The sequence below is a fragment of the Pinus tabuliformis genome, chromosome 6, assembly GCF_031772625.1.
Source record: "Pinus tabuliformis cultivar Carrire ecotype Pingquan chromosome 6, CPIR1, whole genome shotgun sequence".
Lineage (NCBI taxonomy): Eukaryota > Viridiplantae > Streptophyta > Pinopsida > Pinales > Pinaceae > Pinus > Pinus tabuliformis.
The window spans coordinates 819225027-819297115 of record NC_142292.1 but is presented as its reverse complement, the minus strand read 5'-3'; the positions used below and the strand labels follow the sequence as shown (position 1 = coordinate 819297115).

Here is a 72089-nt window from a genome sequence, read left to right as displayed (position 1 = left end):
CTTGTGTCCTCTTCCTCTTCAGTTAATCTTCAGTTCTTGAGTCCACTTGGAGATCCTTGCTTACACATGGTGATCAAGTACCTCTTACTCATCACAGGGTGAATCTCATGAACCAAGTGTCATTTTGGAAGCTTCCTGGGCAATTGACACCTTGCAGGATGACTGTGCCACTTGGCCAATCTCGCCCAGCGCAGGTAGCCTTCATTGTTTTTGACTTCCAGCGCAGGTACAGAGTGGGACAGTTGCAATACAGCGCAGATGCTCAGTTAAGCAGCTGACATGATCCAAAATAAGCCTGTTTTGAAGTGTTTTCAGGTGGAGAACTGATTGGAAGTGCTGTTGTTTGATGACCTTGTTCTTTTAGGGGTAAGAACAACATATTTAGGGACTGAGGATCCCTGTAATTATTGACATTCCATGCTCCTTGACGCGAGGCACAAAAATGTCTATAACAGTTGCCCCCTAAAGTATGAGGCCGTTTATCGGGTGAAATGCTTTAGCTAGAGGATCCGAAGTTCGTTCCAGTGCTGAGGAGAGTGCCCTGTAATACAATACAATACAATACATTATTTTTCATTCATCATTATTCTCATGATCTAGCTGAGGCGGGCATTCCCATGCTCAGCTTTCTATAAATACATTTTGGTACATATGACAGACGATCGTCTGAAGATAGACTGATAATTTTCTGCTGAAACTATCATCCTTTGAATAGGATGATCATCTGCTGCAATGATGTACATGGCAAATGTTTTTATATTTCCTGAATATATATCGCAGCCCGGATGGATGAAACTAGATCCGGGGTCTTCAAACTCGTTCGATCTTCACTCTAAGTACAAGTCGATCCATGTGAGAATTGCGCTGAAGTCGAACATGGAAAGACATCGCTTGATTACCGGTCAATAATGAAAACTGTTAACAAGCGCGAGAGGGATCACCAATAATGACGATGACCCTCAAGGTACTGCAGTACAATTCACGTGGCGTGAAAAAGGACTTGGCGTCGAACGCCACGCAAAATCTTCTGGTCGAAGGTCATTGATGTATACCTGTCGCCGGAAGTGAGAAACTTGCCATTGAGGCATGCAAGCTTCAAAGTACTGATGGGGGTGTTCCTAGATCAACTTCTTGGATAATGAGCTGAAGTCGACAAGAAGCGATCCGTCAAAGGAGGGCCTTAATGAATCCCACATCAATGACACGGAACGGAGCTAATGACTTTAGTGGAGGTGAAAACAAACTGTGAAATATGATTCAGGGTGGCGATCATGAATGGATGAAGGATAATGTATGGTAGTGGATGGGACACGGTTGACACTTCCAGAATGACCCCTCTTGAACATATAACGACACTGATGCGATGGATCGGTAGCATTACCCCAAATGTGGATGGTGTGGCGAGGACCATGGTGATGAGACCGGTGAATGAAAACAACCCAACCCGATATGGTACGGAGGAAAAGTGTCATGTCCAAGAGTGACTTGCTACCTTTAAACTTTGATGTTCTCCCAATTTTTCCCCAGTCATTTCTGACCAGTACCTCTTTATTTTTGTCAAGCTTGAGGAGGATAACATATGCTTGTTCTATAACCTGCCCTTCGGGCAAGCCCATCGCTATGATTTAACGAGCCTAGCGATAGGGAAACTCGTTCTCGTCTAAAGACAAGTTTGTCGCTATTTAATCATTTTAACGAGTCTAACGACAAAGAAAACTCGGTCCTTTTCATTTTTAGAGAGTCTAAAAAGGTACATAAAGTTAACTCCGTAATGCCTTTTTCGTCAGCAAATCCCTTAAGTCCGAAAAAGTATAAAACAATACAGAAGGGATGGCTGTTCGGTACCTTTAACGAGCCGAACAAGACAAGCGCTCGATCCTTTTGTGCAATAATCCCTCAGGTCCAAAAAGATTAAAATTTAGAGGAGGGATAGCGTTCCGGTCCTTTAACGAGCTGGAAGGCCAAAACTCGGCAAACTTTTCATATTTTACGAGTCAGTGAAAAGAGCTGAAAGAAGACTCGTCTTTTGAGGAACGAGTGATAAACATGGATAGCTATGGATTCCAGGTACAGGTTGGAATTTTCCAATCACGGCAGTGTCGTAAGGATGGCTAGGTGAAATCACTCTTCGCAGCTGTTTCTCAAAAGAGGTAAACACACAAATGGAAGTGAATGATCGGCCAAATGAACAGTGGAGGTGATGGATGAAAACACGATCAAGGTTCTTATGGCTGATGAATTTACGATCTCAAAAGGTTATTTACCGGTTCATTTTTTCCATGAGCTTGAACTCTGGGGGAAACTTTTGCTCACACTTTTCTATTTTTTAACGAGCTTAAATTCAGGCCTAAAACTGCTCGGATTTCCGTTTATTTTTTAACGAGCATGAACTATATGCTAAAAACTGCTCGATATACCAGTCATATGAAGAACGCCTCTCGTAAGGACCAATTTTTATAGAGCTTATGCCTTACCACAGCTGTGCTCACTTTTGGCAAATCTTACTTTTGCCCCACAGGCTTTCTTTCATGCAAGTTCGGAAACGGCTAATCTTAAAACCAGGTAAATAACCGCCCCTAGCTTGCACTCCAGAAAGTTTGCATGCCCCCAGGTATAGGATAGAATTTCGAGGCTGCCCCTCCTCTCCCCTACTTCTGTTTTTCTTTGGGTGTTCTTACTTATTTTTCATCTTGCTAATCTAATGTTAACGATACTTGTCTTCTCGTTATTTTAAGGGGTCTTACGCAGTACTCAGACTTCCTGTCGGCCCACTTTGAACAAACAGCCATTTGTGACAATAGAAGAACACTACTCAAAGATAAAACATTGGTATTATTGAGGGAGGCTTGCCTCTTTCTTATTATCCGAAGAGTGGTTCTATTCGCTGCCGCAAATCAATCTCTTTCTTCGGCGGTGTCTATCATTGGGTTGTCCAAAGATGGTTACCCTCTGTTATAACAATACGGTCTCCTTCTTAGTTGACTGCCCCTACTTATCCTTCAAAACATATGTTTCGATGGGCGAGGCTTGAATTTAAAGATGGTGACTACTTGTTACAATAAGGGAATTCCTACTTGGGCATTGCCCACTTTTTTAGACAAAGGTGAATGATTCCCAAACACATAACTTTAACAAAAGATCATTATTCCAGAACAACCCCACTTCCTTCGGACGGGGTACGGACTAGTCATGTTCTTCTGCGGAAATTCTTCCTTATACCCGGAGTTTCTTCTGCCCGAAGCAGACCAGGGTGCATGCCCCCTGGGTCCTAGTCTTTCTTTCCGAATTACTCGTGCTCATCGGGAAGGAGGACTGGGGGTGGAGGCGAATCTTGAGTGAACAGACCATTTAGGATTGGTATTTGACTATTTGCGATGCGAGATCCCGGAAGTGAAAGTTGGTCTACGAGCTTGACCACCCTTCCTTCGTGCGGAAAACACATTACTCTAAAGAGTGAGGAGACTATCGCTCCCATGCAATAAATATAGTCGCGTCCAAGGAGTAGGTTATAATCCAAGGGTCCTTGAACTACCAACACGTTCATCCTGACGGTCTTCCCTTTCAATGTAACAGGTACATCGGGGAGGATCCCTAATGGTCGACTGGTTCCTTTATCAAAACCTGAGAGATTTCTCAACTCAGGTAAAAGCGCTGGGGAACCCAGTGCTTTCCAAGCAACAGAGGAAAGGATACTCACAGACGCCCCTTCATCAATGATAGTACCGGCCATAATCATTCTATAGATCTGGACAATGATTCTGAATGGTACACTGGCTGGTAACCGGGGTCCGCCTAGTTGATTCCAATCAAAGGATACAACCAGGTTGCTTGGTGGTGGGACCGAATATACGGCCGGATACGACTCTGATGATGTTCCTTCCTGCGATAAAGGAATGGGCGCATTGCCCTGATGCTCATCTGAGTCGGTGCTGATGAAAAGAACCTGGATGGTGTCATCCTTGTTCTCATCAGTGAGGGTGTCGCATGAAGATGACTCTTCGGCGACGGTGTCATTTGAAGACGGGTCTTCAATGACGGGGTCATTGGACGATAGAACCTCTGAAGGAAGAACCGGGCCGACTGCCGTATCGACCTTTAGACTTTCGTCTAGTCTAGATTCGGTAGGTTCATTCTCAATGACCGACACTTCAGCTGACCACCTGAGTGGTTCAACTGGATTTTCAACTATCGAGGGATTAGGCGCGAGTTTTCGGTATCCAGGAGGAAGTTGCACCGGTGACACCGGGCGATCTTCCAAAACTCTCTTGGCCTCATCTAAGAATGGACATTTGTGGATGGCATGATGACCTTCACACAATAGACAGGGTGATCTTGGTCCCCTTCTTCATCCTTCACTCTCGCTAGTTGACGGAATGCAATCAACTTGACAACCAGAGGTTGATGCTACCGGATTGTGCAACCTTGGGGACCAGTCCCTTAGTATCCGGGGAATACAAGGACAATCACGATGGAAGTGGATCCCTTTGCAAATGACACATGGCGTTTTAGGCCCGGTCGGTGCAGTGTGTGGGTTTTTGTCAGCTTTCTTCTGCTTGCCCCCAGTCGCCTTCGCCAGAGGCTCCTTCTGCTTCTTTTCTCTCTTCTTCTTTTCCTTCTTCTCCTTGGGAGGCTGACTTTTGCCAGCTCTACCTTGCGAAGATGAAGGATCAGAGGAAGTATCACAAGAAGTGGAAGGCTGGTGGGTAGTTCTAGATTGTTCTGATTGTTGATTCGAATGCTCAGGATTAGTGGCGATCTGGACTACATTAGTTGAAAAAAGCCATACAGGGAGGCCGATTGTCAATCCTGGAAGCGACAATGTAGCCATATGAGGCGCACCAACATCTCCCCAAGAGGAGAAGGGATTTGGATTTCCGCCAAGGTTACTTCCTTGGTTGGTAGGATCCATACTTTTCAACTGAAAGATCAACGTGGGAATAACAGGTGATTATGTTCCGCTTTAAAATAAATTTTATTTACGACGCTTTTAGACACAAACTTGCTTTTTCATGTTTTAAGAGTCGAGAAAAAGCTAAAGATGACTCTAGTCACCTTCGATGTATTAACGAGCCCGAAGTGACAAATGCTCGGTTGGACCTTTTCAGTTATAGAGTTTGAAAAGGGCCAAAAGAAACTGCTCTGGAGATCTAGGCAGAGGGTGTGCCAAACCTTTCGCGAAACCACAGAATACATTTTACGGTACGGGTGGTCGATCTTCGTGAATGCTGTGTTCACTGCATCGCGATCAGTAGGGCGGCCGACACGGTTTCCTAAGGATAAAGGATAAAATCCTATAGGGGTCTCCCAATATACGCGACGGTACGCGGGAGCTCAAGTCCGTGTTAGTGCCACCGACTCTCAGGAGGAATCACCCACCTTCGTAGAGATCGACAGTCACTATGTTTAACGACGCCGGAACACGTCTCTACCTAGACCTCTAGATGTTTGCGTTAAATTCCAAAGCGTTGTTATGTAAATTGAGTTTATTTTAATGTTGATCTTTCTTAACAGTTTGCCTTTCAGGTTCGCCACGAGATGTATATATACAACTTCCTATATGCAATCTAAGAATGAGAAGCAAATCTTTTCAATCTTTCAACTTTTGAAAACCTTAATCTACTTGAGGGAAAAGAAAGACACAACTTTTTCCACAGATCAAAGAACACACACTAAAATGCACATTTTCCTAAATCGTCAAGCACACAGTCAAATGCAAAATGCACAATGCATGTATTTCTTTTCGTTATCCTTAATGTTGATGCTAACAAAAGGAAACTGTTGTATGATTTTTGAATCAACTTTCAAGTAGAAATAAACAAGTTTGTCCACAATCAAAAAGACACCTTATGATAGACTTGTTTAAACACAGGAAAAGTATAGATTCAAACCATAAAAGTGAAAAGCAAACAAACTCAAACAGCCATGAACAGTAATAAAACTAGCTCATAAGATCACAAAGACACTTTTATAGTTCAGGATCTAAGAGGTCACAGCTATACTGGTTCGCTTTTCACAATGGGAAACTGTAACTGAAGTAAGAAATACTGAAAGAACATTCACAGTTTCATCACACAACTGAGGCGGAATAAAGTCAAGGAGAAGTGGTCTACAGCAAATACAATGACCAGCAAGCAATCAGCCAAAAACATGTGCAAACAGGGCCAAGACACAAAAGGAAGACTGAGCAAGACAAGGGCTAACTGGACCAGCGCAGGTTCTAGTCTGCCAATCTCACTCTCAGCGCAGTTCCCGAAGGGAGCACCTGCGCTGTAATGCAGACTGCCTGTGGACAGCCTGCACTGACTTACGAGAGTTACGTCTGCTAAGAATTCCGGGTCATAAAAAGCTCAAAAATGCATTGTATTTGCTGAAATAAAAAGCTATAGGTCAAGTACAGGCTAAGGGATGATCAAGAGGATAAAGATCTATCACAAAGAGTAAAGATTCATCTGTAGATTAGCTCTTTAAATCTTGAATTTGCTCAGCAAAGGAGCAAGAGTAGCAGTCCCTCTACTTCGCTTTTGATATAGTCAAAAGCTTTTCGATTTGGTACTCTTTTCTTTAAGAAATGAATAGCAAAATACTACAAACAACAACAAGATACTGGGTTCCCCAGCGGAGTCGCCAGTTTGTTGTGGGGAAAAGTATCCGATGCGGATGACACTAACCCTTCTAAAGGTGACAGTCTTTAGCAACAACTGAATGATAAAGTTTTCATGTTCCACTTTATGAAAGTACAGAGAGAATAGTAAGAAGGTCAACCAACCTGGTGTCTTGCGCTTAGTCGATCCTTGTCCTTCTCTCTTTGTATCCTGCTCCCAGCTCTTTTGCTCTCCTAGCCGATCCAGCTACATACAGATGCTGCACAAAACAAGAGAGCGAACTACAAGATATATGTACTCATAACTGAAGCATGGATTAGGGTGCATCAAATATACATGTAAACACAAAGCATCTATGTAAAACAAGTATATAGGAGAACATGCAAACTTTATTGATAGAAAGTAACAGGGTTCCAGAGGAAGTTACAACCAATGATATTGGATCCAATCCAGCAGCACTTCCTCGGCAGCAAGAACTCTCCTCTTCACCTCTAGTAAAACAATCACCCAATAATCCTGGCGGTATACCAACAGCACCTCCTTGCTTATACTAAATTCCAGCCTCCCTAGACCTCATAGAAGAGCTCTATATATAGGAGAGAAGAAGAAAGGATGAGTCAGCTTGAGACTGACATGAAGCTGCCTTGTGTCCTCTTCCTCTTCAGTTAATCTTCAGTTCTTGAGTCCACTTGGAGATCCTTGCTTACACATGGTGATCAAGTACCTCTTACTCATCACAGGGCGAATCTCATGAACCAAGTGTCATTTTGGAAGCTTCCTGGGCAATTGACACCTTGCAGGATGACTGTGCCACTTGGCCAATCTCGCCCAGCGTAGGTAGCCTTCATTGTTTTTGACTTCCAGCGCAGGTACAGAGTGGGACAGTTGCAATACAGCGCAGATGCTCAGTTAAGCAGCTGACATGATCCAAAATAAGCCTGTTTTGAAGTGTTTTCAGGTGGAGAACTGATTGGAAGTGCTGTTGTTTGATGACCTTGTTCTTTTAGGGGTAAGAACAACATATTTAGGGACTGAGGATCCCTGTAATTATTGACATTCCATGCTCCTTGACGCGAGGCACAAAAATGTCTATAACAATAGTATGTATCCATATATTTTGTTGCATCACATCTGTTCTTGAAGATCAACATACACAACAAAATGCATAGGCAGGAAGTAGTTTACCTTGACCAGAACTGGATGCAAGACTTATCTTTGTGCACTTGCATGTGATCACCATCAAACTTGCACTCAACAGTAATTTCTTTCCCTTTCATCTAAAACATGGGACAAAATGATCAGAATGCCTAAAAATCCAATATATAGTGGAACAAAGTTAAAACAGAGAATTTATACATTTTAAGTTTTTATAAACACAGTTTGTATTTGGGCAATAGAAAACAAACATTCTTTACATAAACGATGCATACAAAAGGCCTTATTTCCAAGGGGAAGGTAGAAATATCCATAGTAAGATTACTATCGAGAGTGACCACTAAAGGCATATTACGCTTTGATACCAACTTTCAAGTTATGCCTTTCCAAAAAATGGGCAAAAGATTAATTATCTTTGTAGAAGAAGGTGGGATGTTGTTTCTAGCAGAAGTCTTCAATTAGAAACTTCACATGACAACTTGTACAATGTGATTCCATTCTGAATGTGGATCACAAGGTGAGGATTAGAAGATAACATTGCTAATCCACATAGACGTTAAAAGCTACCCTATGTAGTTCCCTATACAGATAAACATACGCTTGAATTTGAGAGCAAATTTACATCCACGTAATCTTCTTAGTTAAGAACTAGTTTCAAGGATGCTAGGATTGTCCACATTTTAAGTTTCATAGACTAGTTGGTCTTGTACATGCTAGTCAATCCAGTATTGGCATCCCCTCATTGAATTTGTAATGCACAACCATAGATGTAACAACACATTGTGTGTGTATTCGATATCTATGCCTTGGGAGATGGCATCTGTTTTTGGTCCCAAAGGCATGCCCCCTAAGACTTCTGGCAAATCACAGCTTACTGCTAAGTTGCTAACTATTTTCATCAAAAGAAGAATTTTTTTCCTTTCCAATTTATGTTATATCACTCTAACTGACTACACAATAAAACTACTAGTAAACATTATACACGTACAACAAAATTGGTAAATATTATTCTGTATCTCTACATGAAAATTGCAGAGACAAAACAATCCAAATGTCATAATAGTATTAACAGATATAATCACACTAGCCGTAAACAAAAAATAGCTACAATATTGGCTAAATTAAGCAATAAAGGTTTATGTCTTACAAATTCCCAAGTAGTGTCAATAGAATTCATTTGCTTGGAGTGTTGACACTTGACCGGCTTGCCTACCACAAGATCCTAATGAAGCTTTGACAAGACAATATATTAACTCAAGCACAAAATATAATAAGATTGCAATTAATATGATAACGAACAACATGTCTTGTTTAAAACAGAAGCAAAACCTTTAAAAGGAGCCAAAGAAAGCAAAATAATGAAAATGGTTAACATCCACCAGAACTTAAATGACTGAATGAAAGACATATTTATCAGTTTTGATGGGTCAAAAGAAGTGCTGATAGGTATCATTCATATCAAATATCAATGGAAGATCCAAAACAAACCTAGCATAGATATCGAACAGAATGACTGTGTAGATGTAAGCAGACATTTTTTAAATCTACACAAGCAGCCATCATGTCCCGAGCATCAGGGTGAATCTCATCAAGAATAGAATTTTCTCCCAACCCAATCCTGAGATCTGCAAATATGGATTTTGAATAAGAGATTGGTTGGAAAAGAAGATATTAATACAAACCAAAGACCATGACCTGATGAAATAAACACCATCTCTGCCTCCTGATTCGTAAAGAGTAAAATGTAGTTAACTGTTACATAAGCCAGGTCTGTTCTAGAGAGACTGGGGATGGAGGATTGGGTAGCCCTTCTACATCTGTGTGACTAAGGATCTTTCATCTTTGTGGTATGCTTAGACACCCCACTGACATTTCCCCTCACTTGGACAAACAATGGATGGCCAAGGATCCTATGGCCTGCTGGTTGACAAGGTACCAGTCCACCTGAAAATAACATTCTTATAAGCACAAAGTTTGGAGATAGATTCTACTACTACAAGGGTCGGTTGTCAAGAGATTGGGGATGGATTTTTCTTGTGCTTTGTGTCGCAAGGATGAAATGGAAGCTGCAAAAATATTTATTTTGGACGTGGTATCAAGCTGATTTTGATTTCTTCATCCCTACCCTACTTTTGTGGAAAGGTCCTCTTATGGGTGAGACTTGGATTGTTCAGAACAACTGCAAATCTCTATGGCATCTAACATAGTTGATTGTTATTTCCTTTCTTCTGAAGCATCATTGTAAAGTTATTATTTAGGACCCCTCTTCTTTTAGCCTAGGGGATTTTAGAAGCTTTAAACAGGAGTTGGATCTGCTTATGAGAGTCAAACTCTGTCCATGTCATGATGTTGAGTCTCTCTCTTGGTGTGCAAGCGATGGGAATAAGACCACAAGAAATAGAACCCAGTTCAGGGAGGTCACCAACCTGTCCAGTAGTCAACCATGAGTTAGATGCTTAATTTTTGTGCATTTGTGCCTCAGACTAGTCGAATTGGGCATACCTGAGATAAAAGCAAACACTTGTGTGAGTAATATGATTGAAAAATGAAATTGACTAACGATCCGTGTGAACATAGTGCCGCCCATAAATCCTACATGATGAATCAAAGAGAAAAGGGTCAGAACGGTAATTAAAACAATTAGACACCAGAAATGGATTTTCATAACTACCCAGGTAGTACTCACCTGAGTCCAGGAAAGTGCCTAACCAAGGAGAGATGGAATAGCGAGGAAGTTTGTGTATTCCTCTGTCAATAGAAGGAAAAAGAAATAATTAGCCAGAAGTGGATGTTAAACATTGTAGGGAAGAAAACATTAGAGTTCATGGATATAATGAATAAACAAACACAGAGTAAATGTATTACCTACTTCGCCTGGGGTGGTAGCCTAGTAGAGTCGTCGCAGGGATTATCTGCACTCTGTTATACACCAAGGGTAGATGGAGACCAGGTAGCTATCCACGAGAGTCCAACATCGTGACAAAAGTCGAACCCTCCTCTCCACTTCTGTGTTATAGATTGCAACAAGAATGACAACCTCAATGCAGAAGATAGGAAAACAAGGGTAGGGTTTGTTCAGGACAATCTAAACCGTAGATCGAGCATAGTGCATCTAGGTGATGAGAGGCTTCTTGACCAACTAAATGCTTGGGTTGTGTGCCCACCGGACAGGTGTACAACATACAGGTCAGCGGAAATAAATGACAAAATAGTTGGTATGGAGGTAGTACGCATCCCGCTGGGTTCATGGTACAAGTTAAATAGATACAAAAACTATGTATTAAAGAGAGAGCAGTAGATGTGGGTGAGATACGGAGGGTATTTAGGGTAGTATACATGTCATTATTTAACAAGAGGGGTTGCACGGAAGCTAGTCCCTGCCCTATGTTATTGTTGGTTCAAGTTGTATCTGGCACAAGTAGCATAGCAAGCAAAAACAATACTAGCTAGCTAGCTTTTATACTTGCAGGTTCGTGCTCGTTGTGCTCATTGTGTTGCACCAATTAAACCAATGGAAGCACCACTAATAGTAGAGTAAGAAGCAAGGGTTATAGTACCTATTGCAAGACCCATTCTAGAGGTTGTGAAAGAGACAGTTTCTCAAGATAGAGAGTCTTTACAGTTCTCACCATGGTCCAAGCTCTATGCTATGAACCATGAACCTAGTACTTTGAACATTGAACTCCCTGTTTTTTTCACGAACCAACCATCTTACATGAGCAACTCCTTTATTAAACCAGAGGGCTTTTATAAGACTAACGAAAATGAGGAACTAGGTTATAAGAACATCTGTATGCCCGGGTCTTAGAGAGGTATACCGATATTTTTAACACCCACTAACAGCAGAGTAATTACATTGCCCCAAAAATATCCAATATACCTTTAGTGAGTTCAAGATAATGAATGAAATCACAAAAAGGGAGGCCGCTAGAATCTTGAAACCCTTGAGTTTCATGTCCATAGTACTTGCCTGATCAACAGAGAAATTTTGCAGTTGTGCAAGGCAACAGTATGTCGTAATTGTACTCGCGAAAATGGGTAACATTCTCAGCATTGATTTTTTTTCCTCTACCTGCGTGACTGTGCAAAGTTTCCATTGACTTCTACAGTTGAGATCCTTCAATCTAGTGTTGTTGTCAAGGATAGCTGCCTTGTCCAAAAACCTGAACCAGCACGACAAACCTTATACGCATTAGGTATAGATTTTGTAAAACAAAATTACGTTGCAATTCATACAACATTCACAAATAATTATTTTCCTGCTACATTTCTGATAACCAGCTGTGCAATTTCAAATTTATCTCCCCTCTTAAGCTAAAAATTGATGTAATTGATCATTAATTTTTTTTGTTTTGTTATATGCAAAGGTTTTATAAAAAAAATTGCATTGTTATATGCCAAGGTTTTATAACAATTGCGATTACATTTAAAAAGGTATTTTTATCAGGGCAGATTTGGGAATATCTAGGAATCCCATGGATAGCAGTTAGGTTGAAAAATTGATCCACTACGAGAGCTAGTTCCCTCTATAAGCTTCTCTTAATGTTGAAGTTGTGGATGCTTTTAGGAAGGTAGGTTGGCTTGATTTCTTTGATAAGTTGGAAGGATACGACGATGCAGTAGCACTGGAGTTTGCCCAGAATTCTTAACATCCCCAAGAGCAAGACTCTAAAAACCATGAATTCTACACGACTTTTAGGGGATTCAGGATCTTTGTAAATGAAGAATTTCTCAGTGAAGTTACTGGAATTCCTAGGGGACAGCCTTGGGATAAGGATGATAGAGTACTCAACCTCAGAGCCAAGACCAACTTTTTCAGATCCTATGATAAGTATGAAGAAAACAGAAATGGGGTGAAAAGGGAGTCTCTTCCATATGAATGGGGAGAGATAGCATATCATTTCATTAAATATTGAACCTGTGAGGGAAGGCTAAGCATTGTATATGCTTACTATTTTCGAATTTTGCATAAAATTCGAAACCTGAGCCATCAAAAACCACAACAAAGGATAAGTATCCCCCATTTCCTACTGCATTCCCGGTAATAAATGTGTGTTAGAATTCAAAAGGGGAAATTGGATGCTATAGCACATCATTGCCTAGTTAAGTTGATCATTTGTCATGAGTTACAGAAAAAACTCCCTCATCTGTCATGGGACCAATTTGTCTCTTCAGGGATAGGGCATTATAAAATCTAAGAAACAGAACACCCCACAACACCTCCTTCAGTGAGAGTAGAGGGTCATAAAAGTGGGAAGAAGTCTGGTCAGAAAGAGTCCAAAAGGACAAGGGCAGTAGTTTCAGATGAATAAATTGCTCATACATTAATCCATCTATCCACTCCAGGCTTTACACCCCCAAGATCCAAGAATCCCAAGGCTTCAGTTTTGGTAGTTCAAACGCTCAGGAAAAGAAAAATGATTCTTCAAGCAACACAAAAAATGTCAACCTGATGACCAAACAAATTCAGTTCATACATTACCTATTCATAAATTCAAATTGACCATTAGATTGAAGTACGATAAGAACTCAACAAATCATATCAATTAGACCATGTTAAATAAGGACCACATCCAAATGTAGATTAAAAAAGAAAGTGAAATTTGGGCAATTCTCGAACAAAGTAGCTTGAAAATTGACCGTGTGAAAATAAAATGACATAACACAACTAGAATCTGAAAACTTTGAACTATTGTTTATTGGGAGTGAAAAATCATGTGCTTAATTCCATTATGAACAGAAATTATGATAAGGACTCAGTAATAAATCATATCAAGTGCAAAATCTTGTGCTTAATTGCGTTATGAATAGAAATTATGATAAGAACTCAATACCAAATCATATCAATTAGACCATGTTAGATAAGGACCAGTTCCAGATGCAGATTAAGGAAGAAAGTGAAATAGGATCAATTCTGGAACCAGCTACCTCGAAAATTGACCAAACTGAAAATAGAATAATGGTACAGGATTTGAAATTGAAGAATTTGAGATATTGTTTATTTGGAGTGCAGAGTTTTGTGCTTAGTTGCACTATGAAGAGAAAGCAAGCAAGGAGTTCCCTTTTGTACAAGAGATGTTGCTCTGTCTCTGGTTGTAGACTTTGTACAGAAATTTCGGTTCTATTTCAGCCTGGTCTCTGAAGTGGCAATAGCCACACTATATTTTCCATTCTATCACCTAACACTAAATATTAATTAACTCTTAACCATAAGTAAGGATCCCTTTCAATGCAGCGTCCTAACTCTCTAGGTTGTGGCAAAACCTCCATAACAAAAAAACTACCAAAATGGTAATAATGGAAAACATAAAAGTTGGTGCAAACAAGAAATAAAAAACAACAGAACCTCTCACAAAAGCACTCATATTTGGAATTTTAAACATACAATTTAGAAATGCATGTCTGCTTCTCTATATAGAAAATGTCAAGAATACTATAAGAATAGTGTGGCCATGTCGAAAAGACAAGTGTGTTAGCTTTTGAAGAATCTAAGCAACAATGAAGTTGATTAGGTTAGCTCACCAACACAATCTGTGGGGTGCAACGTGATTGAAAGATCAAACATACAAGCTACCTGCCAATCTGTCCAAAAATGCCCTCTTTCAAATGGTGCTATCTAGATCCTTTCAATGAGATGCCTTACAGAACTGTTCCACACAACAAATTACTCACTTTGTGTTGGATATGTGCTGAATGGTGAATAATGTCCATGGTTTGTTGATGGGGATGCACACTATGACATCTATACCCAATGAAAATTGGATATTTGGCCTCCTCTGCCACTATCGTGGTTTGCATATAGGAATTTTGAAAATCATCAATGCTATGTCACATTTTTGAGCTCACACATATTTTTAGATACAATTAAGTTATAGTACATTGGTTCAACAACAAAGAGAGGCAATGAATACTCTTACTAGAGGCATGAAGGGTACCTTATAACTCAAGTGTTTGGTGAATTACTTATGTCACTAGGATTGAGGACATTTCGTGTGGTGCCAAGTCCACTGCTACCCCATCTCCCAAACTAGTCTAGGGTGTGGGCAAACAATTAGTGTGCATTTGAGCTCTGAGTGTTCGAAATTACGCATTAATTAATAATAATAATAAAATTGCTCACTTCATATTTAGTGCCTCCGTGTGAGACAAAGCCAACTAAAACCTCCTTTTTGTTAACCATGCTTCATCATTAGATAGGAAGATTTACCAATGGTCCGCTTTTGTCAAACTCCACCACCCATAAATTGTCAACTTCTAGCAAATCAGCAAGAGGATCAGCCATCGTTTATGACCCAGTTTTCTAGCTATGTTTGTAGCACGTTGTTATGGTTTAGGTACAGATAGGTTTGGAAGAATATTTATATGCATGTATTTGTTGTTATGGTTGTTATCTCTTTTATTTTTAACAATTTGTATTTAAGTATGAAGGAGAAACTTGTTTTAGTTTGTAATTTTCTTATAAGGATAGGGATTGTGTAATGAAGAAGGGTTGGAAATTTTTGGCAGGACCTTGATACATTTTTTTTTTGTACACGTTTTGATATTAATTTAAAGTATTGTGATCGGTGTTATTTGTTCAGTGATGGTTTTCCGGTCTGTCTTCTAGTACTTGTTTGTCATTTCTTTTGTTTCGCAATCTTCGCCATATGTCTTTTACATTTTGGAAGTTAAGTTATTAAAAATGAACTCTATTTATCAGCTCAGGTTTACCATTTCCAAAGTGTCATATGTTTTCAACTTAAATATCTTTAACATAATTCATCATTTGCTCTATTTTTGGTATTTACATCTATGATAGCTAAATGAGAAATTGTCTAAGAAAGTTGCCGGTGTATTTTGTTCATATAGCTTGTAAGCAATAGCTTGATGTCAAATAGACTCCATGCCCAATGGTTTTTCATGTCTTTTCTAGACCAATTTTATATAATCCAATCAGATGTAGTGAATGCGCTGAATACATAATAAGTTAGATTTGAATAAATAAAATAAGTTTTTTAATTAAAATAAATTTTTCAAATAATTTTTAATATTGATCGAAAAACAAAATATTTTAATTTAAATATATAATTATTAATAAAATATATTTCTAAATATATAACTAACTTAAAAAAAATCATACAACTAATAATATTTTGATTAGTTTCTAACTGAATTATTTTGACATCACTGAGAGAAAGGACGTGGTTAGAAAATGTAAGCAAATCTTTTTAATAAAATCTAAATCTAAATTTAAAATTTTGGCTTTTCAAAAAATTAAAAAATTATTCAAAATAGTTTGAGAAGTTTTAACTAGTACTTTCCACAATGAATGGCCAAAGTTATGAACTAAAATTTCGCTGCTAGTAGAACAGATTTGTATTCTTTAATAATTTTAGCCCAACAATGCTTTCCACATTACCCAGTCCTCCTCCTCTTTGCATTCCTCAGTACCCAGTCCTCCTCTTAATGCGTGGCACGCAGAGTATGGACATTAAACTATCACTTCGAATGTGTCAAGTTGTACTTTTTCAGAAAGAAAAAGCTGATTATATTTATATGAAGGATATAATGTTCAAAATTTACATCATGTGTACTCCCAATTAAGAGAAGCATGGGAGCATCCAGTGAAATAGCAGGGAGGAAATGACTGATACATTGAGATCTGGGAGATTACCAAAACATAACTTGAGCATATGAGAACCAGAAAGCATATGGTGTACAGTAAAACATCGTGTATCCCATCCAAAAATCAAGAAAGACATCCACATAAAGATCATAGACCCGTCCAAGAAAAACCTGTTATGAGTAAGAGAAATGAAACTAGAAGTCCGACATATTAAACTCCTGGATATGATAGCTTATTCCCTCAAAAAGGACCTGCAAAAAACAAGAACCAATAGCCTCTTGTAGTCCTGCTTTAGACAAAAAATCTGCCATATAATTTTTGTCTCTACGAATATGGTGAATAGAGTTATCATCCATGGAATCCCATTAGTATCTAATCCTACCCATCCGGCCATTCAAGTGAGATGCTGTGATATGAGGCTAGCTGTAAACTAGCGGTACTTTATCAAATAAATATATGATAATCAAATACATTCATTTATCAAATACAAATAATAATCAAATGCAATCCAAGTGCTTATTATTCATCATAGTCCAAATTTATGAATTTTAATATTAAATTTATTCATTATAGTTCAAATTTATGATTTTTAATATTAAATTTATTTATCATAGTCTAAATTTATGATTTTTAATATTAAATTTATTCATCATAATCTAAATTTATGATTTTTAAGCAATTCAAGTGCTTATCATTCACCATTGAAAAAAAACACAATATTAAATAATATTTAATATTTATGAAAAGAAACAGAATATTTTAATTAAAATATATAATTATCAATAAAATATATTTCGAGCTAATTTTAAAAAACCAATAAATTTTACAATCCTAGTTTAGTTCCTAACTGAATTATTTTAAACATCACATCACTTGTAGAAAACCAATAAATTTTACAATTGTAGTTTAGTTCCTAACTGAATTATTATATCACTTGTAGAAAAGAGGTGCTTAGAAAACGTAGGGTGCCCTTTTCAATAAAATCTAAATCTAAATTTAGAATTTTCGCTTTTCAAACCATTTTAAATTTAGATTTAGATTTTATTAAAAAGGGCGGCCTAGTAACATCATCAAGCCCTAAGTGCTTATTCACCTTCTGCATCTCGAGTAATGGCGATGGCGTACAATATTGCAGACGGCGGCTATGAATCTTTCCCTTTTCACAATACCATTGAAGTTAAAGGCCGTAACAGAGGCAAACTCTGTGCTCTGTTTTATTTGAGCTGCATAGTTTATTTCTTTTACCACAGATTCTTCGGAACGGACTGGAAGGCTGCCAATGCGTTAGAGTTTGTGGCGCTTTTCTGCGAACTTTTGCTTATCTTTGGGTTCAAAATCAGATTATGACCTGGTTTTTCACAGTTCGATACACTGATCCTGAAAGGCTTTGTCGAAGGTAATGCACTGCAATATTCATCAATTTCTTTCTTTATTATGTATGTGCTCAGAACAGAATTGTTGTTTGAACTTAGAAGAGAATTTTGTGATCAGAGTGTACTGTATAAATATAATATACTTGATTTAATGCAGTTATGGTTATGCAAACCTGCCTCCTGTGGACATTTTTATCACTACCGTGGATCCATGGAAGGAGCCGCCGCTTATTCTTGTGAATACTATTTTATCAGTCTTATCAGTGGATTATCCCTTTGAGAAGATATGTTGCTACGTCTCAGACGACGGAGGTTCTCCCCTAAACTTTTAGGCCGTGCTCAAAGCATATGAATTTGCAGAAAAATGGGTTCCCTTTTGCAGGAGGTTCAACATAGAGCCTCGTGCTCCCATGGTTTACTTTAATTCTCGACCTCATGTCCTGAACGAAAGCGAGTCTAGTGTAAGCTGGTTCACTATTGGAGAGTGGGAGGAATTGAAGGTACGTATATATAATGGCACACTTTGTAATTATTTTTATTATATATATATAGTGCATGCGTTAGTGTTCAATTGGGTGTTATTTGTTTTTGGTTAGTTTTTGTTTATATATAGCTTCATCAGAAATAAGTCATTAACTTTGATGGCAAATTTTGGAATGCATGCAGTACTGGATAAGAATTATGTGAATTGATTTCCTGCAATGCAATGCAATTCTCTTCTGTTCTTCAAATTTCAGAATATTTTCTACAGCTGGTTTCCCTACCAGATTTAATTTAATGTTGCTAATTTCTTATGGATGCCTTTTCTTTTCCCTTCCCTTTGTCAGCAAGAATATGAAAAAGTGAAGTTGGATATAAGCAGAGCCATGGAGTCATGTGGTCAGGTGCCCACAGAAGTGCAGGAGATGTTTGACCAACTGTCCGGTAATCAGACAATTGAAATTGGCAATCATCCCGGACTCATAAAGGTATTTCATGTGAATATTAATTCTTCGCATCTAATTTGATTATATTATTGTAACTTGTGAGATGGAACTAGGGATTGTCGAAAATTAAATAATCTAGACTAGTACGTTATTGACACGCATCAAATTCCTAAAATTATGGTTGCACTTTGACCTGTGGATTCAATAGAGTTTCGACCAATGGGTTGATCATCTGCCTCGATTAATTTACGTCTCCCGTGAAAAGAGGCCTGGTTGGAAGCATCATTATAAGGCGGGTGCCTTGAATTGCCTGGTAATTATAGTACACCATTCTCTGTCTATTCATGAATTTCTATGTCATGATAATTATAATTAGAAATTAAGGAAATTTAATATATGAAGTTAGTTATTATTTATTAATAATTGGAACTACTTATTTTCATGGTAGATTTGTTTGTAGAATTATATCTTATAAGAATTTCAGAATTCAAAGATAGCTGCAACTATCTAGCGATCCGTCCTGTGATCACAATCTGGAAATCTACAATCACATCATAATAATAATTCTAACCGCCAAGTGGGAGACAAAAATTGATCATGTGTATATAAATTTGCTTGGATCTATATATGGTAGTTTCTGGAAAAAATACTCTAATCAAAGCAAACGGTCCTCTGCTAGTTTCTGTTTTGTCTATTCTTTTTTTTATTAATAAAATCCCAAGTACCGCTGCACGCAGGCAAGAGTGTCTGGCGTCATCACAAACAGTCCGTTCATATTAAACCTGGACTGTGACATGTACGTCAATAACTCAAAGGCTCTTCTTCACGCTATGTGCTTCCATCTTGACCCTCATATCCAAGAAGAGGACCGTCTCAGCTTTGTACAGTTTCCACAGCATTTTAGTGGCATTGATGAACATGATATTTATGACACCAAGATGACCTTCACTTTTGATGTAAGTTTTCTGTCCCACTGTTTCTTTTCTTTCCTCTCAAGTTTCTGTCTCACTGTTTCTTTTCTTTCCTTTCCTCTCAAGTTTTCTGTCTCACTGTTTCTTTTCTTTTCTTTCCTCTCCTCCTCCCAATGACATTATATTATTGCAAATTAAAATTTCAATCTTTCTAACTGTAACACTAAATAAATAAATATTGATTGAGATATTGTAATGCACATGATTATTGCAGGTGCTCATAAGAGGATTAGATGGGCTTCAGGGCCCTATTTACTTCGGCACTGGTTGTGTTCACAGGAGAAAAGCTCTTTTTGGAAGTAAACCAAGGTCACACCATTCCAACGGACCAACAGGTTGGGTTGCCACTACCTTATCGCGCTATTTCTTTCAAATTCAATCCTCCCTCTTCAATAGAATCTTTATATAATTAAACACTTTTTCACTACTGTTGTTAAAAGTCACTTTCTTTCTCTTTCTCTTGATCATCGAGTCTAGATCGACTTTCTTTGTTTGATGGTTGTTATTTTTGACATGAAATGAAATTTAATTTTCAGGGTTTCATCAAGTTCAGAAGTCTGAAATATCATACGAAACCTTGACTGAAATGTTTGGTGATCAGAGCCCAACTTTTCTTGCATCAGTTGTGCATGCCATTGGCGGTGGTGCAAGTAGTACAGAATCTTTAAACTATTCAACCCAGGACATTCTGCAGTTGATCAGTCCCAACTATGAGGTCAATACTAAATGGGGTGAAGAGGTAGGACTCACGGTTTCTGACCAAAGAACATCACATCGCTCTTAAGATGGCCCCGCCCATGGGTCAATTTTGTGTTTTCTTCTAATTCTGAAGAAACTTACAGCAGTTAAACGCCAAAATAATCATAAAAATAATCAACTGACAACAACTTCTACATATTTGTATTTCTTTTGCAGGTGGGATGGATGTATGGATCATGCACTGAGGATATATTGACAGGATACAAGATGCACCGCAAAGGGTGGAGATCAGTGTATTGCTGTCCTCACAACCCAGCTTTCATAGGCACTGCTCCATCAAAATTGGTAGATGTCTTGGAGCAAAAGAAAAGGTGGTCTAAAGGAATGTTAGAAGTTTTCCTCAGTAAAAACTGCCCACTATTTGGGGGATATGCAAACTTGAATTTCCTGCAGAGACTTGTTTATATCCATATTTGTTCCCATGCTCTTTACTCCATACCACTTATGGTTTATGGACTTCTTCCCGCAGCCAGTTTGATCCTTGGCAAACATTTCATTCCTAAGGTAATGTTTACCTTACTCAATATATTCCTTGTTAAGTTTTTCTGATTTAGCTGCGTTTAAATTTCCATTATCATGAAATTACAGGGGCAATTGTTATGCGCATGAATTATTTCTATACCAGCTATGAAACCCAGTTTTGATTATCAGATACTAAAATTGGGGAATAGCCCATTGCAGGTATTAACAGTGGAATTCATTCCCTTCATCCTTATCTTTGGCTGCAATTACATATTGAGCTTGGTTCAGAGCAAATGGTTAGGCATTTATCGGAGACAGTGGTGGAACAACATGCGCATGTGGATGATCGTCATACTCACTTCTGACGTGGTTGCAACTTTTGAGGTTTTGCTCAACCTGTTAGGACTCAAGGAAGAAACATTCCTGATCTCTCCAAAGTCACTTCATGATGACCGCGACAATGCTTCTGCAAGTGAAAGTACAGCAGGGGAAGATTTTAGTTTTGATTATGATTCTTTTATATTCATCATCCCAGCTGTCTATGCGTTGTTCAACATATGGGGATTGATTAAAGGTCTGGGTATAAATTCCATGCTTCACGGAAACATATTAGTGACCGGCGAACTCTTGTGTGTGACTTGGATCCTGTTCAATCTATTCCCATTTGTCCGGGGATTATTTAGACAGGAGGGAGAAACCGGTGCTCTCGGCCTCACAACGGCTCTCTATTCATTTAGAATTGTTGGTACATGTGCTTTTCTTCTCCTTTTTTACAATGTTGTTTCAAGGAAATTATACAGCCGATAGAAAAGGTGGTCTCGGCTGCACAGAGAGAGAAATTATATCTATATTGTATTGTTTGTGCATGTTACTTTTTTGGCCTCCCTGAAGTGGCAATGAGGGGGCCCTTAATTAATTACTTCAAGGTGGAGCTCATGGCGTAAGTACTTTCATTTAGTATTCTCCTGTAAGAGGCTCTAGTAGCACACACAATGTAAACATTATGGAATTATATTTACTACAAACAATGGTCATGAGAGCCATTCATACTTGAGATTTTTCACGACATGTTAACGCTGTTAGGGATAGAGATTTGTCATGGCTTAACATGTTTTCTCGACTAAATATTGCTGTTAGGTATTGACATTTGTCATGGCTGGTTTGTTAATTCACGTGTTTTCTTCACTGATTGGGGTATTGACAATGCACTGTGCGGCTAATATTATGCATTAAAGGGGATTCCACAACATTCTGCATGAGTCTTGGATTGATCAGCTCCTTATGTAAAGGATGATTCTATGTTTTCTGGACTAAATATTGCTGTTAGGTATTGAGATTTGTCATGGCTGGTTTGTTAATTCACGTGTTTTCTTCACTGATTGGGGTATTGACAATGCACTGTGTGGCTAATATTATGCATTAAAGGGGATTCTACAACATTCTGCATGAGTCTTGGATTGATCAGCTCCTTACGTAAAGGATGAGTCTATGTTTTTTGTCATGATTATCGAGTGCCATGAGATGATGCCATACCTCTATTCATTCTAGTCCTGCCAATGGTAGTGATCATTTAATAACTGACAAGGTTTTCCCATATTATTCCTTGTGTTATGAGCAAAGCGGAACACACAATCCTTAGCGCCCTCATTTTTTCTATTTCTTGTTTATATCAATCCTTCCCAGATTTCCCTTGGAAACAACAACGAAACAAGGTCCATAAAACGAACGAACTCCCTTTCACTCATTACCCATGCAAAAATACCTCATCGTTAGCACCGCAGTTAACGGAAAAATACAAGGTATGTATGGCAGTTTGACTACTGGAGATGAAACAGAATTAACCCTACCCTCACCTCACCTCACCAATTACAAATAATTAACGCTTTTCCACTTGGCGAATCTTAACACACTACTATACCAAAGGTATTTTTGAGACAAAATAAATATTTTGTCTCAAAAACTCATTTTTTATTTTACATTAAAAATTAATATTAATTGATTTGTCTCAAATATAAGGTTTAAGACAAAAATAGGTTGAGACAAAAATATTGTAAGACAAAACGTTATGTTTAAGACAAAAATAGTTTAAGACAAAAATATTTTAAGACAAAAGTAGTTCGATACAAAAATATTTTAAGACAAAACTTTATATTTAAGACAAAAATAATTTAAAACGAAAATATTTTGAGACAAAACTTTATATTTAAGACAAAAGTAGTTTGAGACAAAAATTTAAAGACAAAATTATTTTAAGACAAAATTATTTTAAGACAAAATTAGTTTAAGACAAAACTTTATATTTAAGACAAAAGCATTTTGAGACAAAAATATTTTAAGACAAAACTTTATATTTAATACAATGACCATTTTAGATCAAACCTATGTTTATGCTTTTATCTTTACATAGAATGTGTCATCTTTGGGCATGGGGGTAATCAGTCTGTGCCCAATAGTACGCCATATGCAACCAATGGAAATACATTCAAGTGAGATTTCATAGGCATGCCACTAGGCTCAAATACACACGACCTTACCCAATGACAAATTTTCCTTTTTGTTCTAGTTACTAAATGAACCAACCATGGATCTTCATTCAATTCCCTAAGTAGATTTCATATACCAACAATATTTAGGTTGACATAAATATAACTAGAACCTAGATCAACTAAAATGGAAATAACTTGGTCATGCAACTTACCTTCCCTCTTAATAATGGATGTCTACTGGTCTGCTTGGTAGTTGTCCACTAGTACATAAACTCTCGGCATGTTCTGAGCTATATCACCTATTGTCCAAGCTTCTTGAGCACTATAGATCTTTGGGCCAACATTTTGTTGATGTGGATAATCCCTTCTTCTATGATGTTCACCAGAAATCCAACATTTTAGTGGCTCTCATCCCTCAAAGTTGGTCTACTCTAGTGCTAGTTGTTGCACATTTTCCTTAACAACAACGTTATATTTTTTGTTGAAATTGGTTTACAGGGGTTGGTTGCTTACCTTCTCTATCTTTGGAGTTTTTCTTGAGCTAATTTCTCTTATTTCTAGCATTGTCCTTTTACTACCATTTTCCCTCGATCTCTGGCCTACATTTTTCTTGATCATAATAGTGCTTCAACGTTTTTATGGCATCCTTCAAATTTAGTGGTTCCAGAAACTTAATTTTATCTTTGAATGCCACATGAAAGCCACTAATGAACCTTTGAATCTTTGCTTTCTCATGATTGAGATATGGTACATACCTCAATAGCAATAGGAACTTCGTGATGTATTCCTCATCTAATAATGGCCCCATCTTGAGTTCATAGAACTCCTTTTCATTTCCATCATAATAGTGTTCAGAAAGATATTGCTTTGCGAATAACTTTTCAAATTTTGTCCAAGTCAAGTCCCTCTCAACAATCACTCTAACATTCTTCAGATCTTCCCACCATATATTTGTTTTTCCCTTCAAGTTGTAGGTGGCAACTCTGGCTTTCATATTTTTAGAATAGTTATGTATTCTAAAAAACTTCTTCATGCCCAACAACCAAGATTTTTCATCCTCTACCTTCGTCATATCCCCATCAAATGTGAGTGGCTTGGCTTTCTTAAACTCCTTAGGTGTGTAATCATTTTCCTTTCTTCCTGGATGATGATGATGATGGTGATGATTAGAACAATGATAGTTCCTCCTAGTAGTAGAACTAGATGGTTTTTTAGCATGATGCACATCAATGTTGGCTCCTCCTCTTGGGGTGCTCATTGGTGCATCTCCCTTCAAGTTGTCCTAGCTTTTAGGCTTAATCCTCTTCCTAGAACTTCCACCATCTGCCTCATTGGTATACTCCTCTCATCTCTGAGGGCTCCTTCTATCTCTATAACTGACCCTCATCTCGGATTGCCTCTACCTCTGCAAATCTAAAAGACTTTTCATAATGACTGCATTTATCTTAGCTTACTTCTCTTCAGCTCTCACTAGCCTCTTATTATCTTCCTTGAAGCTTCTAACTTTAGCCCTTAGGCTTCTTAGGGTATCCATCCAATCTAAAGAGTGAATCCCTGCCCCTTGGTTAACTGATATTTCCTCTTCATTGACCCTGACCTCTTCACTTCCATAATGAGACTACTAAGAACTATACTGGACCATTCCAGTCCTCATTTCTACTTTGGCTTTGTCTTATGCTACTTATGATGTGTTTTCAATCACACACGCTATTAGACAATGAAAATAGATAAATAAATACATAGTTATGGCCATGAATTTGATGCTCATGGAGTTGCCATGGTAATCCCTGCTGTAACAAGGAAACCAAATTAACATACTCGTGATGTTCAATATCTCACATGCATCAATTACAATTCAAGTAATTTAAGTTGTTAGTGCATAATCATTAAAATAAATAACCAATTATATATAGGTTCCTACCCTTATAGAGTTTCCATAACAATATACTTACAACAAAATAACCATATTAGCACATAACTATACCAATTTACCATCTAAAGTTTGCAGGCCAGCCAAATTCATAATTTATTACAACTAGAAATATGTTTAGTCATGTTGATTGCTAAATTTTTTGTTGTTCCAACATGTCACATAGTGAATAATTCCCATTTAGGTATGTTATTAATTTATTTAGACTATCTTTTAAACCTAACATCTCGCTTAGGTAATTTCTAAAAATCATCACTTGCTCATGATGATCCAGTCCAAGTGTTGAACCTGGATGTTCCAATACCACTTATGCAACCCCATCCTACCCTTTTTCTCCAGTGGAACGGGTTTTTACTGAAAATCCAACCCCTCTGGTTCAACTAGAGGAGTGGGATATTGGTTTGATAGTATTCATTATTTTATTTTTGCATAGGAAAATGGGTGTGTGTTTGTGTGTGTATTTATCTAAACATTTATTTATCAACATATAAATAATATTTATGATTTTCACATCACTTTTCACATCACGTCACTATTCACTACCAACTATCTCCCCGCTAATTTGACGGTTATTGTTCATCGATGCCTTGTTCCATGTGTTGTGTCGATGCAACTTGAATGACCAATAATTCTAGCAGGGATCAATGCAATCAGGGTTCAAGCTCATGGCTCTACCCCCCACATTGAGCAGCCCTCGTCTCCTCTATCAGATCCAATGGATCAAGAGAATTGTTCCACCCCCACTTCCCTTCCCGGTGATGTCACAAGGGAGGGGTGTCGCAACATGTGGGTTGTGGGCCTTATCTTCGCCCACCCTGCCATTGATTGGTCCATGAGGGATGGTCTAGGGTGCCTGTTTTGGTAAAGTCACCCTTCCCTTTCCCAATCATAATATGGTGTGATATGAGTGTGCTAATTAGAATCCTCCATGTCTAGGTCTTTCCTCCTACCAAGGGAATCAACATGTCTAATTAATTTATATGTTGGTCCACTTTGTTGCAATTCTCTGCGCCAACCTGGCCCTTTAAGCATGGGTTCATTTTTTCATTTGTTTCATAGGTTCTGCAATCTAGGACATCCACACCAACATTTTTTCATGGCCTCTATGGGTCGTTATCCCTTACTAGTTCTACCCCTCCTGAGCTTACGATCAAACTTATCTTCCAAAGCCCACTGAAGTTGTAAAATACCAAAAGGGGCTTGAGGAGATCAACACTCCTCAATGATCTATGGGCCAAGGCATACCCTCAGGGTTGTAATTCCATAACTAGAAGCACTATGAAGCTTGGCGATGTTCACCCTCTAATCTAACGTCGACAGTTAATATGTTTTAAAGAGGATGACATCCTTGGCATCAACTCATGCCTCATAAACGCACGTACATCCATTTATATGTATGCAAAGACCATGTCAACAATTTGTCTTCGATGTAACTGTTATTCTGTAATAAAAGGATTCGTATACTAAATATTATGATGGTAGAATTTGGTTCTTATGGGAAATTTATATGCCTTTACTCTGTGCACCATTTTATTGTTTATTATGTGATAATCTGGTTCAGTTGTATAGGTACTATTTCCAGTTCTTTAACCTTTTTCTTAGCAGGTTAATTAGTCATGTTTAGAAATGGTACTATCACATATTTCAAAGGTATAATAATTTAAATTAGAGAAGAAGTATACCATGTTCAACACAATCATGAGTACCATTCAGTCTAGAACACAATACATATTCATTTCTCATATACATGTGATTTCAATCCAAGAGTGTAACACATGATTAATGGCGTTGCAATGCATAAGAGCACTTATCTCATGATGCTTTGGGAAATTGAGTTTTGGATGAGGACTCTCCACCCAACCTTAGCCAATTATAGCTAAGGTCACTTGCAACTATCATCCTTGAGCCAGATTTTAGAGAATGAGGGGATTGGTTCAAGGATAAAATGCCAACTTTCAGTTGAAACAGGGACTCTAGAGGACCTCCCTCCTACACCCACCAGCCACTCAGCAATCAAATGGAAACACAGGGATTTGAAATGCCCAATACCTTCACTCAAAACATACCAAGGGAATCTTGAGAGTAAATATCCACCCTTAAACAAAACATAGTGGTTCCACTCACTTAAGGGAATCCAGAGCCCAATGTAAATCAATAGCAGGAAGTTTTGAGAGTCTCTCCATCTAGGAATCAAAGGACACAATCCTCCATCTACACCACTGAGGGAATCCAGAGAAAGTCATCTCCATCCTATGGCTTTACAGGGACTCGAGAGGCATTGTTCCTCACCAAGGACAACCACCTGTTCACCAATATTTCAAACCAAAAACATAGTTTATTGCCATTCCTCCCTCTTCTTGTTCAATTTTGAATCTTATATGTTGAACAAGTGAGTGGATAATTTTGTCTCTTCCTGATTGAATGAGAGAGGGTGTATCTAAAAAATGAGATTGAACCCCTCTCATTTATCTGTTATCTTCTCTTCTGTGTTGGGATTGATTTTTTTCATTGCTACTAGCAGAAACAACTTCATTAATTTAGTTCTTCTTTCCTTGTAAATGTTTCTCAAGGAAACATGGTCTGCCTACTTCCTTCCAACCCAAATTAATTTCTTGACTAGTCCATTAAGGCTCACCAGCTATCTGTTTAATGAGTGTACCAAAAATAATTTAGATTTCTGCACAAGAAACCCATTGACATCCCAAGAAAGCAACCCCCTCTCAGCTCTTTAATCTATGTCCTTTACTCAGATCCCTTTTTAATATTTAATTTTTGTAAACATGTATACAATGTCTTTTACGAGAGAACCATGGTTGGGGATGTCACAGGGTTTTCGAGAAAAATACTTTCAAATATGAAAGGATGATTCTTAGGGGTGGATTTTATGTATAACTCTATAGATATTAGTTAATGATCTGACCCTACGTGTTAGGGTCCAACCCTAACCCCTTTATTTATGTAATAAACCCAATAGGGTCGAGTCATAGTCATAGTTAGTTAAAGAGTCAATAAAGCCCGTATTAATAATTGTAAGTGGTTAACCCTCATTTAAGAAAGGGACCACAGTTAGTTGCAAACAGGCCATAATTAATAAATAAAGTGGTTAACCCATGTTATGCAAAGGACCACTAGTCGTTAGGTTGTTGAATGTCATTTAGCTATAAATAGTCGTAGTTATAAGGGAAAGATCATCGAGTCTTATTTTGTAATCGAGTTATGCTCTGTTGGAGGTTGGCCCCTCGAAGAGGCAAGTGAACATTGCTTTTATCTCTGAATAATAAAATACTTGCTATATTTCTCATTTTATTATGTGTTCTAGGTTGTATTTCTTTGCATATTTGGTATTCTGGAATTTCTCGCAGGTCAAGAGCATAACAAGCGGTATCAGAGCACTTTCTAGGTTCGTGGTACCTCCATTTTTGCAAAAAAATAAAATTAGGCCAGAGACGTGTTCTGGCATCTTTAAACCAAGTTGAGCACATAAACATGTGGATTTGGGGAGGCATGCATGCAGGAAATACAAGAGGTGGCCACGCTTGTTGGACTCCCTTGTAACCCCTGTGGGTATCCCTTCGAGTAGTACTACATTAGATAGAACCATGCATGGACTACACTTCCATGTACCCTCTGGGTATATCGAAATCCCCCTAGGCTCAATTGAGACCTGGCCTTAGATAAGCCATCAGTGGTCTTGCTGCTACAGTACATTGAGAACAATACTTGAGGAGATTACTTGTGCGTATGATAACGTATTTAGGTAGTATGTCTAAGGGTACAGTTGATCCTCCTTAGTTAATTTCCTGAAATATTGGGCTGAGTATTATTGTTGGAACCTTATGTATATTGCGATCTATAGCACCTGATAATCCTTTGTGACCATAGTTTCCTCAACTCTCTGAAGATCGCCCATTATCTTATATGCCAGATCAGATCCACCAGTTGAGGTTCTACCATAGCAATACAATTCAGATCTAGGTCCTCCCCAGGATGCTTACAAGAGACTTAGCCCATAAGATTCAGGACAAGGAGCTGATCACAGTGGTTCCATTCACTAGTCAGCCTCATTTTTTGGGCAGTCCCAAATTTTTTCGGAGTGACTTCAAGTGACCAAGATTTGTGTATGGTAGAAACCAGAGCTCAAGTCATGGCCAATTAGAAGATCAAGTGCCTTGAATCAAGGTTGGATTCGTTCAAGGAACCACTGGAAGAAATTTCAAAATCGCTTCAACTAGTCACCAAGAGCATGACAGGGTATCATCAGGAGGTGCATAGTATTGATGAACACCTCGAAGGAGAATATAGCCATCATATTCACTTCCATGGAAATCACCAACATTCCCACCCTCGGCCACCCAATTTGGACATGTATAAATTTGATGGCTCTAATCGGGCAGTATGGGTAGCACAAATAGAACAATATTTCACCCTAAATGATATGCGCAATTATCAAACTAAGCTACGTGTGGGAGCCCTTTACTTGGACCAAGAAAGATGGCAATGGTGGTAGTGGCATGTGAAATGTTATCCTAGAAACATAACGTGGCAGGTGTTCTCAAAATCCCTTTCTTAATTGTTTCGAGTTGTTTCAGAGTGGTTCCAACTTCATTCAATTTTGAGAAAGTCAAATTTTAGATCCCATTCAAAACTTAGTGGTTATTGATTGAACTGCTTCTTTATAATGAGTCCTAGACTTTGACTTCCAATTTTTTAGGTGCAGTTATTGCATAATCATATTCCTCATGAGACTTTGCAGCAGAAGTTGATCTTTAATCCATTGCAAGCACTTGACCTAGCTTAGGGAACCATCAGCTACCCCTCCCAAGTTGCACCTCAACATTGAAATTTTCTTTTTCAGTAGACATTCATTTTATCCATTAGATCATTTCTTCCACTGTGACAGTCCAAAAACACCCCTGCCAGCATATGCTTGACAATCCATCTCATCTTTATTGCTATCTTATAAACACTCTTAAATGTTGTGTCTCCAATATAAAAGAGGAAGAAAAAGAAAGGGCCTTCTTGGCCCTCTTCACAACCCACAATATGTTTTGCCTCTCTCTTGTGCTTACACTATAGTCTTCTCGCAGCTTCGGAATGGTGAATCTTAAACACAGTCTCATGATGTCCATTCAGGGAAGCATAATTCACCCTTTGTTTGAATCAAATTACCCCCCTAGCATTCCCTTTACCTTTACATGCAGGCATATATTTTCCTTTTGGATGACTGTTAAGCTTCCCATCTCTATTTCGCCTCCCTCTCCTACCCTCATGAACCCGATAAGCTGAATTTAACCAATCTCAATGTATCTGAGATAAACAATCCATCCAACTTAGGAAAGGGCCTTCCGGAAGCAATCAAGATCAAAGTGGACCAATGGACCCATATTCAGCAGTTGGACTACGAACAAATCCCGTTCAAATGTAAGGTATGCCATGAATATGGTCATTTTGCTAATAGGTGTAGTAAACTAAAAGAAAATGAAATGAATGAAAATGTTGAAGCCAGTGAAGACACATGGGAACAAGTCAAAAAAAAGAAAGTAAACGCCAAGCAGTTTGGCCCAAAACCAAAGCCTCCCCCAGAAATCCAAACTGCATCCTTCTCCTCCCCTCCCATCTTGACTCAGCCATTACCCTCTACATCAAACCCCTTCGAATCTTTGGAGGAAGAAGACCCCTCATCCCCCCACTCTCCTCCTGATCCCCAGGAGCCCCCTCTCCCTGAAAGCCAACGCCAAGACACTATCGAATCTTCATTGCCTCTTACTATTTCCTCTCAGCCTCTTCTTGATCCTCCCTCAACATAATCACTAGAAGGTCATCTAAAGATCACGGGGGTTCTAGTGAAACCTCCAAGAAACCTGGCCCAGGCAAGAAATCTGCTAAGCAGCACAGGGATGAGAACACACAAAAGGACATAGCAATGGGAACGCAGACACCCATAGAAACTTATATCCTGGGGCAGCATGACAAAAAAGCAATCAGCAAGGACCAAGGGGGGCGAGCACCTCCCCACATACCGCATATCCAATGATGAAAATATTATCTTGGAACATCAGGGGACTTGGGCACCCCTCTAAGGTAGCAGCCCTAAGGGATCTTATCATTTCTGAGACACCAGGAATTATTATGTTACAAGAAACAAAACAAAACCACAAGGAAATGAATAAAGTCATTGAGCAGCAGAGACAGTATAGAGGAAGCATTAGTGAGGCAAGAGGAGCCTCAGGAGGAATAGCAACAATTTGGAATCAAGGTATATGGAACTGTATTTCGGAAACAATAAATCAACACTGGATCAAAACAACTCTGGAAAATAAAGCAGATCAGCAAGCCATTATCATCTACAACATCTATGTGCCGAATCACTGCAGAGATAAGGATAGTTGTTGGCATGATCTAAAAGATAGTCTGGACACGGAAGAGAACACTAACATTATTCTAGGTGACTTTAATTTAATCCTCCACGCCAATGAGAAAAGGGGAGGCAGTTTTATGCCTAATCCATATAGAATACAGTTGGAAAATATCATGCAGGAGCATGATCTTATGGATGTCCCTCCAAAAAACCGATGCAACACCTAGAACAACCACAGGATGGGTGCTAGTAACATCATGGAGTGGTTGGACAGAATTCTCATCAATATTACACTTCTCTTTGCTTTCTCCATCAGATATGCTAACATTCTAATGTGCTCTGCCTCCGACCACTTCCCAATAACTCTAATGCTGGAAAATCATAGGCCACTTGGGCCCATTCCATTCAGATACAGTTCTCTCTGGAATGATATACCAGCAGTTGCAGGAATTGTTTACAGCTCTTAGATCCAACACGTGGAAGGCTCTCCCGGTTTCATTTGGGAAACAAAAATACAGAAAACAAAACAAGCCATCAAAGAATGGGCTAAAACAAAGTATCAACAACCAGAGAAGGTAAAAAAAGAAATTAAGAACAATCTGGAGAGTATCCAAAGACCAATAGAGGATAATGGTCGTTCCCAAGAGAAAAAACAACAGGAAAATGAACTCTACTTACAGCTATACCGAGTTACCAGAAAAGAGGAAACAAAATGGAGGCTCAAGTCGAGACAATTATGGTTACAAGGGGGTGACAAGAACTCAGTTTTTTTTCACAAGCAAACAACAGCCAGAAAGATAAGGAATAATGTTAGCTCCACCCTAGATGCAGAAGGTGATAGAAAAAGGACTCAGGAAGCCATTCGAAGAGCTGTTACAGATCACTATTGGGACTTGCTATAGATAGGCTTAGGATTTCTTTCATTTTGCTTGCATTTAGATTTAATTCTACATTCCTAGAAGTCCTCTTATCAAAGGGGAAAAATTTAGTTGTGGCTTGGCTGAGCCCCAAATCAACTTAAGGATCACTTTCTTGTGTGATCAGTAAGAGCGTTGATCTGATGTCTCTTCTCTATTGGTAAGTAAAAGGCATACTTTAAGCCATTAGTGATAGAAAGAAGGTAACTGGACCTATTTTAACCAGTTAGAACCACCATTTCAACAGAAAATGAGCTGCTTTAAGTTCCCAGCTAGGTGGTCTCCCTTATAATGTTGAGGCAGAGAATTTCGAGCCTTCAACAGGTACACAGACACAACTCACAACTATCATGTGTACTCTCCTTGGGTTGGAAGTATGGAAAGGATATGGGGAACTGTTTGTCTCTCAGGGCAAGTTGCTTTTCCTTAGATAAATCTCTGTGTATGTGTGTTGAATCTTGATGCATGTTGATGATATGAGTTCTCGATCGTGAATTTACTTTTGCAGATCAGTAGAGTAGCTTCTAGTCTTGTGATTTAGAAAATTTCATGAGCAGTTAGAATTTGCACATTAATTTCTACAATCCCCACTTTTAAAAGTAGGTACAATAAAGCTTTGAGTCCAGGGTTTAGGGAAGTCTTGCTTGATTGTTAAATAAAAAAGGACATGCAAAGCAATTTTTAAGATTTTTGTTTGGTAGCTTTTGATGTTCTTAAATTTTCCCTTTACAAGTTTTTTAACCTCAAACTGTATGTTTTCTAAAGAAAAAAAACTTATTTCTTTATAGAAAAGGTTTGAATATTCCTCAGATTAAGGGAAGTGAGAATTGACTTCTTTAGCAATGGGGGCCAAAAGAGATTTAAGGTACCAATCCATATAGACACAGTCTTAGAATTCAGGAGCTTTACATATGCTCCTCCTTCTATGTCATTCTTGAACATGATCAAATAGGCCAATGGAAAAAGTTTGACGAAAAGAAGTGAAAATTTTGTTACTAGTGTCATAACAAAAAGGTAACTTGAAATAGGTTGTAAAATCTTTGGCAAGAGTCACAAAAGTGGAATGAGTGGATCTGGTTTGATCAACATACCACTTAACAGTAGCTCCAGTAAGAGTGCAGTAGAAAAGGCAAAGACAAATGGAGTCCTATATGATAGAATTGGATGGACACCACATATGGAATGAGTGAACATGATTTGTGGGATCTTCTCTAGGATTAACTTCAAAATTGGGGATGTCGGAAGGAATCTTGGTAGGCATAACTGGCCAATTTGGGTCATGAAGAAGGGGGTCGTTAATGAGTTGGCTAAATTAGGGAGACTCAAACTAGCCATAAAAGGAGGCAATGGAGTAGTAGTGCCCATATTAGTGAAGGTTAAGCTAATGGGGTTACCCTAGTTAGTACTTGGGTTACCACCTTGGTTTCCCACACCCGCATTGGTGCTTGACATGGTGATGGTATAACATTGAGAAGATGTGGAATGAAAGGAAGAACTGGAAGAATCAGTAGAACTAGAGTCAAAATGAGGACTCAGAAGATGTACTTTAACTTGACGAGGAGTAATATGTCCTAATAGAAACTGAGGGTGAAGGCCTCAAATTCTCTGTGACAAATGCCTAGGGGGCACAATGATGTCAAGACAATGATGACCTTAAGGACTAAACAGTGATGATAGGAGAAAAAGAGAAAAAAATAGCAAGTAAACACCTAGCGCAGTGGTGCCAAGTGTAAACCAACTATATTAATGATGCTACTCCCGCAACAGTCATTGCCCACTGAAACTACACAATTATGTCTCTCAGGGGCCATGAAGAATGATGACATGATAGATGACTCTCAAGGAGCTAAGGAGAAAAATAAGAAGACCGAGAAACCGAAGGTATGAGAGAATATCAGTACCGCATGAAGAATCCATCTGATAAATAACCCTTTGGAGGCTAGGTATGGAAAAAAAAAGCACATCTTTTGAAATACACCTCTTAGTGTAGCTTAAAATGTTTCTTATCATTGTCGAATCATTCTGTCTTCAATGACATGCATGGTTGAAAGAACTGAAATTCATTCCATGTGTTTCCTCTTAATGTCTCGCTCCCTTTCACTTGTTTATTACATAACTTAAAGATGAAGAGTATTACCATTTGTTTATTTAAGCTACGAAGGTTGTGACCAACATGATCTTATGACTAACCAGGCATGATGCAAGGAATCCTAAGTGGGATGAAATATGTTTGATGATATGTATATAGTCAGTACACTCCTTTGCATTAATCCTTGCTTTGTACCTTACATGTACCCTCACTACTTGTCAGATTTGGCTACTTGCTGCCAGCAGTCTCTTAGCTCTTTCCTGACAAAGCAGGGGAAGGAATTTCCTTCAACCTGATTTATTCAAGGCTCTTCATAGAAAGTATAGAGCTAAGAGAAGGAGATGTAGAATCTCACTATAAAACTCTTCAAAATACTTTGCATGTTCAAATCTATCCAAACGATTACGCTGCCACTCAACAACATTGTCAATCTTGGAAGACTCAAGAAAGATCACATCTCTAGATATTGTAAACTTCTTATTCACTTTATCATAGAGATGGTATTCTTTGGAGGTATGAGTATCCAAAGAAGATACATTTGTGACTCATTGCACTAAGTTTTTTTATCTGTTCCTTAGGTATCAAGGCATAACAGGAGGAACCAAAAACCCTGAGATGCCTCACTGAAGGAATGTGGCCATACCACATTTCATAGGGAGCCTTATTTCTGATAGCATGAGATGGACACCTATTCTTGGAGATCAGCCCTTGAATCAGATGGCAGAACTGGAAAATATCAGAGCTTGGTTTCAGGCCAGCAATCTGGAAACCCTTTGGGACATCTCCAATTGGACAAATGATGCAGAAAGTCTATGGGATGGTTTGAATTTGGGGGAGGTCCCTCATTGGCTGGACGTTGAAGCCAATTTATTGTTGGATTTTCTCCAAGGCAAATCTCCCTTAAAGGCCTCTTCTAAGGACAAAAGAGGGTGGGGTTCTCTTTCAGGCTCTTACTCACCAGCAGAAGGTTACAAAAATATGATGGTTGTCCCTAGCGTCCCCTCAGAGCCAACTCAATGGAAATTTATTTGGTCTTCTCCTGCTCTCCCCAAAATTGACTTCTTTTGCTGGACTCTGGCACATAAAAGTATCCTCACTAGAGATAACCTGAGGAAGCGTGGAATGGAAGGTCCCTCCAAGTGCCCTCTTTGTGCATTGGATGAAGAAATGCCTAACCACCTGTTCTTATTGTGCCCCTTTGCTCAAGAAGTTTGGAAGGGTGTCCTAATGTTAGGACCTGACAAAATAGAGCTTCCAGGAAATATTCAGGACCTCCTAAGAAACTGGGCCAAGTTATCCCCATTCTATCTCTCCAAAAAAAGATCCCTTCTCAGGTGCAATTAGCCCCCATCCTCAAAAAAATCAGAATACTGTTGCCCAAGTTCCACAAAATCTCCTTCTATCATGTTCTAAGGAAGTTAAACTCATAGGCGGACTTGGCAGCCAACCTAGGCTCTCTCAGGAATAGGAGATCTTTGTTAAGTAAATTATGTTGAATCGGACTGCAGCATTCCTTAATTTTGGAGTTGTCTGGGCCTCTGCTCCTTTGAGAATTTCACTGATTTAGATTCTCCAGACATCGGGACTGTACCATTTTGAGCTGGCTGCTGTTAGGAAACACGGACTCATCCACAAGGGAAAATTCAGAATGCAACCGTGGCATTTTCGATCTCTGTTCATCGTTGGAACTCACTGCTGCGTCTGGGTAGGTGCTGGGGAGTTCACGAGGGCCTCTTCAAGGCCAATTTACCGCTCTTGGCATTCTTGAACACTATATAACACTCTGACAGACATTTCAAAAAGAAAACGCAGTGATTCTTGGGATGATCCAGCACTTCGGCGCGTTGGATCTTCTCTCTGCAAGCTAGGAAGCAGAGCTACGTCACGGAAAGCAAAAGCAGCAGAATTTCAAGGCACCATTCTAAAACCAATTCAAGTTCTTTTTCAAGCCTCTATCTGCATTCACAGTGTAACTCATTCAGTGGACTATTCAAAAGCAAAATCTTCTTTCCTCGCCGACTGTAACAAGGAAATACAGGGTTTCAGTGTTAAAGTCCTCGGTAGCTGATTTGCCGAATTTTAAATAAAAACTAACTGTTTATGTCAAAAAAAAAAATGGAGAGCGGAGCGCTTAGGGTTTGATGTTGCTCTGGAACTGGCAGACCTTCACAGACTGCGTTGTTCTGCCATTAACCTTTAGCCATAAGGCAGCTACAACACAATAAGGAACAACTATTGCGCAATGGAACCCCCTCAGGGGGAGGACATGATGCCTCCCCCCGCTGATACGAAAAACGGCCTGCGATAGACTGAAAATGTCAGGATGGACCATCCAGAAGATACAGCAACATAGAATGAAAATACGCCAACAAATAACAACACAAATGAAGAACCACGAGTGACGTTAAACACCTGCAAGCCGGTAGCAGTTGACAAACCCAAAATCGATCTCCCAAGTCAGCGCATCAACATTCAGATCCAGTTTATGAGGGATCATGCTTTGATAGGAAAGTTCATTGGCCTTTGGCCAACGGAGAAAGCTTTGCATGGATGAATCGTAGCCAAATGGAAGACAAAAGGGCACATAACACTGCAGTTAGGGCCTAAGGGCTTCTTCACTGCCATTTTCAATTGTCTGGAGGACCGAAACATGGTATTGGATGGAGGACCATATTTCTTCAACGCAACAGGGTTATACCTAAGAGGATGGATCGAGCGCTTTAACCTAGACATCTCCTAAACTCATGTCTGTTAGCAACCCGACTTTGGGAGAAGGTTAGCTTCAGATGTCAAAGAGATGGAAGAAATAAGGAGAATTCAGCCAACACTATTCATTCTTTAGCAGTGTGACAAATCCATTTTCACATCCAACCATAGATGAAGCACCATCAGTCGAAACCGCTATTAGTTTCTCATTTTCCAACTACCTTGTTTCCTTTAAATTAACGATGGTATCATATATAGTCTTTCCTTTTCCACTAGGAACAATAATCATTTTCATAAATTGTGTGACTGGAGGGCCCAAACCTTTTAAATCTAGATATGTAGAATACACAACAAGGTGTTGTTCCAAACCATTGTCTATACTTTCATCTAACATTATAGAGAAAAAGGGATTTTCTAACACTTTTCTAGTTTTCACCTCTTCAAGATAATTTGATATAGAGTGAATTAATTTAGTACCTTCTTTTCTATTTATGTGGGAAGAATACTCCACTCGAGAAGGAATATTAGGCATCTCTAGATGCATTTGAATATGAAAAAGATCTTCATAAGTAAAAATTGAAATATCTTTTTTTGCAATAAAATATGCTAACTAAATGGTAGTTCTGACCATTTCCTTATTAGCCTCACTTATAGCCACTACGTGTTCTTTAATGGGAATTTCAAACCTTTCAGTGTCATACAAATTTCTCTAAGTTGATGTTTGATGAATAATGGATTTTGCATGAGTTATCACAACATCATATTTAATCGTATTAAATCCATCTCCAATACCCCATGGACCTTGAGCCTTGTATTTCTCACAAATTTTACACTTCATATGAGTCTTGTGATATTCAACATTGATACTATACACCCAAGGATGTTTTAGTGTAGCTTAAAATATTTCTTATCATTGTCGAATCATTTTGTCTTCAATGACATGCATGGTTGCAAGAACTGAAAGTCATTCCATGTGTTTCCTCTTCATGTTTTGCTCCCTTTCACTTGTTTATTACATAACTTAGAAGATGAAGAGTATTACTTTTTGGTCATGCACATCCTCACTAACTATCTTGGGAGGTCTGTAATAGTTCCTTTCATGCACGTCCTCACTAAATATGTTTTGGGATGTCTGTACTAGTTCCTTGAAAATTCTTGTTTGTCAAGGCTTAACTACTTATGATCTTAGGTGCTCAGAACAGTGCGACAGTTTATGGCACTCTCCAAATCACCATTCTTGGAAGGATCCAACAAAACGACTTGAGAAGAAGATGAGAAGGGCACACTCTTATTGGAACTAACCTAGAACTAGTGGAATTGGTTGGTCCCAATGGTTTTAGAGTTGTACTGGTCTAATTTGGTGGTTCAGATTGGTTAAGGTTGGTCTTGTATTGAAGTGACCTTAAAACACCAAAGTGACTAGTTCTCTACTAAACTGACCAATTCTAAAGAATGTAGTGCAACATAGATTGTAGTTGTGCATATTAATCCAAAGTTCTTATAAACTTTACCATGTTCATAAAATGATTGTTGTTCTCAACCTATCAATTTATCAATTTAACTTTGAGGACCAATAAGATAATTGATGGTCCTATTTGGCCTCTTCCCAAGGTAGGCAAACCATATCATTGATATTATTCATACAATATCTTTTTTCCATTCATTTATTTGATTCATATTTCCAAGATTTGAAACCAATGCTAGCATTAGTTTATAAACATTAAATGCTACCTATAACCATGAAAACACTAACCATAACCATGGAAATACTGAAGAGGGCCAGATGGTTGTGTGCATGTTGGTGTGGTGTATAAGGAACAAGACACTTGTTAGTCTTCTTATTCTTCTCCTGAGAAAAATCAGTGACTACCTTCAGATTTAGTTGCAACTTCAGACTTCTTTGCAGGGTTCACAACCTCTCCTCTACCTTAGCTTGACAACCCAACTTCAACCAAGTATGCTGAGAAAATGTCATATTTTGATTCTTGTAACACTTATCCATTAAGTAGAGCACTTACTGGAACAAAATACCATTATGGGGATATTCCATTCTAGTTCAACAAGTTATATGATGTGGAACTATCCAAATAGAGAAAACAAAAGCTTTTTCACACTTATCAACTCTCCAGTTTTATTAACCCTTCAATCTTGTCTTCATGTAATCAAGCTTTAAAGCAAAGCTATACCTAATCCACTCCCATAAGGCATCATAGCCTATATGGGAATCTCTAAACCCACCCCATTGGAGGTGTCAATCCTGATTTCATGCATCTATTGGACTCAAGACTAGCTCGCATATTGATTAGTCCACTGATATATCGAACTTATCCTCATGAAAGTGAATTGGAATAGACTAGATCTCATGCAAATGTTGAAATCAAGGTGTCTTGGATGGTGGATTCCATGCACCAATCCTATTTCATGTTGTTGTTTTTGGTACTTGCAGTATCATTTTAATGAAATGAAACACTAACCTTCAAATAATCAAAATAATCATTTTCGATGTCAACCTTGTCAATATTATAACTTCATTTGTACTCTTATCACATGCTTATGTCTTTTCTTCATTGTTGTAATGCAATCAATTTAGTGTTTAGTTACAAGTCATCACCATAACAAAAACCATAGCAACTTTTAACCTTTAAGCCTAATTATTTCCAACACTAGGATAATGTTGTAATTTGCTCTAATATCCTCTGTAACAAACCCAACACCTTGAGTGTTATCCAAGTGATGGGGTCAACTTCTTTGGAAACACACAAAGGGAGAGAGAGATATTATCAATTTAAAAGTTAACTTCCTTATGATAATGGTTATGGGTATCACTTGAGATGAACCCAACACCTTGAGTGTTATCGAAGCGATACGATCAACTTATCTCAAAACACACAAAGAGAGAGAGAGATTATCACTTTAAAAGTTAAATTCCTTGCAATAATGGCTACAGGTATCACTTGAAGTGTCATTTATGTAGTGATGTAGGGTACAGTGTCACATAGACCAAGTGATGTAGGATAGGGTTTAAAGGCTAGGTTAACTCAAGGGTTGGGCGCCGAGACTAGTGGATTGGTTCTTGGGGGTCTTGTAGCACTTGAGGGAGGTCTATAAAGAGTTGGTTAGTTAGTTCCACTTCCTTAACTGCACTTAGGGAGTTTAATCATATCAAAGTAACCCTTCATCACATGTTTACCCCGGTGGACCGATTATCTCGGGTAAATGTGGGAGGAGGGAGTTACATAATATAAATCCTTTATTCAAGTAGAAGCTTGTGTATTTATTTGTCTTATATTTGCATGCTTATAATTTCCTCTAACTAATAAGAACTTATCTCCACTTTTTCATGTAAGAAAATTGTGTCCTGATTTGTGCAATGACCCACTCAATCATGCTAGACATTGGGTCATGATTTGTCTTACGGATGCTTGTTTACAAAGGGAGACCCCTCTCGACTCCTTTAATGAAATTTCTACTCACAAGTCTATGAAATATATTGGATGACTATATGGATGACTATCAAATTATCACAATATATTAACTTGATTGTGTGGATATTTGTCTTCCACACTATGTTATTTGTCTTTACTAGACATACTATTTATATGAAATATGGATATTTTATTTCCCCATGGTATGTTGGTTTCTCTTGGATGTACTTTCAATGGTATTTTTGGTGCCATTGACAAAAAGTGTGGTCCTTGGTGCTCCTCCAATTGACCAATGTACTTCACTGGTTCCTTCTTTTAGACTTCAGCCAAAAGACCCAATTACCATGTTGTCGAACGATGTTGGTATTGGTACTATATTGTTCGCTAAAATAACCTTTATTGCTACTATATCGTTGCAATTTTTTTACTCTTGGCTAATTCAATTTCTTTATTTCCTCTTGCCCCAACTTAGATACATATGTGTAAAATTTTCTTGTGAGATTTCAGTTATGAGATGAAGTAATAAACATACATATTTGTGAACACTAGGAAATCTATTGCATCCTCACTTATTCAGAGTGTGACAACACAGCTCTCCTCTTCGATCTTTACCCCGACTGTCCCATGGGAATAATCCTCTTTGCGACGTTGTTTAATGGGCAATGCAGATGTGTCTGTCTTCCTCGGGATCCTCTCACTCATCGACGCCGAGGAACCATGCCCTTCCATCGAATGGCTGGAGGCGCTCCTGGCGGGTTATCAGTCTCCTAGGCAAGGAATGAGGGTTCATTTGTCGCCCCTTGACATCGGAGCTCGGTTTGGGGTTCCTATTCTGGATGTGGGTTACTCTGGTCAAAGCTTGGAGGCCTACCGCTGTCTGCAAATACTGAGGAAGTCAGGTGCTGCCTCAACCTTGGATTTTGGTCTACTTTGCTCGCTTTCAGGTGGATAAACTTTACCCTGTCTATTTTCTGGCACTTCTTCTTTGAAGTTCGTTTTCCTTTCTTGCTATGGAATTGGCCGCATAACTTTGGTAAATGGTTCACGCAGGTTTTGGAAGCGGTGAGACCGGAAAGCGCTATCGATTGTATAGGTGGGGCAGCATTCCAGTCGCATATGGAGCGAGCAGTCTCTCCGGGTATGTTGTCCCCTGTACAGACTGAGCTGTGGAGAGATATTCGGGTTTGCTTGTTAACAGTGCTTTTGCCTTGCCCTGCCTTTTAAGATGGTTTCTTCAATTTTGGACCTGGAGGGTTTCGTTTTTATTTATTTTTTTCCTCTTCCTGGTTAGCTTCTCCAAGCTTGCTCACTACCGGTGGGGGTTACCTTTAATTTTTGTAATACAGTTGTAAAAGAACATCAATTAGTTCTGTTTTACCTCTTGGGTTCTCTTGGCTCACTCATTTATATGGGCAGGCTCCTCGAACTACTAGATCCACCATCGTGTCCTTCCTTTTTATTGCCAAGAATTTATATATCAAAAAATACTCTTCATTCATATATTCATTAGCATCATCATTCAAATGAGGTATATATGGAATATCTTTAACATTATAAGTCTTTGATGTTTTAAAATATACATAAAAAAAAATTTAGTTGATTGACCCTTCCTTTTTGGAGGCATTTCTATTTAAATAATTTACCTACATGCAAAACAATTACAATAAATTGCAATAATCAAATAAAGAGTGAAGGAAGTATAGTCATTACATAAGTAAAGATGTCAAGATAATAAGGTGTAATTACTAAAGAATGGCACATTCCACCTTGAAGTGTTTATGAATGTGGAATGATTTTTTTTTATCTGTTTGTAATAGTAGAATTTTATTAGTCACTCAAATTACATTTTTGTAATTTATGATGATAAAATCCCTTCAATAAATATGATATTTATTATGGTTCATTAGATTTCTTTGTTTTGATGAATGCTCCTTAAAAAATTACTAGACACTACCTATAGTACAATGATTACTTACTATAAAATAGATACACTACCTATAGTACAACAATTAGTAGATCAATAATAAGTCAATTCAAAAAAGCAACTTCAAACTGAACGTTAACCTATGTAAAATAACATAACATTTTAAAATTCTTATGGAATTTAACATTCTTAAACCTATAAGAAATCAAATTAAGTTAAATATATGTTTGTTATTAATAAATTTAACATAAAATATTTAAATTAAAATATATTAAGTATTAAGAGCCCTGGGTTATGCATGGTTCGACTGCCAAGGAGCCTCCACTTGGTACCCTAGTTGTCGTATGCCTAGGGTTATGCATGGTTCGACTACCTGCAAGGAGCCTCCAGTTGGAATCATTCCGTGGGAATATGGATCGGTTCTATGGTGCAGATGCCTCTTCCAATTGCAACGGTCGTGGTGTTAGATCCTAGTACATTGTGTGTCTTGAGGTGATCTCCCAGGGTTGTCGAGCCGGGAGGGTTAGTTTGTCGAGTCCTCAAAAGGTTCACTTCTATCTTTCTCTGTTATGGTTATCTACTCGCTGCTTTACCTCGCCACAGTTTGCCCTTGATCAAGTTGCCCACTTCTGGTTGCCTTCGAAATTGGTTCTTTTCAGTGGTACAACATGATGTGCGTTGAGACACAATCTCTGTTTTCAGAAAGGGTTTCCAGCTTGGATAGTCTCTTCAGGTAAGCGCATATTCATTTTAGGTGTTAAACTTAAATAGTTTCTGAGTTTTATAGCTTTTCTCTTGTTTTGTCATCACATACTCATCTTGTTTTCTACTTGAATGTGCAGCCCTAGTTGGCTATGGTGTGGGTCTTCGGAGTCATGCCGAATTGCGGTTGGGTCTACCAGTTTCTTGGTGCCCACTACCAGGTATGTGTTTGTTTGTCGAACTAGGCTAGGGATATTAGTTAACATCCTTCATCTGTGAATTGGACGGAATACTATCCCTGTAATGTATTTTTAAAAGGTTTCTCTAGCCTAAGGCTGAGGGTTTTGTTATAATAACTCAGAGGGACTGGGCCGAACTCAAAGGAATAATTCCTCGTTTTCAGACTTTTGGTTTTGGTTATGAAATTGCAGTCTTGTTGCCAAGAATGCACTTGTGTTAAGTTATTGATCTATTAAAGCCACGAGACTAGGGTTTCTGTGATGGGCATTAAGGGCACGAGGCCCAACGGCCGCAGAGTACATACTCATTTATTCGTTCGTGGGTGGCGGGAGATAGATATTAAGACCCTCATTCTTATGAAAAGTGGGAGACATACACGGGAAATAGCAGGAAACAGCGGGCTAGGCCATCTTAAAATGGAAACAAGACCGCTGAAACCACCAAACGTGTTTGGTGTAGAGGCCGAAAATCTTTTTGGCGCTAAATTGTTTCAATTTTTATATGCTAGGGCTTTCACTGTTATTTTGCAAAGGAACTCGAAGCTCATGAGCTAGAAGTTTCAAGGAAGACAACAAAGGGTTTATTTTCCATAGGTATTTTCCATTCAATTTGATGTATTTCCCTTGCAAAGATGTTGGCCTTAAGAAGTATTCTCTGCCACGAATTTAAAGAGTTTTTAGCTGCACTATCTCTAACTTCAAATAACAAGCAAGATCTGTGATAATTTGATTTCTTCATATTGAAGAAATGTTTTGCAAAAGTTGTCTTTCCTACGCCACCTAACACCACTATCCCCAATATCTGAGATTTCCCCCTTTGTTGTTGTTGCAACAGGACTGTCTCTTCAAAATATTGAGGCTTAAAATTCAAGCCTGTTGGATAGTCGGCCACGGGAAACTCTGGCTTTTTCACTATTTCCGACAGACATTTAACCCTTTCGTCCTGAATTTGAGTGTAAGTTTAGGGCAATAATGTTTATTAGGGCATAATGTTGTTTCTCTTTGTAAATTTATTAAATAAACGTGGTGTTATTTGGAATCAAACATAAACATACTTTCACTCATAATGAGGTTGACATTTCAGCCAGTATTGCTGCCTCCAGCTCGAGGTTGACTACATGTCTGCATTGACTTTTAACATTGAATTTCTCCCATTTTCAATAGTCTTGGAGAAATCATGGCTTCTCTTCATTGTTTGAGTCCACTTGATATCCACCTAATAGGAGATGACTGGGATGATCTTTTGCTTGGATATGTGAAAATGTGTTTGGCACTAGACTCTAATTCGTTAGCATGAAATAGGTTCGAGAGGGGTGTTATGGAAATATGATTGATTCTCCTCTGAACATCTCAAATCTGCATAAATCTGCGCATAGTTATAATACCAAGCCATGATATTTGTAGCTTGGGTCTTTGAGAAGTATGAGGCATGAAATTGGCATTATTAGGTTTAATCCCACACCAACATTTACTCATGAATTGATGAAACCAGAGCTCATGGGCATTCACTGCATTGTCATTCATTTGAATTCACGTATTCCATGTGTGGTTAACTATATTGGAGGGTTAAACATAATTCTAAGTTTTTATACCCTCTCTGCCACCAGTGCTCTACATTATTCTATGTCTTTTCATTTTCCAAGCATATTTCAGGGTTCTTTATTGCATATTGGTGCTCTTCTAAGGCAACACACCATATCGCTTCATCTACCATAATAATTCTTTGGACTCCGATTAGTAGTTTCCATGCATGCTTAATATGATTCATATGCATTGCTTTTCAAATGTTGATTTCACAGATTGTTTGCGGCGACGAATCACCCCTAAGGTTTTTATGTGGCAGCAAATCATCTCGAGGTATGGTCTGGGGTTTTGGGGCAAGCAAGGTCTAGTTTGAAGTTGATTGTGGCTGCAATGAGATAGTGAAGTAATGTTTATAGGCAGCAAGGAGATATTCTATAGAGATTACTTTGCATTATGCGACAACAATTTAAGACAGTGCATTACCCTTTGTAATATAATCCAGAGAACTTTTCAATGAAGTTAGTATTACATGCATAGAAGTTTAAACCAGCATATTTTAGAATAATTTTATGGTTTTACACGTTGTCATATATTTCAACATTTATTTATGTAATGATCCTAATGAGTGTCCACAAACTTTTCTTCATAGATTTCTATTACATTATTCTATACAAAATGGCAGACCAAGTATTTATGTTTCTTATGTTGCTTTTGGTATTTGTATTATTTATGTTGTTGATTTAGTTAGAGGTTGGATTTGTTTTTAGAAATTAACTTTAAAATGATACTTCACACAATCTGTTGGTATAGAGGGTCATGTTATGTCATCTACACCTAGACCAGAACCCCATAACATGCCCTTTACACAATCTGTTGGTATAGAGGGTCATGTTATGCCATCTACACCTAGACTAGAACCCCATAACATTCCCTCTACATCAAATGTGGGTCTAATCAGCATTCTCCCACCAGGACCAGAACAAGTTTCTTTGAGGAGTATTATAGACTCACAAACAAGAATGTTAAGGCTCCTACCAGATATTCCTGCAAATTTTCAAATCAGACAAGAAATAATTGAACAAATTCAGTTATGGGAAATGTCATTATTGGAGAGTGTAGCTCCTGCAATAGATATGAAAAATAGTTTCATATTTTGGTTGGGTTCTTAATAGTTTCACAATTTCATTGTAAATGCAGGAAGTAAGTGACACAGTGCCTAATGTATCTATAAGGGAACCTTCCTCAATCCCCAAGACTACAACAATATCATCGGTGACGACAAAAGGAATGCAAGAAGTTACAATCTTGCTCACTTCAGAAGGAAATGTCTTGAAGGATGAAAAAGGGCTGAAATTTTATCACTTTATTTTTCGTCGTGCAAAAGAATTATTTGGAAATACCATCCAAATGGATTGGAGGAAACAAGCCAATGCCAAAAAGGAGGAACTATTTAAAGATGTAGTAATAGAATTTGGTAATCCTGGATTTGATAAGGAACTTAATTTACAGATTGCAAGTAAATACATGCACTCAAAGAGGTCCAATTTAAGGACAAAGTTGACAAAAAACTTGATGTATCCACGTCCAGCTTGGATCAGAGACCAAGTGACGTGGGATGAACTTATGAAAGATGCAAAGTTTAAGAGGAAAGTCCTCAGAAATCCAAACCATATGCCATCTGCACAAGGAGGAGCTAAGAGACGCCTACGAGATACAAGAAAAGCAACCCAAGCTAGGGTGTCAAAAATTGGATCTCACAAATTAGCTTTGGTGGATATAATAGTATTCGTGGTGGTATGGTAAGTGATATTTCCATCTATTATATTTTCTATTTTAGGCAAAGTAACCATGGTCACGTTGAGTTAATTGTATCTTATTAGTTATTTTACCTTATAGATATGATTATCTTTGTTAATGTAGGTTCACCAGTTTCAAAAGGAAGCTTCGAAGGAAGACCTAAAATATGTTGTATTACATGGTTCCCAAGGTCTTCGCCAACACATGATAAATCAAGGGGAAAAAATAATTACTAGTTATGGATCCGAGGTTAGTTGTTTATAATATTATATGAATAATGCAATAAATCAATTGGAGGTTTTAATGTTATTATAACAAGTTAAAGTGTGTTGTGTATAGGAATCAGGTGAAACATCTAGGAGTGAACATGGGGAGGAGATACAAGCACATGATGATTTGCTTGTTGCACAAAATCATCCAATAGTCATTCCTGAACCTTGGCAGATTGTTGAATTTCAGCGAATGGGAGACAGAAATAATGAGGAGGGTGTTCAATGTGATGAGCATTCCACACCCACAATTAATGTAGCGCCTCCCAAAAAGAGGACAAAAAGGATTGATATGTGTTAAATTTTAATAACTTGAACGTGCATCGCTCTAGCTTCTAAGGAGCGCACTAGGTTGTGAGGGTCCAAACATAAACTAATTATGTGTGCAACAAAACAAATTTTGAAGATACTTTGTTTTTTTTATGAATACTTACATATTAAGGGGATCACTAAGACTGTTTCAGGTCCTAACTTGTATTATTTGTTTGATTATGATCAATTTGATATGCTTATATTTGTGTTGTATGTAGATGACCTGGTCCTAAAAGTTAGTTAAAAAAATTCTAGTTAGTTAAAAAAATTCTATCCCATGGTGCAAGAAGAAACTGGCATGCGAAGTTGACATGAAGGATATACACCTCATGTGTTATTTCTTGGTCTTGGAGGTTTGGCTGAGTTGAGGTGAGGTGGTCCTCGAATAGGGGTAAGTAAGCAATTGAGATTCTGAAGAAGTTTCAGATAATGGACAATAAACCATAGGCTACTTTTATGATACATATTTTGAATTTATCAGTAGATTAAGATTCAAATTTGGTTGATTCATCAGCGTACAAAAAGTATATAGGTTCCCTAACATATTTGGTAGAATATAGCAGTCAACTTGTTGTGTGCATGAGATCCCTTGCCTCGCAAACAAGGGGGGTGCAGACACCAATTTATTGTCCAGCTTGGCTGCTAATATATGGTTGAGCTGAGGTTGCTGCAAATATGCTCCATGGTCTGAGGTATGCAAGGTACTTAAAGGGCACACTGGCATAGTGCTTTGAGCTGTTGCATGCTTTAGTGGATTTTGACAGGGCTAGAGATGCAGGTGGTAGGAAGAGTGATTCATGGTTTTCTTTCAGCTTGGGTTCAAATATAATATCTTTGTTAGGATGGGATACCCATGTATGCAAGTTGAAGAAGTCCCTTTCTGGGCTAAAGTAGCCTCTTGTGCTTGGTACTCATGGATTTATGAGTACTTACAGATTATGGGAATCACTAAGACTGTTGCAGGTCCTAAATTTTATTATTTGTTTGATTATGATAAATTTGATATGCTTATATTTGTGTTGTATGTAATTACCTGGTCCTAACAATTAGTTTAAAAAACTCTATCCTATGGTGCAATAAGAAACTGGCAAGTGAAGTTGACATGTATTATTTCTTGGTCTTGGAGGTTTGGCTGAGTTGAGGTGAGCTAGTCCTCGAACACGGGTAAGTAAGCAATTGAGATTCTAAAGAAGTTTCGGATAATGGACAATAAAACCTAGGCTACTTTTATGATACATATTTTGAAGTTTTCAGTAGATTCAGATTCAGATTTGGTTGATTCGTCAATGTACAAAAAGTAGATAGGTTCCCTAACATGTATGGTAGACTTTAGCAATCAAATTGCTATGTGGATGAGATCCCAATACACTGTCCTAGTCATCCCAGCTGTATAATGCACAGTTGTACCGTTGTAACACTAACATAGGCACCAGAAGCTATGCTGCTAGAAAGGATTAAAAGTAAAGTAGGATGCTAAGACCTTAATGTCTTTGCATGTCAAACACTATGCTGATACTTATTTCATTATTTACTTTTTAACCATCATATGCTGACTATTTTTGATGATGCTAAATTGAATGCTCTTTTTCCTGTTTCCTAGGGAATATTACCAGAGACCCTAGAAGAGTTACTGGCTACCAGGAAAAGAGCCAAGGCAGACCTAAAGGTGGTGAAGTAAGTGCTTCCTATGTTCATGTTACATGCTTGTATTTTTTCCACTTAGCATCTCATTTTCTAACTTCATGTAATCTTGTTTAGGAGGCTAAAGATTGGTTGGTTGGTGGAGGTACAACTTTGTTCCTATGCTAGTTCCAACTTCCATTTGCTGTCAAACTTAGATCTAAAAGAGATTTATATGGTCTATCTCTTAGGCCTGACATCAAAATCTTAAAATTTTCAGGTGCATTTGGAATTGGAATTAATGCCAGAGACGTTGTATCTCACTGTGAACATCATTGACAGATACCTTTCTATTCAGAGTATTGCAAGGAAGAATTTGCCATTACTTTCTATCGCTGCAATGTTTATAGCTAGCAAATATGAAGAAGTTTGTCCTCCATAGGTAGGATGACTTGCTGACATTTGTAAGAAAGGATGTGTATATATCTAATTAAAAGAACACTTTGTTGGTTGTATAAAAGTACATACAATAGCAATATCTACTCCTACAGAAGATTACGCTTTATGCTGGAATCAGCACAAAAATTATATTATAATAGGTAACACAATATTGATAAGAGCTGGTTTATACTTGGCTATAGGTCAATGACTTCATCCGCATCTTCCCAAATGAATGCACGTCAGAATAGATAGTGGCCATGGTAATTAGCTCTAACTGATAATTCTTTGTCATTGATTGCAACATAGTATCCAAACATTTAGATTGACTGATCAATTGATAATAACTCTTCACAGGAGTTCAAAGAAATTGAACTTCAAGCTTACAGTTCCCACTTGGCCATATGTATTCCTCCTCAGGTTTCTAAAGGCAGCTGATTCCAACAAAGCGGTAAAGTTTTGAATGACACCACTTTTTATATTGTTGAAAGCAGCCTGTGTGGCATTGATCAAATCTACTTCCGAAAATGCCTCATAAAATCTAGCATTCATGTTTTAAATTACTTTTCTTTATTGTATTCCTAATAATACCCTGCTATACTGACAAGTCGTACTATCTATTATTCAGATGGAAAATCTAGCATTCTTCTTGGTTGAATTGTGTTTGCTTCAGTACATAATGAGAAAGTACAATCCATAAAATTTGTGTTAAGGGCTTTGAACACTTATCCGCTATGGAAGGCTTGTTTTTTGATGTGGTTTTTGAAATATTCAATGTATTTTTTAAGTTGTTTGTGCAAGCGTTTTCCATAACAGTAGTGAAGGCTTATCTGGATCTCAAAATATTGTGCATAGGTGATGCTTTTCCCTCCTCTAGTTAGTTCATTCTTATTTATTGTGTGGTTTTACAAACATTTTATAGTATGGTCCACTTTTTATCATTTTTGATAATATATCTCATGTATTTGATACTTGTAGACCTTTAATCCATAAAAAACAGCCCAAAAATCTCAGAAATAGACACCTATAAATATAAACTAGTCATCGAATTTCAAGGAATATTTTTTCATGGGGCTGAAATCCTATTAAAATTTGGAACAAAATGCATACTTTCATATTTATGAGATGTATACTTTGTTTACTGAACTAGATTTGTATGTGTTCATATTGAAATCATGTTACTATGTTTTAAATTGCGAGAAGCTTGATGGCTAAATGTTGTTTGCTTTATGATCCTTAGTTACCATTTGTGAAGTGTTTTAAGTAACTGGTTACGGCTGATGTTATGCTGGATCCTTTATCGAACGTTCTTAATGTAGGTTCTGATTATAGCCGGTGTGATAACTTTCCAGGTACCGAAGGGACTGTCACATGCTTTGCATCATACTTGCTGTGCACCTCAATTTTCAATTCCATTATGGCATTAGCTGGGAATATCAATGTAAGACTTAAATTCTAAATACTGGACAGCTAGACATTATGTTTATTTTATCAGCATTTTGTATCTTAAAATGTAGTTTGTCATCGTTGTTTTATATATCTTACGATATTAGTTTTCATTATTTTGTTTTATATTTTGCAGTACTATGATGTTCAGAAGGAGTGCAATGGTGGCCTATGCTATGATTTTTCAAATATGGAGAATTACTTAAACCAGGGTTCCGTTAGGGATGCCCTGGGGGTTGGCAGCCGAAAATTTGTCTCATGTAGCCCCTTGGTTTATGAAGCTATGCTTACTGACTGGATGCGGAATATGGAAGTTGGCATTCCAACACTCTTGGAGGATGGTGTTAAGTTGCTAGTTTATGCAGGAGAATATGATCTCATTTGCAATTGGTTAGGTAATGATACTGTATACATATAACATATTGTTTTTGTTTTGGAGAATGACTTTATGATTTAGGTGTTAAGTCTATTATTAACTTATTTGCAGTTGTGTTTTTCAGGCTTGTCAGTCTAATCTTCAAAATTGAAAAGTTAATTGTTCAAATTATGTGTCTTTCAGGCAATTCAAGATGGGTGAATTCCATGGATTGGTCTGGAAGTGAGAATTTCAAGAAGGCACCTACAAAATCCTTCCTTGTAGACGATAAGGAAGCAGGTTTAATAACCAGTTATGGACCACTCAGTTTTCTCAAGGTAAAAGGCACTCGATGATCATCTTTGATTTCGTTGTACGAGTAGATAATTTCTTCCTTACGGAATCTTCTATTTTGCTGCACCAGGTTCATGATGCAGGTCATATGGTCCCAATGGATCAGCCACAAGCAGCCTTCGAGATGTTAAAACGCTGGACACAAGGAAGTATTATTGATGACAATTCTCAAATTTTAAAGACAGTGACGGAGATGCCAGAGAAGAATTTCGAGAGTTAGTTATCAGTTTAACTAGGAGAATTGCTCTCTTCACCTAGATTAATGTAAATATTTCTAGATTTGCAGTAGTGTGCATCCCCAAAGATGTGTATTTTCTGATTTGGCAAAATAATTGTGCATTGGGACCATCAGTCTTGCTAACTTGTGTCAAATCTTTTGATGGCCACTTTTTAACTGTATAGAAATAGTGCTTCTTATTGCTTACCAAGCCTTGTGGAATTATGATTCTACATGGTGTTAAAGTTATATTCAAGAACATGAATAATATGTCCTGTGTTCTTATTCCAGCATGTTCTAATGTCCTAATGGATGAAAGAAATTGTAAAGTGGATGAAAGAAATTGTAAATTCAACAAAAATATTTGGTTAGAGTCTCGGGGAATTCAAAGCATGATGCTCTTAGCCTACATTCAATTTTATTGACAATGACATGAAAACATTTATGTTGTTTGCAATCATACAATGGATGCCAGTATTGTCTACTTATATTTGAATTGGAGGCTATGTGGTTTGGCTGTGTTTCACTTCTCGTTCGTTCTATTATTTTATTGTTGAATATGCATGTTTCCTCTTTTTGCCTCTTATCCCTTTATAAGCCTCTTGGACATTAAGTGCTTGGCATGGAAAGATATGTCCATAAAGCGCATGGACTATCTACAATCCATCAATTCTTGTTGCTGCTGTTGTCTACACTGCTCGATGCACTTTGAGGAAGGATCCATGTTGGAACAAAACACTTACCCTTCATACAGGCTACTCTGAAGCAGACCTGAAGTAAGCCTTAAAAATTTTAAAGCATCATGCTTTTACTGATTTTACCCTTCTAAAGAAATCCTACTCCTAGACATTTTAGATTTCTTCATCAATTACAGGCAGGCATTGTTGATCAGCTACGGCCAGAACATTGTGTCTTGATCAACTATATGTTGGAACTCAGCTACTAACACCCTGTCTGAATTGAATCTTTATCTAATACTAATGTGCATACTAAGCGTCTGGAGGTGTACGCACATTTTGTTAACTCTGTACATTGAGGTAATAACATTTATGTGAATTGTTCCAGGGAATGTGTGTATTTCATGGTTGATTTTCACCTAAATACAGGAGGATATAAGATGTGAGTTGTTCATAAGAAGTATTCAGATCGTTGTAGCAAGTCTATCTTTTAGCAACTCTCAGAATTTCAGAATGAGATTGCATCACATGACATCGGCTGACATAATACATTTTAAATGGTCTTTTTTGGATTGCAGAACTGATGCTTATGGGATTCATCTCGTTTCTATTGACCATTGGAGAGAAGCCCATTTCTAAGATTTGTATACTGAACGGAATGGCTTATAGTATGCTTCCATGTCAAAAGGAATAATCAATGGCTCCTACTATCGATCATTGTTCTGAGGTGGACACCAAACTCTATGTTGCGTATTCGAATTTCCCAATGCTATTAGATGTTACTTAGATTGTGTTAGTCCATTTGATATGATTCAAGATATTTATGATAGTTTGATAATTATTCATTCCCTCTTGATTCAAGGGCAAGTATCCTCTGGTCTCCCTCACTGGCATGAACCAGCTCCACTACTTCATCTTTATGTTGGCAACTGTCCATGCGTTATATAGTGTCCTAACAATTGCCCTAGCAAGAGCAAAAGTAAGTGCCATGGGAAATAACTGATCTTCTCCCATGTCATTCAGTTTAAATTTTTTCTCGGTTTGAATTTGCTTTCATATCTTCATGCGTTCGAAACATCTTTAACTCAATAGTTTGAATTATGGACATTTATTTTTTTAAAATAATTTTTTATATTGTCTCTAGAGAGACAATAGTTTGAATTATGGACATTTATTTTTTTTAAATAATTTTTTATATTGTCTCTCTAGAGACAATAGTTTGAATTATGGACATTTATTTTTTTTTCTTAATAATTTTTTATATTGTCTCTAGAGAGACAATAGTTTGAATTATGGACATTTATTTTTTTTTAAATAATTTTTTATATTGTCTCTAGAGAGACAATAGTTTGAATTATGGAATTGTCTCTAAAAAGACAAAAATGTAATTGTCTCTAAAGAGACACAAATGAAATTGTCTCTAGAGAGACAAATCAAATTGTCTTTATAGAGACAATAGTATTATGTGTCCTATATTGTCTTTATAGAGACAAATTTTTGAGACATTATATTTTAAGACACCCGCTTAGAGACAATATTTAAGTTTCTTTTTGTCTTAAGTTAAGACAATTGACTCAAATATTGTCTGAAATATTGTCTTAAAACCCCCCTACATGTAGTAGTGACAGCTCTTAACAACTGGGAACTAGTGTTATTACTTTACTATTGATAAGGGGTTTGAACTAGTGTGAACAGGCAGTGTTATGACATTTGACTTGCAGAAGTTCCATAGTTAGGAAGTAACGTGATGACTATGCCATTTCACTTTCAGAATTTCCATAGCTACGAACTCATGTTATAACCTTACCATGGATAAATTTACCATAACTAGGAATTATAATGTTATTACTATGCCATTTGAGTTGCAAAATTTCCATAACTAGGAACTAATGTTATAACCTTACCATGGATAAATTTACCATAGCTAGGAATTATAATGTTATTACTATGCCATTTGAGTTGCAGAATTCCCATAACCTTTTCCTTGCGTAAACATGTAATAATGAGAATATTTTTCATATTTATTATAGGAGAGGCAAGTTCTTTTGGCCAGCTTATCATGTTTAAGTGAACTTGCCAACAGCTTCAATGTAATTTTTCCAATGATTTAATGTGTTTGGAGTTTTCATGTGACACTTATTATCTGAATTCCTCATTTTTCTTTAGAGTCATCCAATACATAATTTGGAGATATTGGAATTTTCTTGTGACTCTTTTTATCTGAATTCCTCATTTTTCTTTAGAGTCATCCAATACATGATTTGGAGATACTACCCCTATTTTCCATATGTAGTGTCCACTCCCATGCCCCAAAGACATGGAAATCCTTATTGAAAGTAGAGTGAGATATATGTACATTGTTTAAGACCTTAGTTTCTCACTAGGATATGTGTATTTTAATTATTTATCTTTTTATTTTTAATTATTAATGGATTTTGTTTAATATTTAATTAGAAATTTAAAAGAAGTATTTTTAATATTACAAATATCAATGGTTAAAATTTTACCATTCAAATAAATTAATATATATTTCAATATACTTGTAACTTATTAATGAAAAATTGTCATTTTAGCAACAAATACACATTATTGAATTTCAACCATAATTGGCAAAGGAAATTTAAAAATGATAATTTACAAACATATCCTAATAGAACATATACTAGTTGCCTAAGAATGCAATCCTTCACATGACTCTTCCTTCATACATCAAAGTTCCCAATGATCGAACTTGATTACCAAGTTACCATTTTATACTTTATTAGTATTCTAGAAAGAAAGTCTTAATATTCCATTTATTCTAGAGTAAGTCAAATTCATCCTACTATGCATCACATAACCAAATGAAATCTTCACCATGCTTCACTTATGAACAAATTTTCTTACATGATTATGTGAATCCTTCCAATTGTTATTTTAAACATGAATTCTTAACCTTTCACACAATCATCTAGCTACATGTATTTCACAATGAGCTCGCGGTTTACCAATTGCATTCCTTCATCTTTTTTCAAAGTATTGTTTCCATTCAATATGGAGTATATACTAATCTTGTCATAATGCTTCTTCTAAGGGTCTTCCAAGATGACGACTCTTATAGGAACATGATGATCCATCTAAGAAGAATGACTTCCTCTAACATAATGTTAGACAATGTATGAATGAACTCTTGTGTGAAATTGTCCCTAGGCTTTTCATTCTTAAAAGACTAGATGATTAAGAAATTCAAACAAGTAGATTTTTAAATATGTTACTATCACATGCTTGTATCTATGATGCCATACTAAAACAAGATTCCATAATTATATATGCTTACTCCTTTGATGACCTTGTTAGCATAAGATTTTTCAAGGTCCTTACAATTCCCTCCTTCCATCATGCTTATTATTACCAAGCATAAGGACTGCTTTACTTATCCATCCTTCCCATTTTGCTTCCTTAATTGTGTACCTGCAGCATTCATTGACATGGAAAGGCAAGAAAAATATATACAAGAGCATGATGACGATCTAGGGTTTCCATGGATTCCTTAAAGTGCGAATTCCTAGGGTACTTAGACGGAAACCCTAAACTCCTTTCTATTTCCCTTGGAAACATAATACCTAGGGCTTAGATGTCATATCCTAGATTTCATTCTATTCCACCCTCACCAAGTTTTACCATATACCCTAAATTATCTACCTTAGAAGTCAAGATCTAAGGTTTCTTATGAGGGAACAAACAAATTAAGGTTAGGGTTTCTTACTAGGCTTTTCTTATTCAAGTTTCCTCTAGGGTTTACAATCCCTAGATGCCAGAGGCCTTCAACAATATGAGGACTACAAACTATTGAAGTATGTAAGTAGTGTCATTCTTAATAATTATATTTGAGTCATGATGTATTGTATTTGTCAAAATGAAATTTTTTTGTTAAATAAAATGGCCATTTAAAGCATGGGTTTCATGTTTGGGTCAACAGTCAATAGGTCAAAGCACCCATTGAATGCTCTAGGATTTTTGGTTGAGTAAAAGTCAAATTTATTATGTAAACCCTTCTTGGGATCATGGTATCAAGGAAAGAAAAATTATTTTTGTCATGTTGAACCCTCCATCCATCAAGTTAGCCTCAAAATCTCTTCTAAATTGTCTTTAATTTCACCATCTATAAGTCGGTTTGTCAACTTCTCAAGTCGGCCCAAAAATTACAATGACAAACCACTATAAATAGCCAAGGTGAACTTGAACTATTGGAAGACACTCAAATCTGTGATTTGAAGAAAAATTATGAAGGGTGAAGTACAGAATGAAGGTTAATGTTGTAATTCACAGATCTTCATTTCAATAAGAAGGTTGTTATTATAGGTCAAGGATCATTATTGTAGGATGAAGGTTAAATTGCAGGACATTGTTACTACTGCAGGATGAAGATTGAATTGCAGGAAGATTGCCTTGATGTTTGGTTAGCTTGATGGATGGACAGGTAAAATTTGTGTCAAAGGTCTTGGAAGAGTTTCAATGGGTTTTCCCCTCCATATGGGCTTTTCCCTGGCTGAGTGCCTACCTTCGGTGTCCCTTTTTTATGGTTTTAATAATTGCTTGATGAACAAAGAAATAATTATAAGAAAAAGATGAAGAATCTAGTTAAGAAATCAAAAGCATCTATCAAAAGTAAAGAGAAATCAATATAATAGATGACCTAACCTCATTGCCCTAGATTTCTCAACAGAAATCCTAGATGTAATAAAATCCTAATGCGCACTTTATATAGACCCTTAATCAAGAACAATATAAATGAGTATTTACTACCTTGAGATCACATATACCTTCTTGCAGCCTTACCCATCCTTTCATGTAAAGTATTTGTCTTCAATTTATTTGAAGGTGATTATTTTCCAAGGATTCCATCTCATAGTTGAATTTGTTTTGCCTTTAGAACTCCTTCAACAAAGGCTTTCAAAGATGTCAAGATGGGATGCTCTTCTCAAGGTAGCTAACCTCCTGCTCCTCTTTGACTTATATTAAGGGCATGTTGTAGATGTTGTTGGATTCCTACCACAATTCCTTTCTTTATATGAATTTTTGAATGGCATTCATCAACCCTGTCTTTCTTTAATGCCCTTGTTGATGGAATCAAACCTACACTATCATAGTGCAATGTCAGCTCTCTTGTTAGGTCTTATTGCAGTCCACGTCGGCGCTTATTATAGATTCCAAATAGGCCTCCTATTGTTTTAGCCTTCCTTTCTTAGTCTCCTACTTCCATATGCTGACACCTGGGCTAATATCCAGTCTAGAAATAGGCCTTTTTGGGATCCTTATTTGACATTTAACAACATTTTGCTTTTCTACAATTTATTCCAACAGACCTTGACTCATACCATAGAGAGAGTGACCACCTATATCATGCAAAGATAGTCCCAAAAAAACATGTAGATTTGTCCTTCAATTCTGAGCCCGTTCCATAGATTAATTCAAACCTCAAATAATCATGAAAAAAATGCTCCATTCATATCTTTGTGTTTCAGCTGTGGATTCAGCTAGGTTTATTTATTCACTCTTCTTGTAACTAAGATTTTGTTCACTTCGTTGAGAAATTAGACCTCTGATTATGGCACATTGTAACCATTGTTACAAATCTTCTAACTCATCCTAATTCCTTCTCAAGTGATTGTGGCTAGGTTTCTTTAATAAGGTTCTTAACTCGCTACCCCTTTATCTTCTTTCCGGCCTACTGTAGGATTTATTGATCCTTCAAGATGACACTTGCAAATCAGGACTTGCACTTAGGGCATATTATAGAGAACTTGGACCTTCTTCTTTTTTTTAAGAAAACCAATCACAGAACTCATTTTTCTCCTTATTGGTTGTTCCTCCATTCTTGGTCTGTTATCACAGAGGATAGACACAAAACGATCATGTTTTTCTTAACTTTGGAAACTCTTGATAGTGATGTTCTTAGCTTCCATTCCTTTGTCGTAAGCTCTAATACCATGTTGGAAAAACTAGATTATGACAACATTTAATTCACTTTTTCCATTCATGACAATTATTTGTGATTTATATTATTCTTATTCTTTGTTATGTTTATGTTCTTATCATCAAATAAATTCCAAAAATAGGAAGATCACATATTCATAACCATACACAATGAACACAAGATATAATCTCCAAGCTAGGACAAAAACCCTCCACGGGGAAAACCCAGAAAGAACTTCTCTTCTTATAGAATCAACTTCAAAGGAGACTTACAAGACCAAACCCTAGACCCAAGCTACGACCAAGAACCAAGTCAACCAACCAATATTCTCTTCTATAAGGGTAGTGAGGCAAGATTTCTCCTAGCCTTTTCATCCTTGCCAAAGAAACATGCAACCTCTTTGATAGTTTCGTACCTGTGGCAACCTTAGAAATCCTAGGGTACTTCCACGTGTGAGAAATAACTAACAATATTTTAGATCTTCAATTAATTATAGAGCTTCTTCCTTCTTCCTTATCCTTCCTTTGTATTATATGACCCTCTCATTCCTTTTTCATTTTCATATCAAACCAAGAATTTTCTTGCTTTAGTATCTCACAAAGTAGGTCAAATGCTTGCTTTATATATCCTTTCTTAGGGTTCAAATATCCCTCACAAGGCCAACTTCATGTAGGTTGGCTGACTTCGTTCTTAGGAGCCTTCTAGACATTTCCATATACAAAACAATTTTTAATGATACAAATGCCCAAAAGTGACTTTAACAATAACACTGACTCTTTGACTCATGATTATCCTAGGAGACATAATGATAAAGCATGAAACCCATGCTTTTCAAAAATATAAATTTTCCTTTGTTCATTACATAATTTTATTTCTCCTTTTGATTGAAAAATCATATTTACACCATAACAAGAGTCAAATGAGAATTTTGGAGACCGAAACTAGTTACAATTTCTAACACATTGTTCTCCAGGATACTTTTGATGGTGGATTGTCAATAAAAGAGGCGCATGAGGAGTTTTATTTCATTAAAGGTGGAAGTATTGGACCTAGTCTTTGAGCCTATGAAAAAGGAAAGAAAACTCAACATCGCCTCAGTTTGACCATCTATCTCAATGTGGAACAAATTCAATACTAAATGTTTTATCCAAACTACTTCCATGAGCCTGCGAAAAATTGTTGAGAAAGCTTGAATCCCTATAGGACATGATTATGGTTGGGTGGCTAAAATTTGTCCAGACAAGCTAAAATAAGAGTGAATCACTATTTTTCACTATAGGAATGAAAATAATTATTTTTGGTAATCATCACACTGCCAAAAATATACACCCATTTTGTAACTAAGTGATGAGTAAATCATTGATCAAATTTGGAGTGTGGTGCAATAGCAGTTGCTCTCAACTATTGATCACCATTTCAAAAATGTTACTGACTAGGTTATCTAATATTAGCATATGCTTCATAGCTGCTTTAAATGCCAATATCATTTTTATTGGCTATTGTTGGGATATCCATGCCTTGGTATTTTCATTACTTCAATTGAGACATAACTAAGATGAAGTTCTCACTAAACCACACATATATGCATAAATGAGTTATGTATGTCATTTCCTATAAATAACAATCGGAGGGAATACTATCTATGTGATCATTTCAATTTGCAAAGGCAACGAGATAATGATCAATTATGAAAAATATTATACTTTTTCGTCTACACAATTCATCTTTAACGTTGAAAAAACAGGATTGAGATCATTAACCATTGAGCTGTTGTTGAGTGTTATCTTGTACTTACCTCAAAATTTTCAAGAGAAATAAGAAAAATGTATTTGTAAGGCTTAGGGAACCTATATAACTCATGTATTTATTGTATCTAGCTAGTATATATCATGAGTTGTCGATGGAACAACAATAATGTTACATTTGCTGTTCAAGGTAAACATAGTCAAATTTCCCCAGGTTGTAGGTGGTTCTTTAAATCCTACCCTTTACATTTACTACACTCTAAGGAATTCCATGGATTCATTCTTGAGTCCTCACACAGTTATGGGGATAAAAATATGCCCACAAAACAACAGGGGGATTCATTATTAAGGTGATAATGGTGGTGGATCTCATTGTTGTTGGGGATCTAGTGCGGCCTAGCAACAAGGTACTAAATTTTGTGGTAATAGGACTAAACAAAGACGATTGATGTGATGATATTTTCCCTTCATTTTACATATCATACGTGTAGCTTTTTACAAAGTCCATGAGATAGAGGATGATTTTGGGCTTTGGGAGTGTGGTATGGAGGTTGTTCTTGTTTCTTTGCAAAAATATTTAATCCATAGCATATACAACAAAGAAGGAAGGTAATAAAACAATCATGTTATGTGTCAAATGATATTTGCATCTATAATGTTCATTCATAATTTTCTTTTGCTAAAAGTGGTGGAGGAGATTGGGCAAGGAGTCCATCAAAGTGAAAGAGTACATCATGTGGAATTTTTAGTGTTGGGTCTACAACGCTTTCTTGCTACAACAGGAAGCAAAGATTTGTGGCACTCAGCTTGGCAGATGCAGAATACATGGCTGCTAGTCAAGCAGCATGTGAGGCGATCTGGATGAGAATGATACTTGTTGCATTGTTTGGTCAAATGATGGATCCAACTATGATCTACTATGATAATCATAGTTGTATTAATCTATCTGAAAATCATGTTTTTCACAATCGATCCAAGCATATAGATATCTGCTATCACCATTTGCAGGATTGTGTGTAGAGGCGAATAATGTTGTTCTAGTACATTATGATATAGGAACATGATGTTGACATTTTGACAAAGGCCTTATCAAAATGGAAGTTAAAGTTACATAGGTGTATGATAGGGGTGGTTGATAGCCCCTTTCTTTCTGAGAGGGAGTGGTAGAAAATGCAGAAATAAATTCTCAATTTGATTTTTCCTTGATTAAATTGAGAAAATTTAAATTTCCACATCAACAGATAATGTGGATGACATGTCTTGTGTCATCCATTTTACTCATCAAATTTGAGTTGGAGGACTTAGAGTTTAGTTACACATGTGTGATTGCTAATTTGTAGCGATTAAGGTCAGTTATCTATAGTTTTTTTTTCACTTAAACTAGTTCCAACTATTGGAGGAACTAGTGGAGGGTCAGGTTGTGTAGTGGGACTTCATTCAAACTCAGTGTTCATCTAGTTAACTGATCAATCAACCAAAAATAGCTAGTTCATGCATAGACTTCGAGTTTCACAAGCTTGGTGGAGATTCCAAGGCAGTGTAACATCAGTTGTAGACTAGTCTTGAGTGTACACATGTTTCATGCAGTTAGTTGATCAGCATAAGGAATTGTGCAATTCAACTTCAGTAATTTCCTAAATAATAAGGGAATAAATACTCGAGGAACAATACAAGGAAATAATATCTCAAGCAGAGGATAAATTTAACTACTTTTGGGTTAGAGGCCTTCAGTGAGTAGAGAGATAGGTTATGCACTTGCAGGGTGTGTTCAGTTGAGGAAAGAAATTGTAATACATCTCTATTCATTTGATTAATGCAAGTAGGCATTAGGCTTTTTTAAATATTTCTTTCCCTAGATAAAAATAGTTCATGCATGTGTGTTATTTATTCTTGAATATCTAATATTTCCTTTGAAATTGTGAATTAATGTCCTTAGAGTAGTAGAATAGGTTTGTGTCTTGCGATTTTGATTAAAATTCATGAGCAGTTGCAAATCTACAACCTAATTTCTACACTTCCTAATAGGGGAGGAATGATCCAGGTGGATATTGGTGGCAACCCACCTATTACACTTGGACCCCCATCATTGATTCTTTTAGTTTCCTTAATTGTAGCATAATTTAGTATTTTTGGTAGTGTTTCGGGTCCTAAACTTCTGAAGCTATTTTGAGGCCTTAAACGACATTTTTTTGGAAAATGGGAAAAATATGAGCATACTGTGGTGGTTTGTAATAAAAATTTGTAGTCATCAAATAGCTATTTCTAACGAGGTATCAGGAGCATCAAACAGAGATCATATGCCAAATTTATGACCCCAGGAAGTTGATGTACTAATTTACCCTAATGGGGCCCACAGACTTTTGGCGCTTCATCTCCTAGGGTTAGTTTTTTGGATGTTTAAGTTTTTCCATTATTTGTCAATAAAAAATAGGCCTTTGATCCTCATTGTAACATAATTCACAATGCATGTAGCCACCACATCTCTTCTCAGAGATAAACTATACCACATCTCTTCTCAGAGATAAACTATCATTGCCTGAGCTAGTTTATTTCCATTCTGCATGTAAACGATTTTCAGTACTTTGTTATTAATGAATTGAAGCTATGGTTTCATTGTTTCTCTGTGTTTCTATATTTGTATTTTATTTCATTCCTTCATAAATATGAATCATGCTTACATCACCTTGAGATTATGTTAAAAGACATCAATTCAAATAGAAAGCATTAAAAATAATTAAACTAGCCATTCAAGTGCAATTTTGTAAATTTGTATGTGTCCCAAGGGATATTATGCAATTCTCATGAACATAATAAGCATGAAAGGATAAAAAATATTGAATAAGTATGTTACTCTTCGCCTAACATACCCCCTTATTTGAAAAAATATGTTGTCTTCAAGGGTAGAGTTTAAACAAAATCTCCTATAAAAGTAATAGTTCGATCCTAGGTGGCATGTTTAGGGCGCATACCATTCCATTTTACCTACCACTAGATTTAACCAAATGGGAATCACTTTACCAAATTCAAGAAGGATGTTCTAAGTGCACCAACTTGAGTCTATCACTTTATTCAAAGACAATAGATGAAATGTGGGATGGATTTTGGAGTGTGCTAAGAGATCCAATTTGTCAACTACTTGTCCAATCCACTCAAGGATTTTATAGGGGCCATAAAAATTTAGTGCTAGAATTTGGTGTCTCTTTTCTTAAGATATGTTTGCACATAGGGTTGAAAACAAAGAAGCACATAATCCCTTCTTCAAAGTAGCATATAATGTGATGCTTATCTACCTATTGCTTCATTCTATTTTGATCCAAGGCTAAATTGTCCTTAATTGTACAAAGAATATAAATTCTTGCATTAATAGTTATATCCACTTCCTAAACCTTAGAGGATCTTGGTAAATACAAGGCTATAAATAGGGTTATTTATCTATTGCAATCCTCATAAGGTGACAATTAGGTAGCACCATCATAAGTGGTATTGGTCCACCATTTTGTAAGGATTATGTAACGCTTCCTCCCACTTCCTTATACTAACTCAAGATATGGGAGGTGTTACCTGTTGACTTTAACCCAATCTCTAAGGTCTGTTATGAAGACGGGGTTACAAAAGTACTATTTTTCCAATGTCAGCAAAACTCGATAAAAAATGTCACCATCATGTCCAGCTCATTGAGAGATTTATGGAAATATAAAATTTATCCCAATATGTCTCCTATATTGAATGTTATCCCCATTTGAAATTGGACCAATTATATAGAGCCACATTGGTATTAAGATTCCAAGTGGATCCTACCCAGTCCACATAGCACCACCATGTTAACATAACATGGGGTCCACATCATCATACGACTACCAGATGGCATGCATGTGTATTCCACATAGCACTACCATATCATCACAATGTAAGTCCTCATCATCATGGACTCATACATGGAACTTATGTGGCCACTACCATATCCCTATGGAATTTTCCATATCAATGCCAAGTCAATAAGGCTTGCCTCTTAGGAGAAAGGAAATGAGAAATAAACGGTATCACTAGTCACATTACCATCCCTTAACGGAACCCTTGATAGATATATATATAATCATAACTTAAACTTTTGTTTGTATCCAGCTATAGTGACATGTACAAATCCCTTTTATATTCCCAAATCATTCATGCTCCTTCATATTGTCTCCCCTCCCCTCCTTCCTAGCTCCTTGTATGACCATAAAGCATAAATGCAATGAGGATTACAAGACAATGATTAAGTGTGAAGCCTTGTACCAGCCCAACGTGTCATACTTAGAGCATCATCTGCATGCAATCGTGCCACATTCATTGGCACCTATGTCACCCCATTTCATCCTTTAGAAAAATCCTTTACTATATTGCAACATCATCTCTAGCATTGTGCCTCATTTATTTGTACTGAGGAATATTAGACTGTAATGGAATATAGATCTCATGGCATATGAGGAACGTGTTTTCTCATTTAGTTGGGTGATGATTGCTTCATCTTGGGACCTTGGATTATGTGATATGGGCTTACAGAATTGCATGGGGTCATTTGATGGTAGAAAGAATAAATTGAGTAATGGAGGCCATGTTATCGTTTTTCCTTGTGAGTAGGGTTGGTTATGGTTTTCCCACCCTCTACGAATTAGGCAACATGAAGTTTGGTTTATAAGGGTGGTGTTCAGTCGGGGAAAGTGGAATCTCAGCGATAAACTTCTAGAAACAACTTGGGTATTCTTTCGTAGTGAAATTTGTTAAGGAGTAAAGCACCACTACAATTGGGAAGTGTGGTGTCTCACACTCTCTCTCTTATATTTAATTGTGTCCATACTCTTCTTAATTAGTTTTGTGCGAAGCTGGAGCCATCTTGCCTATTTAGAGGCATCAGTTTATAGTATAGAAAAGGAAAGAACCTTGTGTCGTGGTGTAGACTACCTTTTCCTCCTGTATTGTCCTTTCCTATTTGGGTCTATAGTTTCTAATTTGGAATTGCATTATATGGTCAAATCTCCTTCTGCATAGTAAATAAAATTGGAAGCTTTAGTTCTGATACAGTCTTAGTTGGTCCTTCCGTTCTCTTTTGGCTTCGATCTCATTATGTATTATTGAAGGATTCAAGCCCAGATTTAGACTCTTCTGCCTCAACTATATGCAAACACTACAGTTGACCTGAATTGGATCATTATATTTTTTTCATCCATCTCAATTCATTTGGAGTGGAAAAAGTGGAGGAATCATCTCACGGTACCGTTTTTACTGGCAGAACCCAGTTTGGGGAAACGGGGTCCAAAACCTTACGAGAGCGTATTGAGGCATCAAACAACTTTTTTTGGGGGTAAAATTTGTCGCTTATGCATAACACCTTTTCATGCTATTCTATGCACAAAAATATTTCCAATGACGCAAGAATCATGTCAATCGGAGTTCATATGCAAAAGTTATGCCACTCAGAAGTTGGCCTTCATGTTTTCATGCCTATAGTTTGGGAGGATGTCGTGTCAGCCCCCATTATTCATGGAAAAGGGGCTAACCATGTGTTTGTGATGTCAAAAACTCTAGAAGAGTCTGTTTTGTAACTCTAGTTAAGAGTTGATGTAGTCAAACTTAACCACTAGTAGGCTATCAGGCTGTGTTATAACTGGGCCACTAGCAGGAAGAGGCATTCCATTCTTTCAAGAGTATTTTGTTCCATATTTGAGAAAACATAGCGAGGAGAGATAGGAGGTAGAGTACACAAAGAGGATCTGTGCATTATAGCAGCCCATGGGCCACAAACATTACTTCTTTGTACCTGCAGCCATATTTCCAAACAGAGAAAGAGAGCGAAGCGACCTCACCTTCCAGCTGGGTTTTCTCCCGAAAGGGTTTCCCAAAGAGAATATACTATTTCTTATGTGTGTGTGATCTTGTTTTATTCATTCTCTACTTTTCTGCATAATTTATATTCGCATGCATGCACTAATTACAGTAAAATCTACAGATCTAGAAATTAAGTAAAGTTGTAATAGTGTAGAATCTCAAATCTATTGTGACAAATTGTTGAGTGGAATGTCCACAGCAGTTTATGGATCAATAGGAAAACACATGCAACAATGAATTATGAAATTTACAATCTATATGTCATGTTGTATCAACGGTGAGTCTCTGATTGCAACACACTAGATTTAATTGAGGCTCAATAGTAGAGAATTGCATTCTTAGAGGATGAAATTGGTGCTCTTAATAGCATTATTATGGATTTACAAATTCAGAACAATTGACTAGAAAACCCAATAGGGGAGCCTCCTCGAGACATTGACCTCAATCGCCTTGCAAATAGTACTAATTAAGCATTTATGTAATGGTTGGTGTTAAATGTGTATGTATTTTGTTTCAGTTTTTCCGAATATATACTTCTAGTACAATAAGGGTATTGAATGAGTTTGGGAATTTTGATGTAATCTAGGTGAGCATAGATAGTAGCAAATTGACATCCTACATTTCCATGAATGGAATAGCATTGTGAATCTCTCAGGTATTTTTTGCGACTGGATGTGGATTTCATACAATGAGTACTCATTCCCGTGAAGAAAGAAAAAGAAAAAAAAAACATATTTACAATTTTTACAAATAGCTATTATCAATGATACATTATTGATAATTAAAATGTCCATATGTTTTTCCTATAGCATACTCAACCAATTAAAATAAGAAATAAACTTATGCACAATTATTTACAATCACATCACATTGAGACACACGACAAATTCCGATTGGACAAATCCAATTTATTTCTAAAATTAAAACTTAATTCCCACTTATTGATTATTGATGATGTTGTTCTTATGCATATGAGACGTGGACCAACACTTTTGTGCCACTTGGATGCCAACTAGACAGCTTATACTTTACCTTTTCCCAACTTCATCTTTGCAATTGTCAAATGTGATGCTTTGTTGTCCCATGGTGGTCCCACCGCTTACATCATCGAACAGTATCAATGGAGGTGACTCAATGGTTTCAAAAACCTAGGGGAGGACAATGAGTGGAAAGGGAGGAAGGTACTCCTTGTTAACACAAATGGATTTTTATAGTTGCAAAAAAATACTTCAAACTTCAAACTAATACATTATGAACTTTTACAGTTACAACAGTGTGTATAATAAAAATCCAAGTTATATCCACTTGGTACCATGGTGGTCAACAAGATAGGTCAACTTGTGAAGGACATAAATTTTTCTTATGAACTTTGATAGATTGAGCTGATATTCATGTAGTTGGAAAGCTCTCAAAGTGTATAATGTCATTAGAGACATTAAAAACATGCTGACAAAGTTTTGACCCCAAACACAACTATCAAAATATTTGACATCAAGTTTTGAACCTAAATCTTTAAAATGAAACTTACCCATAGAATAATTTGTACAAATTAATATCTTCATTTTTTGATCTAGATCAAAACACAAAATAATAAATAAATTACATAACAATTTAGTTTAAATTACTAATTAGTAATATGTTGCACACCAACATATCTCCTCTAACTTATTTGTTTTTACACAATGATAAAACTTATCATAAGTGACTTGTCAAACTCACTACCTCATCACCATTATTCAAGGAAAACCATGCCACGTGGAATGATCTCTAGTAGCCCATAAGGGGAGGCAGACTTTCACTCTTGCCAGATGCCATTGAATCGTAGGTTGTTAACTTGTTGTCTACTCTAAATTTAATCCTTTTATGTTTTGGTTTTTTTAATTTATTAATATTTTTTTTACAAAATTAATATTTTCTATTTTAAATATATTTTTCGATATATTAATAGATTTAATACTATGAAAAAATCCTCAAAAATTAAATTAACTCAAATTTATGAACAAAATTAATCGAAAAATATATTAAAAAATAATTGTTTTTTATAGTTTTTTTCCACAATTAGAAATATATATATATATATATATATCAAAATTGAATGTTTAAAGTTATTTTATAAAATTAAGATTAATTATAAATTAGTGTATAATACATTGTAATTTATAAAATAAAATATTTTCTTAACGTTTCAAATATACTTTATTAAAATAAATTCTGAGTTGTCTTTAGTGAGACTTTTTGGAAGTTTTTTCAATCTAATTTCTCTAAAATCCGACATGAATTTATTGAAATCACAAGCCTCATGGGTAACCCCTACACAACCGAAGTGCCCTAGGGGTTTTTCATGGTGCTAATTTTATTTTTAGTGCCTTTCTATAATTAAAATGCAGATATTTTTTAAAATTGTTGTGAACTCATCCTAGCGAAGTGATTATTCGTTCTCGCATAGCAGTAGTTGTGGCAGACACAACAGATGGTGGTTAGAAAGGCTTATGGATGACTTGGGAAAGAAGCGGGAGATGAGCATGTTAAATAGTGAAAGCGAGAGTGTCATTCATCTCGCAAAGAATTCAACCTTTCATTCTAAGACTAAACATATACAGATCAAGTATCATTTCATATGGTTAGTTTTGGATGATGCACAGTTGAAGAGGGAAAAGATACACACTAGCCAGAATCCTGCAGATATGTTGACAAAGGTTGTAACCATGGAGAAATTGAGTTGTTTTCAATTTTCAATTGGCCTTCAAGAATGATGATGAAGATGAGAAAGAACCAGTTCCAAAGTGGAAGCATTGTCCAGCAAGTGAAGCAACGATGGAGTTGATATAATGAGTCTCCAAGTGGGAGATTGTTGGATGTGGAGCCCGATTATCTTCTTGATTCAAAGGTCTTGTTTTAGTTGTGTTTGAATCCCAATCCCTGACGGAGGGGTGTGGGAGGAGCTTGCCCCCCCACTATTGCTATCTAGGGGTCCAAGGGGCGGAGGGAGGTGAGAGGCGGAAGGGTGCTACATGTTTGGATCCCCCCCCCGGTAGGGGTTCTGGAGCAGCCCCTCGAAGTTAAAAATATATGAAAATTGCCTTGTAAAATATTTTAATTTCATCGTCAATATGGTTCGTTCATTAGGTAGATGATATGACGGTAGAAGTTATGTTTAATTTAGGGTTTTTTTCCCTAGAAGGAAACCCCTTAGTTTATATGAGGGAATTTTATTGCAGATGTGGATAATTATTCTAAGTGAGAAAGAGAGATGAGTTTGTGTGAGAGTGAAAAGGAAATTACACCGGATCTGTTATAGGTTGTATCTCTTCATTTTGTTGTATAATATAAAAGGAAGGACTGGTTGTTTCTCCATGCAAGTAGCCCAAATTGGGTGAACCACGTATATCTGTGTCTCTCTTGTTCTATGCATTTATGTTTTTATCTTTCCACAATATTTTATGTATTTCATTACTCCATTAATTATTTTCTAACATTCTCTTCCTCTTTGAGTTACTTCCTTCAGTATTTATAGTTGTTGATTCATTTGTTTGGCGTTTACATGAGCTATCCTTCTTTTGGCTTTTGTCATGGAATTTATAGATAAGGTATTATTCTCCACAACCCAAACATTTCAATAGCATTTTATTCTTCCCAACCTTATGAGATTTTTCTTGGATCTTTTGAATATAACATTCTTCAACTCAAGTCTCAAGCTCTTGAGAGCATATACTCCATTAGGGGAACTTTCTTCTTCTTGTTCATGATGATTTTGATATATATTGTGTTGTACCATACTATTGTTGGTTCCTTTAATTAATGTTGCAAGTTGTATCTTCTTATGTGTTGTCACATACACATTTGTTAGTTATGTTAAGCATAAACATACTAATTCATTACCTTATCATTCCAACACTAAGCATGATGATATGAAGTATTTCGATCTAATGTTGTTTACACATCTAGGACAAAAATAAGTCACACATTCGAATAAAGTAAAGGAAATAGTAGCATGTTAGTAACCACATCAATAGTAGGTTTAAACTTGTCATTTTATTGACTAAACCTTCCCCTTTAATGTTTTCTATGGGGATTTTTCTCATAAATGTTTGGATCAAGGCCCAATCCTAGTGAGGCCCACCTGCCACATCACATTAGACTTGCCATCACCTAATCGACTTCCCCTTTGTAATGTGCAACAATCACAGTAGTTGTGGCGTTGGGTGGTCTACTGTGCCAAGGTTCTGAAGGGACAAAACCATGGATGGATTAGTCAACTAGTATCATTCAGTGCAAGTGATAATGTGCAAGGTCTCTGAAGTAGGAGATAAGCAAAGAGGTAATTTCCATTTCTCTAGGTTCCACCCTCATCCCACATAAACATAAGTTAAGTTTTGGTCTCTGCCTCTATTGGTGTGGATGACATATAAGCCTATAAACTAGGAGCACTAATGATGGGTTTTCATGATACGAGGAAGCAACCGCCTTGCCTATGCCTTGCTATCTAATGTCTTGAGATGACTTATATTCCAAGGCCTGGAACCTAAGCCCTTTTCTTTGTGTCATTGCTATATCAAAGGGGAAACCACAAACCTTGACTTCTAGGAGCTATGGCCCTAAATCTCGGTGCCTGAATCCTTCAAATTTTCATGGAAACCAACATGGGAATATGATTAAACTATAATTATTCATGAGCTTGACCTGGGATCAAGTTCTCACATGGAAATCTGAGAATTGGGAGTGGATTCCATGAATTTTGATTTAAAGGGCATTGATCTAAGCATTTCCAATGTGCTTCGCAGGGTAATGATAGTGGAGGTGGCCATAGTGGCCATCGATCAAATATATATCATGGCCATCACGAGCATGCTTACGGATGAATTTTTGTACCACAGATTCAGGCTTATCCCTTTCTTCAGTGTCTCCTCACTCCACATGCAATACACTAGCGACTATGATGCCTACAATGGAATTGGTAGTTGCAAATATCATTTCATCAAGCTCATCCTCGATGTCACTGCACAAGAAATGAAAACATTGAAGTTATTGCCATCGATCTCTCATTCACGTTGATAAGAAAATTTGACATGGAGCATGTAAGCACCCATAAAGGTACCTTCTTTGCCCTCATATCAGATCCATTGAAAATCTGGTTGGATATGTTGTTCAAGCAAGTGAATGATCACCTCAGCTTGGTCAATGCATATGATACATATGCATGAGGACTTAAGCTAAAGAAAGTGAAGCAGGTACGAATCTTCATAGATACTATGGTAAGGAAATTTGAGAAGGAGGTGAAAGAAAGGATCAAGGTCACAAAACAATTGATTGTGAGCTCTAAGGAGTCGTTTGATTACTAGTGGAAGATCAAAAAGCTTAAGGGCACAATATTTGTTGTGAACAACTAGTTAAATCGAGCCAAGAAGTAGGGCGATTCTGCTAGGTTAATTACAATTAATTCCATCCCAAAGAGCATCCATTGCATGCCTATGATGTTAATGGAGGAATAGATATCACATCAGAGAAGCATATTGATAAAGGTCTGGTTTCACTCACTAAATGTATCACATGTTGAGATGTATCACATGTTGAGGATTACAAGTTCTTGAATTCTTCTTATGTTTCGTTTTTCCAGCTACTCAAGTCCGCTAACTTGCAAAAGTTTTAGTTCAAGAATAAGTTGGAGAATACAACAAAGGATGCTCCTAATTTATGAAGTTTAGGAATCTTAAGTATATTTCCGTGTTGTATCAATTGTGCATTTATTTTACTGAGATGTGTGTTGTTTCTAGATGATGATGATGTTATTGTTCTGAAGGACATGCACAATGGTCACCAACTGCAACAGTCAGGTTTCCTTTAGTGCCTGAAATTCATATGAACTTGTAAATACATTAACGCTCGAG

The 72089-nt window shown here is 37.1% G+C and overlaps 3 protein-coding genes across 3 annotated transcripts; all 3 read left to right on the top strand.

The window, feature by feature from the left end:
* The first annotated feature begins 17705 nt into the window (after positions 1 to 17705).
* On the top strand, positions 17706 to 20041 carry LOC149261337 (cellulose synthase A catalytic subunit 7 [UDP-forming]-like). Its single transcript, XM_089368541.1, has 7 exons — positions 17706 to 17758; positions 17893 to 18047; positions 18096 to 18235; positions 18563 to 18703; positions 18870 to 18974; positions 19399 to 19617; positions 19847 to 20041. Exons 1-7 carry the CDS (start codon positions 17706 to 17708, stop codon positions 20039 to 20041), a joined length of 1008 nt encoding a protein of 335 aa, XP_089224667.1.
* Positions 20042 to 20171: 130 nt separating this feature from the next.
* Positions 20172 to 41927, top strand: LOC149261336 (putative cellulose synthase A catalytic subunit 10 [UDP-forming]). Its single transcript, XM_089368535.1, has 5 exons — positions 20172 to 20371; positions 20548 to 20895; positions 21073 to 21598; positions 41433 to 41708; positions 41815 to 41927. Exons 1-5 carry the CDS (start codon positions 20219 to 20221, stop codon positions 41925 to 41927), a joined length of 1416 nt encoding a protein of 471 aa, XP_089224661.1. The 5' UTR covers positions 20172 to 20218.
* Positions 41928 to 43048: 1121 nt separating this feature from the next.
* Positions 43049 to 52201, top strand: LOC149261335 (serine carboxypeptidase-like). The gene is made up of 8 exons (XM_089368531.1): positions 43049 to 43150; positions 43348 to 43421; positions 43531 to 43611; positions 49947 to 50040; positions 50909 to 50941; positions 51172 to 51430; positions 51595 to 51728; positions 51815 to 52201. The coding sequence occupies exons 1-8, from the start codon at positions 43049 to 43051 to the stop codon at positions 51962 to 51964; spliced, it is 927 nt and encodes a 308-aa protein (XP_089224657.1). The 3' UTR covers positions 51965 to 52201.
* Positions 52202 to 72089: the final 19888 nt, after the last annotated feature.

Bases quoted from the DNA above. Each gene is read 5' to 3' on its own strand.
- LOC149261337 (XM_089368541.1), top strand. From the start codon at position 17,706: ATGACCTGGTTTTTCACAGTTCGATACACTGATCCTGAAAGGCTTTGT. The intron at 17,759-17,892 runs GTAATGCACTGC...GATTTAATGCAG, and splicing joins CCTGAAAGGCTTTGTCGAAG to TTATGGTTATGCAAACCTGC. The intron at 18,048-18,095 runs GTTCTCCCCTAA...ATGAATTTGCAG, and splicing joins CTACGTCTCAGACGACGGAG to AAAAATGGGTTCCCTTTTGC.
- LOC149261336 (XM_089368535.1), top strand. From the start codon at position 20,219: ATGTTTGGTGATCAGAGCCCAACTTTTCTTGCATCAGTTGTGCATGCC. The intron at 20,896-21,072 runs GTAATGTTTACC...AGCCCATTGCAG, and splicing joins GCAAACATTTCATTCCTAAG to GTATTAACAGTGGAATTCAT. The intron at 41,709-41,814 runs GTGGATAAACTT...TGGTTCACGCAG, and splicing joins TCTACTTTGCTCGCTTTCAG to GTTTTGGAAGCGGTGAGACC.
- LOC149261335 (XM_089368531.1), top strand. From the start codon at position 43,049: ATGGTTCGACTACCTGCAAGGAGCCTCCAGTTGGAATCATTCCGTGGG. The intron at 43,151-43,347 runs GTTAGATCCTAG...GGTTCTTTTCAG, and splicing joins CCAATTGCAACGGTCGTGGT to TGGTACAACATGATGTGCGT. The intron at 50,942-51,171 runs GTACCGAAGGGA...TATATTTTGCAG, and splicing joins CCGGTGTGATAACTTTCCAG to TACTATGATGTTCAGAAGGA.